Source organism: Equus asinus, chromosome 1 (genome assembly GCF_041296235.1).
Source record: "Equus asinus isolate D_3611 breed Donkey chromosome 1, EquAss-T2T_v2, whole genome shotgun sequence".
In the NCBI taxonomy this organism is placed as follows: domain Eukaryota; kingdom Metazoa; phylum Chordata; class Mammalia; order Perissodactyla; family Equidae; genus Equus; species Equus asinus.
Genome location: NC_091790.1, coordinates 68454850 through 68526671, shown reverse-complemented (window position 1 = coordinate 68526671; position 71822 = coordinate 68454850).

The window sequence follows — 71822 nt, the reverse complement described above, 5'->3', positions numbered from 1 at the left end:
CCTGCAAAGAAACTTCGTTTCACAGGTCTTTGTAAGAGATGTTCCCGGTAGGCTGTTAGAGCACTGTGCAGAGCGAGTTGTGTCCTAGCTTCCCAAAAATCTGGAAGCAAGATGCTTTGGGGCCCTTCTCACCCTTTGGAAAGAAGGCAGCACTTTGTGCCTTGCAGCTCTAGGGCAATGTAGCACACCCAGAGCAGAAGTTCTACTTCAGCCAGATCAGGCCTGCAAAGAAACTGCGTTTCACAGGCCTTTGTAAGAGATGTTCCCGGTAGGCTGTTAGAGCACTGTGCAGAGCGAGTTGTTTCTTAGCTTCCCAATGAGCTGGAAGCAAGATGCTTTAGGGGCCATCTGCCCTTAAGGAAAGAAGGCAGCACTTTGTGCCTTGCAGCTCTAGGGCAATGTAGCACACCCAGAGCAGATGTTCTACTTCTCCCAGGTCAGGCCTGCAAAGAAACTTCGTTTCACAGGCCTTTGTAAGAGATGTTCCCGGTAGGCTGTAAGAGCACTGTGCAGAGCGAATTGTTTCTTAGCTTCCCAGAGAGCTGGAAGCAAGATGCTTTGGGGCCCTTCTCACCCTTTGGAAAGAAGGCAGCACTTTGAGCCTTGCAGCTCTAGGGCAATGTAGCACACCCAGAGCAGAAGTTCTACTTCAGCCAGATCAGGCCCGCAAAGAAACTGTGTTTCACAGGCCTTTGTAAGAGATGTTCCCTGTAGGCTGTTAGAGCACTGTGCAGAGCGAGTTGTTTCTTAGATTCCCAAAGAGCTGGAAGCAAGATGCTTTAGGGGCCATCTGCCCTTAAGGAAAGAAGGCAGCACTTTGTGCCTTGCATTTCTAAGGCAATGTAGCACACCCAGAGCAGATGTTCTACTTCTGCCAGGTCAGGCCTGCAAAGAAACTTCGTTTCACAGGCCCTTGTAAGAGATGTTCCCGGTAGGCTGTAAGAGCACTGTGCAGAGCGACTTGTTTCTTAGCTTCCCAAAGAGCTGGAAGCAAGATGCTTTGGGGCCCTTCTCACCCTTTGGAAAGAAGGCAGCACTTTGTGCCTTGCAGCTCTAGGGCAATGTAGCACACCCCGAGCAGAAGTTCTACTTCAGCCAGATCTGGCATGCAAAGAAACTGCGTTGCACAGGCCTTTGTAAGAGATGTTCCCGGTAGGCTGTTAGAGCACTGTGCAGAGCGAGTTGTTTCTTAGCTTCCCAAAGAGCTGGAAGCAAGATGCTTTGGGGCCCTTCTCACCTTTTGGAAAGAAGGCAGCACTTTGTGCCTTGCAGCTCTAGGGCAATGTAGCACACCCAGAGCAGAAGTTGTACTTCAGCAAGATCTGGCCCGCAAAGAAACTGCTTTTCACAGGCCTTTGTAAGAGATGTTCCCGGTAGGCTGTTAGAGCACTGTGCAGAGCGAGTTGTTTCTTAGCTTCCCAAAGAGCTGAAAGCAAGATGCTTTAGGGGCCATCTGCCCTTAAGGAAAGAAGGCAGCACTTTGTGCCTTGCAGCTCTAGGGCAACGTAGCACACCCAGAGCAGATGTTCTACTTCTCCCAGGTCAGGCCTGCAAAGAAACTTCGTTTCACAGGTCTTTGTAAGAGATGTTCCCGGTAGGCTGTTAGAGCACTGTACAGAGCGAGTTGTGTCCTAGCTTCCCAAAGATCTGGAAGCAAGATGCTTTGGGGCCCTTCTCACCCTTTGGAAAGAAGGCAGCACTTTGTGCCTTGCAGCTCTAGGGCAATGTAGCACACCCAGAGCAGATGTTCTACTTCTCCCAGGTCAGGCCTGCAAAGAAACTTCGTTTCACAGGCCTTTGTAAGAGATGTTCCCGGTAGGCTGTAAGAGCACTGTGCAGAGCGACTTGTTTCTTAGCTTCCCAGAGAGCTGGAAGCAAGATGCTTTGGGGCCCTTCTCACCCTTTGGAAAGAAGGCAGCACTTTGTGCCTTGCAGCTCTAGGGCAATGTAGCACACCCAGAGCAGAAGTTCTACTTCAGCCAGATCAGGCCCGCAAAGAAACTGTGTTTCACAGGCCTTTGTAAGAGATGTTCCCGGTAGGCTGTTAGAGCACTGTGCAGAGCGAGTTGTTTCTTAGCTTCCCATCGAGCTGGAAGCAAGATGCTTTAGGGGCCATCTGCCCTTAAGGAAAGAAGGCAGCACTTTGTGCCTTGCATTTCTAAGGCAATGTAGCACACCCAGAGCAGATGTTCTACTTCTGCCAGGTCAGGCCTGCAAAGAAACTTCGTTTCACAGGCCCTTGTAAGAGATGTTCCCGGTAGGCTGTAAGAGCACTGTGCAGAGCGACTTGTTTCTTAGCTTCCCAAAGAGCTGGAAGCAAGATGCTTTGGGGCCCTTCTCACCCTTTGGAAAGAAGGCAGCACTTTGTGCCTTGCAGCTCTAGGGCAATGTAGCACACCCCGAGCAGAAGTTCTACTTCAGCCAGATCTGGCATGCAAAGAAACTGCGTTGCACAGGCCTTTGTAAGAGATGTTCCCGGTAGGCTGTTAGAGCACTGTGCAGAGCGAGTTGTTTCTTAGCTTCCCAAAGAGCTGGAAGCAAGATGCTTTGGGGCCCTTCTCACCTTTTGGAAAGAAGGCAGCACTTTGTGCCTTGCAGCTCTAGGGCAATGTAGCACACCCAGAGCAGAAGTTGTACTTCAGCCAGATCTGGCCCGCAAAGAAACTGCGTTTCACAGGCCTTTGTAAGAGATGTTCCCGGTAGGCTGTTAGAGCACTGTGCAGAGCGAGTTGTTTCTTAGCTTCCCAAAGAGCTGAAAGCAAGATGCTTTAGGGGCCATCTGCCCTTAAGGAAAGAAGGCAGCACTTTGTGCCTTGCAGCTCTAGGGCAACGTAGCACACCCAGAGCAGATGTTCTACTTCTCCCAGGTCAGGCCTGCAAAGAAACTTCGTTTCACAGGCCTTTGTAAGAGATGTTCCCGGTAGGCTGTAAGAGCACTGTGCAGAGCGACTTGTTTGTTAGCTTCCCAGAGAGCTGGAAGCAAGATGCTTTGGGGCCCTTCTCACCCTTTGGAAAGAAGGCAGCACTTTGTGCCTTGCAGCTCTAGGGCAATGTAGCACACCCAGAGCAGAAGTTCTACTTCAGGGAGATCAGGCCTGCAAAGAAACTGCGTTTCACAGGCCTTTGTAAGAGATGTTCCCTGTAGGCTGTTAGAGCACTGTGCAGAGCGAGTTGTTTCTCAGCTTCCCAACGAGCTGGAAGCAAGATGCTTTAGGGGCCATCTGCCCTTAAGGAAAGAAGGCAGCACTTTGTTCCTTGCAGTTCTAGGGCAACGTAGCACACCCAGAGCAGATGTTCTACTTCTCCCAGGTCAGGCCTGCAAAGAAACTTCGTTTCACAGGTCTTTGTAACAGATGTTCCCGGTAGGCTGTTAGAGCACTGTGCAGAGCGAGTTGTGTCCTAGCTTCCCAAAGATCTGGAAGCAAGATGCTTTGGGGCCCTTCTCACCCTTTGGAAAGAAGGCAGCACTTTGTGCCTTGCAGCTCTAGGGCAATGTAGCACACCCAGAGCAGAAGTTCTACTTCAGCCAGATCAGGCCCGCAAAGAAACTGTGTTTCACAGGCCTTTGTAAGAGATGTTCCCTGTAGGCTGTTAGAGCACTGTGCAGAGCGCGTTGTTTCTTAGATTCCCAAAGAGCTGGAAGCAAGATGCTTTAGGGGCCATCTGCCCTTAAGGAAAGAAGGCAGCACTTTGTGCCTTGCATTTCTAAGGCAATGTAGCACACCCAGAGCAGATGTTCTACTTCTGCCAGGTCAGGCCTGCAAAGAAACTTCGTTTCACAGGCCCTTGTAAGAGATGTTCCCGGTAGGCTGTAAGAGCACTGTGCAGAGCGAGTTGTTTCTTAGCTTCCCAAAGAGCTGGAAGCAAGATGCTTTGGGGCCCTTCTCACCCTTTGGAAAGAAGGCAGCACTTTGTGCCTTGCAGCTCTAGGGCAATGTAGCACACCCCGAGCAGAAGTTCTACTTCAGCCAGATCTGGCATGCAAAGAAACTGCGTTGCACAGGCCTTTGTAAGAGATGTTCCCGGTAGGCTGTTAGAGCACTGTGCAGAGCGAGTTGTTTCTTAGCTTCCCAGAGAGCTGGAAGCAAGATGCTTTGGGGCCCGTTAATTTTATACCCTGCTACTTTGCTGTAGTTGTTGATTATTTCTAATAGTTTTTCTGTGGATTCTTTGGGGTTTTCTATGTATAAGATCATGTCGTCTGCAAACAACGCGCGTTTTACTTCTTCGTTACCTATTTGGATTCCTTTCATTTTTTTTTCCTGCCGAATTGCTCTGGCCAGCACCTCCAGTACTATGTTGAATAGGAGTGGTGAAAGTGGGCACCCTTGTCTTGTTCCTGTCCTCAGAGGGATGGCTTTCAGCTTTTGTCCATTGAGTATGCTGTTGGCTGTGGGTCTATCATATATGGCCTTTATTATGTTGAGGTACTTTCCTTCTATACCCGTTTTACTGAGGGTTTTTATCATAAATGGGTGTTGGATCTTGTCGAATGCTTTCTCTGCGTCTATTGAGATGATCATGTGGTTTTTGTTTTTCATTTTGTTGATGTAGTGTATCACGTTGATTGACTTGCGGGTGTTGAACCATCCCTGTGTCCCTGGTATAAATCTCACTTGATCATGGTGTATAATCTTTTTGATGTATTGCTGTAATCGGTTTGCCAAAATTTTGTTGAGGATTTTTGCATCTATGTTCATCAGTGATATCGGCCTGTAGTTCTCCTTCTTTGTGTTGTCCTTGTCAGGTTTGGGGATCAGAGTGATGTTGGCTTCATAGAATGTGTTAGGGAGTTCTCCATCTTTCTCAATTTTCTGGAACAGTTTGAGGAGAATAGGTACAAAGAACTCACACTGCTTAACAACAAAAAAACAAACAACCCGATCAAAAAATGGGCAGAGGACATGAACAGACATTTCTCAAAAGAAGATATGAACATGGCCAATAGACACATGAAAAGATGTTCATCATCGCTAATCATCAGGGAAATGCAAATCAAAACTACACTAAGATATCACCTTACCCCCGTTAGATTGGCAAAAACATCCAAAACCAAGAACGACAAATGTTGCAGAGGTTGTGGAGAAAGAGGAACCCTCATACACTGTTGGTGGGAATGCAAACTGGTACAGCCACTATGGAAAACAGTATGGAGATTTCTCAAAAAGTTAAAAATAGAAATACCCTATGACCCAGCCATCCCATTACTGGGTATCTATCCTAAGAACCTGATATCAGATATCTCAAGAGTCCGTTGCACCCCTATGTTCATCGCAGCATTATTTACAATAGCCAAGACGTGGAACCAGCCTACATGCCCAGAAACTGATGATTGGATAAAGAAGATGTGGTATATATACACAATGGAATACTACTCAGCCATAAAAAAAGACGACATTGGCCCATTCACAACAATGTGGATGGACCTCGAGGGCATTATGTTAAGCGAAATAAGTCAGTCAGAGAAAGACGAACTCTATATGACTCCACTCATAGGTGGAAATTAGTATATTGAGAAGGAGATCTGATCGGTGGTTACCAGGGAAAAGGGGGGGTGGGGGGAGGGCACGGAGAGGGAAGTGGTGTTCCCACAACATGACTAACAAAAATGTACAACTGAAATTTCACAAGCTTGTAATCCATCATAACATTAATAAACAAACAAAAAAAAAAAGATGCTTTGGGGCCCATCTGCCCCTATGGAAAGAACGCAGCACTTTGTGCCTTGCAGCTCTAGGGCAATGTAGCACACCCAGAGCAGAAGTTCTACTTCAGCCAGATCAGGCCCGCAAAGAAACTGCGTTTCACAGGCCTTTGTAAGAGATGTTCCCGGTAGGCTGTTAGAGCACTGTGCAGAGCGAGTTGTTTCTTAGCTTCCCAACGAGCTGGAAGCAAGATGCTTTAGGGGCCATCTGCCCTTAAGGAAAGAAGGCAGCACTTTGTGCCTTGCAGCTCTAGGGCAACGTAGCACACCCAGAGCAGATGTTCTACTTCTCCCAGGTCAGGCCTGCAAAGAAACTTCGTTTCACAGGTCTTTGTAAGAGATGTTCCCGGTAGGCTGTTAGAGCACTGTGCAGAGCGAGTTGTGTCCTAGCTTCCCAAAGATCTGGAAGCAAGATGCTTTGGGGCCCTTCTCACCCTTTGGAAAGAAGGCAGCACTTTGTGCCTTGCAGCTCTAGGGCAATGTAGCACACCCAGAGCAGAAGTTCTACTTCAGCCAGATCAGGCCTGCAAAGAAACTGCGTTTCACAGGCCTTTGTAAGAGATGTTCCCGGTAGGCTGTTAGAGCACTGTGCAGAGCGAGTTGTTTCTTAGCTTCCCAATGAGCTGGAAGCAAGATGCTTTAGGGGCCATCTGCCCTTAAGGAAAGAAGGCAGCACTTTGTGCCTTGCAGCTCTAGGGCAATGTAGCACACCCAGAGCAGATGTTCTACTTCTCCCAGGTCAGGCCTGCAAAGAAACTTCGTTTCACAGGCCTTTGTAAGAGATGTTCCCGGTAGGCTGTAAGAGCACTGTGCAGAGCGACTTGTTTCTTAGCTTCCCAGAGAGCTGGAAGCAAGATGCTTTGGGGCCCTTCTCACCCTTTGGAAAGAAGGCAGCACTTTGTGCCTTGCAGCTCTAGGGCAATGTAGCACACCCAGAGCAGAAGTTCTACTTCAGCCAGATCAGGCCCGCAAAGAAACTGTGTTTCACAGGCCTTTGTAAGAGATGTTCCCTGTAGGCTGTTAGAGCACTGTGCAGAGCGCGTTGTTTCTTAGATTCCCAAAGAGCTGGAAGCAAGATGCTTTAGGGGCCATCTGCCCTTAAGGAAAGAAGGCAGCACTTTGTGCCTTGCATTTCTAAGGCAATGTAGCACACCCAGAGCAGATGTTCTACTTCTGCCAGGTCAGGCCTGCAAAGAAACTTCGTTTCACAGGCCCTTGTAAGAGATGTTCCCGGTAGGCTGTAAGAGCACTGTGCAGAGCGACTTGTTTCTTAGCTTCCCAAAGAGCTGGAAGCAAGATGCTTTGGGGCCCTTCTCACCCTTTGGAAAGAAGTCAGCACTTTGTGCCTTGCAGCTCTAGGGCAATGTAGCACACCCCGAGCAGAAGTTCTACTTCAGCCAGATCTGGCATGCAAAGAAACTGCGTTGCACAGGCCTTTGTAAGAGATGTTCCCGGTAGGCTGTTAGAGCACTGTGCAGAGCGAGTTGTTTCTTAGCTTCCCAGAGAGCTGGAAGCAAGATGCTTTGGGGCCCGTTAATTTTATACCCTGCTACTTTGCTGTAGTTGTTGATTATTTCTAATAGTTTTTCTGTGGATTCTTTGGGGTTTTCTATGTATAAGATCATGTCGTCTGCAAACAACGCGCGTTTTACTTCTTCGTTACCTATTTGGATTCCTTTCATTTTTTTTTCCTGCCGAATTGCTCTGGCCAGCACCTCCAGTACTATGTTGAATAGGAGTGGTGAAAGTGGGCACCCTTGTCTTGTTCCTGTCCTCAGAGGGATGGCTTTCAGCTTTTGTCCATTGAGTATGCTGTTGGCTGTGGGTCTATCATATATGGCCTTTATTATGTTGAGGTACTTTCCTTCTATACCCGTTTTACTGAGGGTTTTTATCATAAATGGGTGTTGGATCTTGTCGAATGCTTTCTCTGCGTCTATTGAGATGATCATGTGGTTTTTGTTTTTCATTTTGTTGATGTAGTGTATCACGTTGATTGACTTGCGGGTGTTGAACCATCCCTGTGTCCCTGGTATAAATCTCACTTGATCATGGTGTATAATCTTTTTGATGTATTGCTGTAATCGGTTTGCCAAAATTTTGTTGAGGATTTTTGCATCTATGTTCATCAGTGATATCGGCCTGTAGTTCTCCTTCTTTGTGTTGTCCTTGTCAGGTTTGGGGATCAGAGTGATGTTGGCTTCATAGAATGTGTTAGGGAGTTCTCCATCTTTCTCAATTTTCTGGAACAGTTTGAGGAGAATAGGTACAAAGAACTCACACTGCTTAACAACAAAAAAACAAACAACCCGATCAAAAAATGGGCAGAGGACATGAACAGACATTTCTCAAAAGAAGATATGAACATGGCCAATAGACACATGAAAAGATGTTCATCATCGCTAATCATCAGGGAAATGCAAATCAAAACTACACTAAGATATCACCTTACCCCCGTTAGATTGGCAAAAACATCCAAAACCAAGAACGACAAATGTTGCAGAGGTTGTGGAGAAAGAGGAACCCTCATACACTGTTGGTGGGAATGCAAACTGGTACAGCCACTATGGAAAACAGTATGGAGATTTCTCAAAAAGTTAAAAATAGAAATACCCTATGACCCAGCCATCCCATTACTGGGTATCTATCCTAAGAACCTGATATCAGATATCTCAAGAGTCCGTTGCACCCCTATGTTCATCGCAGCATTATTTACAATAGCCAAGACGTGGAACCAGCCTACATGCCCAGAAACTGATGATTGGATAAAGAAGATGTGGTATATATACACAATGGAATACTACTCAGAGATAAAAAAAGACGACATTGGCCCCTTCACAACAATGTGGATGGACCTCGAGGGCATTATGTTAAGCGAAATAAGTCAGTCAGAGAAAGACGAACTCTATATGACTCCACTCATAGGTGGAAATTAGTATATTGAGAAGGAGATCTGATCGGTGGTTACCAGGGAAAAGGGGGGGTGGGGGGAGGGCACGGAGAGGGAAGTGGTGTTCCCACAACATGACTAACAAAAATGTACAACTGAAATTTCACAAGCTTGTAATCCATCATAACATTAATAAACAACAAAAAAAAAAAAGATGCTTTGGGGCCCATCTGCCCCTATGGAAAGAACGCAGCACTTTGTGCCTTGCAGCTCTAGGGCAATGTAGCACACCCAGAGCAGAAGTTCTACTTCAGCCAGATCAGGCCCGCAAAGAAACTGCGTTTCACAGGCATTTGTAAGAGATGTTCCCGGTAGGCTGTTAGAGCACTGTGGAGAGCGAGTTGTTTCTCAGCTTCCCAAAGAGCCGGAAGCAAGATGCTTTGGGGCCCTTCTCACCCTTTGGAAAGAAGGCAGCCCTTTGTACCTTGCAGCTCTAGGGCAATGTAGCACACCCACAGCAGAAGTTCTACTTCAGCCAGATCAGGCCCGCAAAGAAACTGCGTTTCACAGGCCTTTGTAAGAGATGTTCCGGGTAGGCTGTTAGAGCACTGTGCAGAGTGAGTTGTTTCTTAGCTTCCCAACGAGCTGGAAGCAAGATGCTTTAGGGGCCATCTGCCCTTAAGGAAAGAAGGCAGCACTTTGTGCCTTGCAGCTCTAGGGCAACGTAGCACACCCAGAGCAGATGTTCTACTTCTGCCAGGTCAGGCCTGCAAAGAAACTTCGTTTCACAGGCCCTTGTAAGAGATGTTCCCGGTAGGCTGTTAGAGCACTGTGCAGAGCGAGTTGTTTCTCAGCTTCCCAAACAGCCGGAAGCAAGATGCTTTGGGGCCCTTCTCACCCTTTGGAAAGAAGGCAGCACTTTGTGGCTTGCAGCTCTAGGGCAATGTAGCACACCCAGAGCAGAAGTTCTACTTCAGCCAGATCAGGCCTGCAAAGAAACTGCGTTTCACAGTTCTTTGTAAGAGATGTTCCCGGTAGGCTGTTAGAGCACTGTGCAGAGCGAGTTGTGTCCTAGCTTCCCAAAGAGCTGGAAGCAAGATGCTTTGGGGCCCTTCTCACCCTTTGGAAAGAAGGCAGCACTTTGTGCCTTGCAGCTCTAGGGCAACGTAGCACACCCAGAGCAGATGTTCTACTTCTGCCAGTTCAGGCCTGCAAAGAAACTTCGTTTCACAGGCCCTTGTAAGAGATGTTCCCGGTAGGCTGTTAGAGCACTGTGCAGAGCGAGTTGTTTCTCAGCTTCCCAAACAGCCGGAAGCAAGATGCTTTGGGGCCCTTCTCACCCTTTGGAAAGAAGGCAGCACTTTGTGGCTTGCAGCTCTAGGGCAATGTAGCACACCCAGAGCAGAAGTTCTACTTCAGCCAGATCAGGCCTGCAAAGAAACTGCGTTTCACAGTTCTTTGTAAGAGATGTTCCCGGTAGGCTGTTAGAGCACTGTGCAGAGCGAGTTGTGTCCTAGCTTCCCAAAGAGCTGGAAGCAAAATGCTTTGGGGCCCTTCTCACCCTTTGGAAAGAAGGCAGCACTTTGTGCCTTGCAGCTCTAGGGCAATGTAGCACACCCAGAGCAGAAGTTCTACTGCAGCCAGATCAGACCTGCAAAGAAACTTCGTTTCACAGGCCTTTGTAAGAGATGTTCCCTGTAGGCTGTTAGAGCACTGTGCAGAGCGAGTTGTTTCTTAGCTTCCCAAGGAGCTGGAAGCAAGATGCTTTAGGGGCCATCTGCCCTTAAGGAAAGAAGGCAGCACTTTGTGCCTTGCAGCTCTAGGGCAATGTAGCACACCCAGAGCAGTTGTTCTACTTCTGCCAGGTCAGGCCTGCAAAGAAACTTCGTTTCACAGGCTTTTGTAAGAGATGTTCCCGGTAGGCTGTTAGAGCACTGTGCACAGCGACTTGTTTCTTAGCTTCCCAAAGTGCTGGAAGCAAGATGCTTTGTGGCCCTTCTCACCCTTTGGAAAGAAGGCAGCACTTTGTGGCTTGCAGCTCTGGGGCAATGTAGCACACCCAGAGCAGAAGTTCTACTTCAGCCAGATCAGGCCTGCAAAGAAACTGCGTTTCACAGGTCTTTGTAAGAGATGTTCCCGGTAGGCTGTTAGAGCACTGTGCACAGCGAGTTGTGTCCTAGCTTCCCAAAGAGCTGGAAGCAAGATGCTTTGGGGCCCTTCTCACCCTTTGGAAAGAAGGCAGCACTTTGTGCCTTGCAGCTCTAGGGCAATGTAGCACACCCAGAGCAGAAGTTCTACTGCAGCCAGATCAGACCTGCAAAGAAACTTCGTTTCACAGGCCTTTGTAAGAGATGTTCCCGGTAGGCTTTTAGAGCACTGTGCAGAGCGACTTGTTTCTTAGCTTCCCAAAGTGCTGGAAGCAAGATGCTTTGGAGCACTTCTCACGCTTTGGAAAGAAGGCAGCACTTTGTGGCTTGCAGCTCTAGGGCAATGTAGCACACCCAGAGCCGAAGTTCTACTTCAGCTAGATCAGACCTGCAAAGAAACTTCGTTTCACAGGCCTTTGTAAGAGATGTTCCCGGTAGGCTTTTAGAGCACTGTGCAGAGCGACTTGTTTCTTAGCTTCCCAAAGTGCTGGAAGCAAGATGCTTTGGGGCACTTCTCACCCTTTGGAAAGAAGGCAGCACTTTGTGGCTTGCAGCTCTAGGGCAATGTAGCACACCCAGAGCCGAAGTTCTACTTCAGCTAGATCAGACCTGCAAAGAAACTTCGTTTCACAGGCCTTTGTAAGAGATGTTCCCGGTAGGCTGTAAGAGCACTGTGCAGAGCGCCTAGTTTCTTAGCTTCCCAGCGAGCTGGAAGCAAGATGCTTTCGGGCCCATCTGCCCCTATGGAAAGAACGCAGCACTTTGTGCCTTGCAGCTCTAGGGCAATGCAGCACACCCCGAGCAGAAGTTCTACTTCAGCCAGATCAGGCCTGCAAAGAAACTGCGTTTCACAGGCCTTTGTAAGAGATGTTCCCGGTAGGCTGTTAGAGCACTGTGCAGAGCGAGTTGTTTCTTAGCTTCCCAGAGAGCTGGAAGCAAGATGCTTTGGGGCCCGTTAACTTTATACCCTGCTACTTTGCTGTAGTTGTTGATTCTTTCTAATAGTTTTTCTGTGGATTCTTTGGGGTTTTCTATGTATAAGATCATGTCGTCTGCAAACAACGCGAGTTTTACTTCTTCGTTACCTATTTGGATTCCTTTTATTTTTTTTTCCTGCCGAATTGCTCTGGCCAGCACCTCCAGTATTATGTTGAATAGGAGTGGTGAAAGTGGGCACCCTTGTCTTGTTCCTGTCCTCAGAGGGATGGCTTTCAGCTTTTGTCCATTGAGTATGATGTTGGCTGTGGGTCTATCATATATGGCCTTTATTATGTTGAGGTACTCTCCTTCTATACCCATTTTACTGAGGGTTTTTATCATAAATGGGTGTTGGATCTTGTCGAATGCTTTCTCTGCGTCTATTGAGATGATCATGTGGTTTTTGTTTTTCATTTTGTTGATGTAGTGTATCACGTTGATTGACTTGCGGGTGTTGAAACATCACTGTGTCCCTGGTATAAATCCCACTTGATCATGGTGTATAATCATTTTGATGTATTGCTGTAATCGGTTTGCCAAAATTTGGTTGAGGATTTTTGCATCTATGTTCATCAGTGATATCGGCCTGTAGTTCTCCTTCTTTGTGTTGTCCTTGTCAGGTTGGGGGATCAGAGTGATGTTGGCTTCATAGAATGTGTTAGGGAGTTCTCCATCTTTCTCAATTTTCTGGAACAGTTTGAGGAGAATAGGTACAAAGAACTCACACTGCTTAACAACAAAAAAACAAACAACCCGATCAAAAAATGGGCAGAGGACATGAACAGACATTTCTCAAAAGAAGATATGAACATGGCCAATAGACACATGAAAAGATGTTCATCATCGCTAATCATCAGGGAAATGCAAATCAAAACTACACTAAGATATCACCTTACCCCCGTTAGATTGGCAAAAACATCCAAAACCAAGAACGACAAATGTTGCAGAGGTTGTGGAGAAAGAGGAACCCTCATACACTGTTGGTGGGAATGCAAACTGGTACAGCCACTATGGAAAACAGTATGGAGATTTCTCAAAAAGTTAAAAATAGAAATACCCTATGACCCAGCCATCCCATTACTGGGTATCTATCCTAAGAACCTGATATCAGATATCTCAAGAGTCCGTTGCACCCCTATGTTCATCGCAGCATTATTTACAATAGCCAAGACGTGGAACCAGCCTACATGCCCAGAAACTGATGATTGGATAAAGAAGATGTGGTATATATACACAATGGAATACTACTCAGCCATAAAAAAAGACGACATTGGCCCATTCACAACAATGTGGATGGACCTCGAGGGCATTATGTTAAGCGAAATAAGTCAGTCAGAGAAAGACGAACTCTATATGACTCCACTCATAGGTGGAAATTAGTATATTGAGAAGGAGATCTGATCGGTGGTTACCAGGGAAAAGGGGGGGTGGGGGGAGGGCACGGAGGGGGAAGTGGTGTTCCCACAACATGACTAACAAAAATGTACAACTGAAATTTCACAAGCTTGTAATCCATCATAACATTAATAAACAAAAAAAAAAAAGATGCTTTGGGGCCCATCTGCCCCTATGGAAAGAACGCAGCACTTTGTGCCTTGCAGCTCTAGGGCAATGTAGCACACCCAGAGCAGATGTTCTACTTCTGCCAGGTCAGGCCTGCAAAGAAACTTCGTTTCACAGGCCCTTGTAAGAGATGTTCCCGGTAGGCTGTTAGAGCACTGTGCAGAGCGAGTTGTTTCTCAGCTTCCCAAACAGCCGGAAGCAAGATGCTTTGGGGCCCTTCTCACCCTTTGGAAAGAAGGCAGCACTTTGTGCCTTGCAGCTCTAGGGCAATGTAGCACACCCCCAGCAGAAGTTCTACTTCAGCCAGATCAGGCCCGCAAAGAAACTGCGTTTGACAGGCCTTTGTAAGAGATGTTCCCGGTAGGCTGTTAGAGCACTGTGCAGAGCGAGTTGTTTCTTAGCTTCCCAACGAGCTGGAAGCAAGATGCTTTAGGGGCCATCTGCCCTTAAGGAAAGAAGGCAGCACTTTGTGCCTTGCAGCTCTAGGGCAATGTAGCACACCCAGAGCAGATGTTCTACTTCTCCCAGGTCAGGCCTGCAAAGAAACTTCGTTTCACAGGCCTTTGTAAGAGATGTTCCCGGTAGGCTGTTAGAGCACTGTGCAGAGCGAGTTGTGTCCTAGCTTCCCAAAGATCTGGAAGCAAGATGCTTTGGGGCCCTTCTCACCCTTTGGAAAGAAGGCAGCACTTTGTGCCTTGCAGCTCTAGGGCAATGTAGCACACCCAGAGCAGAAGTTCTACTTCAGCCAGATCAGGCCTGCAAAGAAACTGCGTTTCACAGGCCTTTGTAAGAGATGTTCCCGGTAGGCTGTTAGAGCACTGTGCAGAGCGAGTTGTTTCTTAGCTTCCCAATGAGCTGGAAGCAAGATGCTTTAGGGGCCATCTGCCCTTAAGGAAAGAAGGCAGCACTTTGTGCCTTGCAGCTCTAGGGCAATGTAGCACACCCAGAGCAGATGTTCTACTTCTCCCAGGTCAGGCCTGCAAAGAAACTTCGTTTCACAGGCCTTTGTAAGAGATGTTCCCGGTAGGCTGTAAGAGCACTGTGCAGAGCGACTTGTTTCTTAGCTTCCCAGAGAGCTGGAAGCAAGATGCTTTGGTTCCCTTCTCACCCTTTGGAAAGAAGGCAGCACTTTGTGCCTTGCAGCTCTAGGGCAATGTAGCACACCCAGAGCAGAAGTTCTACTTCAGCCAGATCAGGCCTGCAAAGAAACTGTGTTTCACAGGCCTTTGTAAGAGTTGTTCCCTGTAGGCTGTTAGAGCACTGTGCAGAGCGAGTTGTTTCTTAGCTTCCCAGAGAGCTGGAAGCAAGATGCTTTGGGGCCCGTTAATTGTATACCCTGCTACTTTGCTGTAGTTGTTGATTATTTCTAATAGTTTTTCTGTGGATTCTTTGGGGTTTTCTATGTATAAGATCATGTCGTCTGCAAACAACGCGCGTTTTACTTCTTCGTTACCTATTTGGATTCCTTTCATTTTTTTTTCCTGCCGAATTGCTCTGGCCAGCACCTCCAGTACTATGTTGAATAGGAGTGGTGAAAGTGGGCACCCTTGTCTTGTTCCTGTCCTCAGAGGGATGGCTTTCAGCTTTTGTCCATTGAGTATGCTGTTGGCTGTGGGTCTATCATATATGGCCTTTATTATGTTGAGGTACTTTCCTTCTATACCCGTTTTACTGAGGGTTTTTATCATAAATGGGTGTTGGATCTTGTCGAATGCTTTCTCTGCGTCTATTGAGATGATCATGTGGTTTTTGTTTTTCATTTTGTTGATGTAGTGTATCACGTTGATTGACTTGCGGGTGTTGAACCATCCCTGTGTCCCTGGTATAAATCTCACTTGATCATGGTGTATAATCTTTTTGATGTATTGCTGTAATCGGTTTGCCAAAATTTTGTTGAGGATTTTTGCATCTATGTTCATCAGTGATATCGGCCTGTAGTTCTCCTTCTTTGTGTTGTCCTTGTCAGGTTTGGGGATCAGAGTGATGTTGGCTTCATAGAATGTGTTAGGGAGTTCTCCATCTTTCTCAATTTTCTGGAACAGTTTGAGGAGAATAGGTACAAAGAACTCACACTGCTTAACAACAAAAAAACAAACAACCCGATCAAAAAATGGGCAGAGGACATGAACAGACATTTCTCAAAAGAAGATATGAACATGGCCAATAGACACATGAAAAGATGTTCATCATCGCTAATCATCAGGGAAATGCAAATCAAAACTACACTAAGATATCACCTTACCCCCGTTAGATTGGCAAAAACATCCAAAACCAAGAACGACAAATGTTGCAGAGGTTGTGGAGAAAGAGGAACCCTCATACACTGTTGGTGGGAATGCAAACTGGTACAGCCACTATGGAAAACAGTATGGAGATTTCTCAAAAAGTTAAAAATAGAAATACCCTATGACCCAGCCATCCCATTACTGGGTATCTATCCTAAGAACCTGATATCAGATATCTCAAGAGTCCGTTGCACCCCTATGTTCATCGCAGCATTATTTACAATAGCCAAGACGTGGAACCAGCCTACATGCCCAGAAACTGATGATTGGATAAAGAAGATGTGGTATATATACACAATGGAATACTACTCAGCCATAAAAAAAGACGACATTGGCCCATTCACAACAATGTGGATGGACCTCGAGGGCATTATGTTAAGCGAAATAAGTCAGTCAGAGAAAGACGAACTCTATATGACTCCACTCATAGGTGGAAATTAGTATATTGAGAAGGAGATCTGATCGGTGGTTACCAGGGAAAAGGGGGGGTGGGGGGAGGGCACGGAGGGGGAAGTGGTGTTCCCACAACATGACTAACAAAAATGTACAACTGAAATTTCACAAGCTTGTAATCCATCATAACATTAATAAACAAACAAAAAAAAAAAGATGCTTTGGGGCCCATCTGCCCCTATGGAAAGAACGCAGCACTTTGTGCCTTGCAGCTCTAGGGCAATGTAGCACACCCAGAGCAGAAGTTCTACTTCAGCCAGATCAGGCCCGCAAAGAAACTGCGTTTCACAGGCCTTTGTAAGAGATGTTCCCGGTAGGCTGTTAGAGCACTGTGCAGAGCGAGTTGTTTCTTAGCTTCCCAACGAGCTGGAAGCAAGATGCTTTAGGGGCCATCTGCCCTTAAGGAAAGAAGGCAGCACTTTGTGCCTTGCAGCTCTAGGGCAACGTAGCACACCCAGAGCAGATGTTCTACTTCTCCCAGGTCAGGCCTGCAAAGAAACTTCGTTTCACAGGTCTTTGTAAGAGATGTTCCCGGTAGGCTGTTAGAGCACTGTGCAGAGCGAGTTGTGTCCTAGCTTCCCAAAGATCTGGAAGCAAGATGCTTTGGGGCCCTTCTCACCCTTTGGAAAGAAGGCAGCACTTTGTGCCTTGCAGCTCTAGGGCAATGTAGCACACCCAGAGCAGAAGTTCTACTTCAGCCAGATCAGGCCTGCAAAGAAACTGCGTTTCACAGGCCTTTGTAAGAGATGTTCCCGGTAGGCTGTTAGAGCACTGTGCAGAGCGAGTTGTTTCTTAGCTTCCCAATGAGCTGGAAGCAAGATGCTTTAGGGGCCATCTGCCCTTAAGGAAAGAAGGCAGCACTTTGTGCCTTGCAGCTCTAGGGCAATGTAGCACACCCAGAGCAGATGTTCTACTTCTCCCAGGTCAGGCCTGCAAAGAAACTTCGTTTCACAGGCCTTTGTAAGAGATGTTCCCGGTAGGCTGTAAGAGCACTGTGCAGAGCGACTTGTTTCTTAGCTTCCCAGAGAGCTGGAAGCAAGATGCTTTGGGGCCCTTCTCACCCTTTGGAAAGAAGGCAGCACTTTGTGCCTTGCAGCTCTAGGGCAATGTAGCACACCCAGAGCAGAAGTTCTACTTCAGCCAGATCAGGCCCGCAAAGAAACTGTGTTTCACAGGCCTTTGTAAGAGATGTTCCCTGTAGGCTGTTAGAGCACTGTGCAGAGCGAGTTGTTTCTTAGATTCCCAAAGAGCTGGAAGCAAGATGCTTTAGGGGCCATCTGCCCTTAAGGAAAGAAGGCAGCACTTTGTGCCTTGCATTTCTAAGGCAATGTAGCACACCCAGAGCAGATGTTCTACTTCTGCCAGGTCAGGCCTGCAAAGAAACTTCGTTTCACAGGCCCTTGTAAGAGATGTTCCCGGTAGGCTGTAAGAGCACTGTGCAGAGCGACTTGTTTCTTAGCTTCCCAAAGAGCTGGAAGCAAGATGCTTTGGGGCCCTTCTCACCCTTTGGAAAGAAGGCAGCACTTTGTGCCTTGCAGCTCTAGGGCAATGTAGCACACCCCGAGCAGAAGTTCTACTTCAGCCAGATCTGGCATGCAAAGAAACTGCGTTGCACAGGCCTTTGTAAGATATGTTCCCGGTAGGCTGTTAGAGCACTGTGCAGAGCGAGTTGTTTCTTAGCTTCCCAGAGAGCTGGAAGCAAGATGCTTTGGGGCCCGTTAATTTTATACCCTGCTACTTTGCTGTAGTTGTTGATTATTTCTAATAGTTTTTCTGTGGATTCTTTGGGGTTTTCTATGTATAAGATCATGTCGTCTGCAAACAACGCGCGTTTTACTTCTTCGTTACCTATTTGGATTCCTTTCATTTTTTTTTCCTGCCGAATTGCTCTGGCCAGCACCTCCAGTACTATGTTGAATAGGAGTGGTGAAAGTGGGCACCCTTGTCTTGTTCCTGTCCTCAGAGGGATGGCTTTCAGCTTTTGTCCATTGAGTATGCTGTTGGCTGTGGGTCTATCATATATGGCCTTTATTATGTTGAGGTACTTTCCTTCTATACCCGTTTTACTGAGGGTTTTTATCATAAATGGGTGTTGGATCTTGTCGAATGCTTTCTCTGCGTCTATTGAGATGATCATGTGGTTTTTGTTTTTCATTTTGTTGATGTAGTGTATCACGTTGATTGACTTGCGGGTGTTGAACCATCCCTGTGTCCCTGGTATAAATCTCACTTGATCATGGTGTATAATCTTTTTGATGTATTGCTGTAATCGGTTTGCCAAAATTTTGTTGAGGATTTTTGCATCTATGTTCATCAGTGATATCGGCCTGTAGTTCTCCTTCTTTGTGTTGTCCTTGTCAGGTTTGGGGATCAGAGTGATGTTGGCTTCATAGAATGTGTTAGGGAGTTCTCCATCTTTCTCAATTTTCTGGAACAGTTTGAGGAGAATAGGTACAAAGAACTCACACTGCTTAACAACAAAAAAACAAACAACCCGATCAAAAAATGGGCAGAGGACATGAACAGACATTTCTCAAAAGAAGATATGAACATGGCCAATAGACACATGAAAAGATGTTCATCATCGCTAATCATCAGGGAAATGCAAATCAAAACTACACTAAGATATCACCTTACCCCCGTTAGATTGGCAAAAACATCCAAAACCAAGAACGACAAATGTTGCAGAGGTTGTGGAGAAAGAGGAACCCTCATACACTGTTGGTGGGAATGCAAACTGGTACAGCCACTATGGAAAACAGTATGGAGATTTCTCAAAAAGTTAAAAATAGAAATACCCTATGACCCAGCCATCCCATTACTGGGTATCTATCCTAAGAACCTGATATCAGATATCTCAAGAGTCCGTTGCACCCCTATGTTCATCGCAGCATTATTTACAATAGCCAAGACGTGGAACCAGCCTACATGCCCAGAAACTGATGACTGGATAAAGAAGATGTGGTATATATACACAATGGAATACTACTCAGAGATAAAAAAAGACGACATTGGCCCCTTCACAACAATGTGGATGGACCTCGAGGGCATTATGTTAAGCGAAATAAGTCAGTCAGAGAAAGACGAACTCTATATGACTCCACTCATAGGTGGAAATTAGTATATTGAGAAGGAGATCTGATCGGTGGTTACCAGGGAAAAGGGGGGGTGGGGGGAGGGCACGGAGAGGGAAGTGGTGTTCCCACAACATGACTAACAAAAATGTACAACTGAAATTTCACAAGCTTGTAATCCATCATAACATTAATAAACAAAAAAAAAAAAAAGATGCTTTGGGGCCCATCTGCCCCTATGGAAAGAACGCAGCACTTTGTGCCTTGCAGCTCTAGGGCAATGTAGCACACCCAGAGCGGAAGTTCTACTTCAGCCAGATCAGGCCCGCAAAGAAACTGTGTTTCACAGGCATTTGTAAGAGATGTTCCCGGTAGGCTGTTAGAGCACTGTGCAGAGCGAGTTGTTTCTCAGCTTCCCAAACAGCAGGAAGCAAGATGCTTTGGGGCCCTTCTCACCCTTTGGAAAGAAGGCAGCCCTTTGTACCTTGCAGCTCTAGGGCAACGTAGCACACCCAGAGCAGATGTTCTACTTCTGCCAGGTCAGGCCTGCAAAGAAACTTCGTTTCACAGGCCCTTGTAAGAGATGTTCCCGGTAGGCTGTTAGAGCACTGTGCAGAGCGAGTTGTTTCTCAGCTTCCCAAACAGCCGGAAGCAAGATGCTTTGGGGCCCTTCTCACCCTTTGGAAAGAAGGCAGCACTTTGTGGCTTGCAGCTCTAGGGCAATGTAGCACACCCAGAGCAGAAGTTCTACTTCAGCCAGATCAGGCCTGCAAAGAAACTGCGTTTCACAGTTCTTTGTAAGAGATGTTCCCGGTAGGCTGTTAGAGCACTGTGCAGAGCGAGTTGTGTCCTAGCTTCCCAAAGAGCTGGAAGCAAGATTCTTTGGGGCCCTTCTCACCCTTTGGAAAGAAGGCAGCACTTTGTGCCTTGCAGCTCTAGGGCAATGTAGCACACCCAGAGCAGAAGTTCTACTGCAGCCAGATCAGACCTGCAAAGAAACTGCGTTTCACAGGCCTTTGTAAGAGATGTTCCCTGTAGGCTGTTAGAGCACTGTGCAGAGCGAGTTGTTTCTTAGCTTCCCAAGGAGCTGGAAGCAAGATGCTTTAGGGGCCATCTGCCCTTAAGGAAAGAAGGCAGCACTTTGTGCCTTGCAGCTCTAGGGCAATGTAGCACACCCAGAGCAGTTGTTCTACTTCTGCCAGGTCAGGCCTGCAAAGAAACTTCGTTTCACAGGCCTTTGTAAGAGATGTTCCCGGTAGGCTGTTAGAGCACTGTGCAGAGCGACTTGTTTCTTAGCTTCCCAAAGTGCTGGAAGCAAGATGCTTTGTGGCCCTTCTCACCCTTGGAAAGAAGGCAGCACTTTGTGGCTTGCAGCTCTAGGGCAATGTAGCACACCCAGAGCAGAAGTTCTACTTCAGCCAGATCAGGCCTGCAAAGAAACTGCGTTTCACAGGCCTTTGTAAGAGATGTTCCCGGTAGGCTGTAAGAGCACTGTGCAGAGCGACTAGTTTCTTAGCTTCCCAGAGAGCTGGAAGCAAGATGCTTTCGGGCCCATCTGCCCCTATGGAAAGAACGCAGCACTTTGTGCCTTGCAGCTCTAGGGCAATGCAGCACACCCCGAGCAGAAGTTCTACTTCAGCCAGATCAGGCCTGCAAAGAAACTGCGTTTCACAGGCCTTTGTAAGAGATGTTCCCGGTAGGCTGTTAGAGCACTGTGCAGAGCGAGTTGTTTCTTAGCTTCCCAGAGAGCTGGAAGCAAGATGCTTTGGGGCCCGTTAATTTTATACCCTGCTACTTTGCTGTAGTTGTTGATTATTTCTAATAGTTTTTCTGTGGATTCTTTGGGGTTTTCTATTTATAAGATCATGTCGTCTGCAAACAACGCGAGTTTTACTTCTTCGTTACCTATTTGGATTCCTTTTATTTTTTTTCCTGCCGAATTGCTCTGGCCAGCACCTCCAGTACTATGTTGAATAGGAGTGGTGAAAGTGGGCACCCTTGTCTTGTTCCTGTCCTCAGAGGGATGGCTTTCAGCTTTTGTCCATTGAGTATGATGTTGGCTGTGGGTCTATCATATATGGCCTTTATTATGTTGAGGTACTTTCATTCTATACCCATTTTACTGAATGTTTTTATCATAAATGAGTGTTGGATCTTGGCGAATGCTTTCTCTGCGTCTATTGAGATGATCATGTGGTTTTTGTTTTTCATTTTGTTGATGTAGTGTATCACGTTGATTGACTTGCGGGTGTTGAACCATCCCTGTGTCCCTGGTATAAATCCCACTTGATCATGGTGTATAATCTTTTTGATGTATTGCTGTAATCGGTTTGCCAAAATTTGGTTGAGGATTTTTGCATCTATGTTCATCAGTGATATCGGCCTGTAGTTCTCCTTCTTTGTGTTGTCCTTGTCAGGTTTGGGGATCAGAGTGATGTTGGCTTCATAGAATGTGTTAGGGAGTTCTCCATCTTTCTCAATTTTCTGGAACGGTTTGAGGAGAATAGGTACAAAGAACTCACACTGCTTAACAACAAAAAAACAAACAACCCGATCAAAAAATGGGCAGAGGACATGAACAGACATTTCTCCAAAGAAGATATGAATATGGCCAATAGACACATGAAAAGTTCATCATCGCTCATCATCAGGGAAATGCAAATCAAAACTACACTAAGATATCACCTTACCCCCGTTAGATTGGCAAAAACATCCAAAACCAAGAACGACAAATGTTGGATAGGTTGTGGAGAAAGAGGAACCCTCATACACTGTTGGTGGGAATGCAAACTGGTACAGCCAGTATGGAAAACAGTATGGAGATTTCTCAAAAAGTTAACAATAGAAATACCCTATGACCCAGCCATCCCATTACTGGGTATCTATCCTAAGAACCTGATATCAGATATCTCAAGAGTCCGTTGCACCCCTATGTTCATCGCAGCATTATTTACAATAGCCAAGACGTGGAACCAGCCTACATGCCCAGAAACTGATGATTGGATAAAGAAGATGTGGTATATATACACAATGGAATACTACTCAGCCATAAAAAAAGACGAAATTGGCCCCTTCACAACAATGTGGATGGACCTCGAGGGCATTATGTTAAGCGAAATAAGTCAGTCAGAGAAAGACGAACTCTATATGACTCCACTCATAGGTGGAAATTAGTATATTGAGAAGGAGATCTGATCGGTGGTTACCAGGGAAAAGGGGGGGTGGGGGGAGGGCACGGAGGGGGAAGTGGTGTTCCCACAACATGACTAACAAAAATGTACAACTGAAATTTCACAAGCTTGTAATCCATCATAACATTAATAAACAAACAAACAAAAAAAAGATGCTTTGGGGCCCATCTGCCCCTATGGAAATAACGCAGCACTTTGGCCTTGCAGCTCTAGGGCAATGTAGCACACCCAGAGCAGAAGTTCTACTTCAGCCAGATGAGGCCCGCAAAGAAACTGCGTTTCACAGGTATTTGTAAGAGATGTTCCCGGTAGGCTGTTAGAGCAGTGTGCAGAGCGAGTTCTTTCTTAGTTTCCCAAAGACCTGGAAGCAAGATGCTTTGGGGGCCATCTGCCGTTAAGTAAAGAAGGCAGCACTTTGTGTCTTTCAGCTCTAGGGCTATGTAGCACACCCAGAGCAGATGTTCTACTTCTGCCAGGTCAGGCCTGCAAAGAAACTGCGTTTCACAGGCCTTTGTAAGAGATGTTCCCGGTAGGCTGTTAGAGCACTGTGCAGAGCGAGTTGTTTCTTAGCTTCCCAAACAGCCGGAAGCAAGATGCTTTCCTGGCCCTTCTCACCCTTTGGAAAGAAGTCAGCACTTTCTGCCTTGCAGCTCTGGGGCAATGTAGCACACCCAGAGCAGAAGTTCTACTTCAGCCAGATCAGGCCTGCAAAGAAACTTCGTTTCACAGGCCTTTGTAAGAGATGTTCCCGGTAGGCTGTTAGAGCACTGTGCAGAGCGACTTGTTTCTTAGCTTCCCAAAGTGCTGAAAGCAAGAAGCTTTGGGGCCCTTCTCACCCTTTGGAAAGAAGGCTGCACTTTGTGGCTTGCAGCTCTAGGGCAAGGTAGCACAATCAGAGCAGAAGTTCTACTTCAGCCAGATCAGGCCTGCAAAGAAACTGCGTTTCACAGGTCTTTGTAAGAGATGTTCCCGGTAGGCTGTTAGAGCACTGTGCAGAGCGAGTTGTTTCTTAGCTTCCCAAGGAGATGGAAGCAAGATGCTTTAGGGGCCATCTGCCCTTAAGGAAAGAAGGCAGCACTTTGTGCCTTGCAGCTCTAGGGCAATGTAGCACACCCAGAGCAGTTGTTCTACTTCTGCCAGGTCAGGACTGCAAAGAAACTTCGTTTCACAGGCCTTTGTAAGAGATGTTCCCGGTAGGCTGTTAGAGCACTGTGCAGAGCGACTTGTTTCTTAGCTTCCCAAAGTGCTGGAAGCAAGATGCTTTGGGGCCCTTCTCACCATTTTGAAAGAAGGCAGCACTTTGTGGCTTGCAGCTCTAGGGCAATGTAGCACACCCAGAGCAGAAGTTCTACTTCAGCCAGATCAGGCCTGCAAAGAAACTGCGTTTCACAGGTCTTTGTAAGAGATGTTCCCGGTAGGCTGTTAGAGCACTGTGCAGAGCGAGTTGTGTCCTAGCTTCCCAAAGAGCTGGAAGCAAGATGCTTTGGGGCCCTTCTCACCCTTTGGAAAGAAGGCAGCACTTTGTGCCTTGCAGCTCTAGGGCAATGTAGCACACCCAGAGCAGAAGTTCTACTGCAGCCAGATCAGACCTGCAAAGAAACTGCGTTTCACAGGCCTTTGTAAGAGATGTTCCCGGTAGGCTGTTAGAGCACTGTGCAGAGCGAGTTGTTTCTTAGCTTCCCAAGGATCTGGAAGCAAGATGCTTTAGGGGCCATCTGCCCTTAAGGAAAGAAGGCAGCACTTTGTGCCTTGCAGCTCTAGGGCAATGTAGCACACCCAGAGCAGTTGTTCTACTTCTGCCAGGTCAGGCCTGCAAAGAAACTTCGTTTCACAGGCCTTTGTAAGAGATGTTCCCGGTAGGCTGTTAGAGCACTGTGCAGAGCGACTTGTTTCTTAGCTTCCCAAAGTGCTGGAAGCAAGATGCTTTGTGGCCCTTCTCACCCTTTGGAAAGAAGGCAGCACTTTGTGGCTTGCAGCTCTGGGGCAATGTAGCACACCCAGAGCAGAAGTTCTACTTCAGCCAGATCAGGCCTGCAAAGAAACTGCGTTTCACAGGTCTTTGTAAGAGATGTTCCCGGTAGGCTGTTAGAGCACTGTGCACAGCGAGTTGTGTCCTAGCTTCCCAAAGAGCTGGAAGCAAGATGCTTTGGGGCCCTTCTCACCCTTTGGAAAGAAGGCAGCACTTTGTGCCTTGCAGCTCTAGGGCAATGTAGCACACCCAGAGCAGAAGTTCTACTTCAGCCAGATCAGGCCTGCAAAGAAACTGCGTTTCACAGGCCTTTGTAAGAGATGTTCCCGGTAGGCTTTTAGAGCACTGTGCAGAGCGACTTGTTTCTTAGCTTCCCAAAGTGCTGGAAGCAAGATGCTTTGTGGCCCTTCTCACCCTTTGGAAAGAAGGCAGCACTTTGTGGCTTGCAGCTCTGGGGCAATGTAGCACACCCAGAGCAGAAGTTCTACTTCAGCCAGATCAGGCCTGCAAAGAAACTGCGTTTCACAGGTCTTTGTAAGAGATGTTCCCGGTAGGCTGTTAGAGCACTGTGCAGAGCGAGTTGTTTCTTAGCTTCCCAGAGAGCTGGAAGCAAGATGCTTTGGGGCCCGTTAATTTTATACCCTGCTACTTTGCTGTAGTTGTTGATTATTTCTAATAGTTTTTCTGTGGATTCTTTGGGGTTTTCTATGTATAAGATCATGTCGTCTGCAAACAACGCGAGTTTTACTTCTTCGTTACCTATTTGGATTCCTTTTATTTTTTTTTCCTGCCGAATTGCTCTGGCCAGCACCTCCAGTATTATGTTGAATAGGAGTGGTGAAAGTGGGCACCCTTGTCTTGTTCCTGTCCTCAGAGGGATGGCTTTCAGCTTTTGTCCATTGAGTATGATGTTGGCTGTGGGTCTATCATATATGGCCTTTATTATGTTGAGGTACTTTCCTTCTATACCCATTTTACTGAACGTTTTTATCATAAATGAGTGTTGGATCTTGGCGAATGCTTTCTCTGTGTCTATTGAGATGATCATGTGGTATTTGTTTTTCATTTTGTTGATGTAGTGTATCACGTTGATTGACTTGCGGGTGTTGAACCATCCCTGTGTCCCTGGTATAAATCCCACTTGATCATGGTGTATAATCTTTTTGATGTATTGCTGTAATCGGTTTGCCAAAATTTGGTTGAGGATTTTTGCATCTATGTTCATCAGTGATATCGGCCTGTAGTTCTCCTTCTTTGTGTTGTCCTTGTCAGGTTTGGGGATCAGAGTGATGTTGGCTTCATAGAATGTGTTAGGGAGTTCTCCATCTTTCTCAATTTTCTGGAACAGATTGAGGAGAATAGGTACAAAGAACTCACACTGCTTAACAACAAAAAAACAAACAACCCGATCAAAAAATGGGCAGAGGACATGAACAGACATTTCTCAAAGGAAGATATGAACATGGCCAATAGACACATGAAAAGATGTTCATCATCGCTAATCATCAGGGAAATGCAAAACACAACTACACTAATATATCCCCTTACCCCCGTTAGATTGGCAAAAACATCCAAAACCAAGAACGACAAATGTTGGAGAGGTTGTGGAGAAAGAGGAACCCTCATACACTGTTGGTGGGAATGCAAACTGGTACAGCCACTATGGAAAACAGTATGGAGATTTCTCAAAAAGTTAAAAATAGAAATACCCTATGACCCAGCCATCCCATTACTGGGTATCTATCCTAAGAACCTGATATCAGATATCACAAGAGTCCGTTGCACCCCTATGTTCATTGCAGCATTATTTACAATAGCCAAGACGTGGAACCAGCCTACATGCCCAGAAACTGATGATTGGATAAAGAAGATGTGGTATATATACACAATGGAATACTACTCAGCCATAAAAAAAGACGAAAGTGGCCCATTCACAACAATGTGGATGGACCTCGAGGGCATTATGTTAAGCGAAATAAGTCAGTCAGAGAAAGACGAACTCTATATGACTCCACTCATAGGTGGAAATTAGTATATTGAGAAGGAGATCTGATCGGTGGTTACCAGGGAAAAGGGGGGGTGGGGGGAGGGCACGGAGGGGGAAGTGGTGTTCCCACAACATGACTAACAAAAATGTACAACTGAAATTTCACAAGCTTGTAATCCATTATAACATTAATAAACAAACAAACAAACAAAAAAAAGATGCTTTGGGGCCCATCTGCCCCTATGGAAAGAACGCAGCACTTTGTGCCTTGCAGCTCTAGGGCAATGTAGCACACCCAGAGCAGAAGTTCTACTTCAGCCAGATCAGGCCCGCAAAGAAACTGCATTTCACAGGCCTTTGTAAGAGATGTTCCCGGTAGGCTGTTAGAGCACTGTGCAGAGCGAGTTCTTTCTTAGCTTCCCAAAGACCTGAAAGCAAGATGCTTTGGGGGCCATCTGCCCTTAAGGAAAGAAGGCAGCACTTTGTGCCTTGCAGCTCTAGGGCAATGTAGCACACCCGGAGCAGATGTTCTACTTCTGCCAGGTCAGGCCTGCAAAGAAACTGCGTTTCACAGGCCTTTGTAAGAGATGTTCCCAGTAGGCTGTTAGAGCACTGTGCAGAGCGAGTTGTTTCTTAGCTTCCAAAACAGCCGGAAGCAAGATGCTTTGGGGCCCTTCTCACCCTTTGGAAAGAAGTCAGCACCTTGTGGCTTGCAGCTCTAGGGCAATGTAGCACACCCAGAGCCGAAGTTCTACTTCAGCTAGATCAGACCTGCAAAGAAACTGCGTTTCACAGGCCTTTGTAAGAGATGTTCCCGGTAGGCTGTTAGAGCACTGTGCAGAGCGATTTGTTTCTTAGCTTCCCAAAGTGCTGGAAGCAAGATGCTTTGGGGCCCTTCTCACCCTTTGGAAAGAAGGCAGCACCTTGTGGCTTGCAGCTCTAGGGCAATGTAGCACACCCCGAGCAGAAGTTCTACTTCAGCCAGATCAGGCCTGCAAAGAAACTGCGTTTCACAGGCCTTTGTAAGAGATGTTCCCGGTAGGCTGTTAGAGCACTGTGCAGAGCGAGTTGTTTCTTAGCTTCCCAGAGAGCTGGAAGCAAGATGCTTTGGGGCCCGTTAATTTTATACCCTGCTACTTTGCTGTAGTTGTTGATTATTTCTAATAGTTTTTCTGTGGATTCTTTGGGGTTTTCTATTTATAAGATCATGTCGTCTGCAAACAACGCGAGTTTTACTTCTTCGTTACCTATTTGGATTCCTTTTATTTTTTTTTCCTGCCGAATTGCTCTGGCCAGCACCTCCAGTACTATGTTGAATAGGAGTGGTGAAAGTGGGCACCCTTGTCTTGTTCCTGTCCTCAGAGGGATGGCTTTCAGCTTTTGTCCATTGAGTATGCTGTTGGCTGTGGGTCTATCATATATGGCCTTTATTATGTTGAGGTACTTTCATTCTATACCCATTTTACTGAATGTTTTTATCATAAATGAGTGTTGGATCTTGGCGAATGCTTTCTCTGCGTCTATTGAGATGATCATGTGGTTTTTGTTTTTCATTTTGTTGATGTAGTGTATCACGTTGATTGACTTGCGGGTGTTGAACCATCCCTGTGTCCCTGGTATAAATCCCACTTGATCATGGTGTATAATCTTTTTGATGTATTGCTGTAATCGGTTTGCCAAAATTTGGTTGAGGATTTTTGCATCTATGTTCATCAGTGATATCGGCCTGTAGTTCTCCTTCTTTGTGTTGTCCTTGTCAGGTTTGGGGATCAGAGTGATGTTGGCTTCATAGAATGTGTTAGGGAGTTCTCCATCTTTCTCAATTTTCTGGAACGGTTTGAGGAGAATAGGTACAAAGAACTCACACTGCTTAACAACAAAGAAACAAACAACCCGATCAAAAAATGGGCAGAGGACATGAACAGACATTTCTCCAAAGAAGATATGAATATGGCCAATAGACACATGAAAAGATGTTCATCATCGCTAATCATCAGGGAAATGCAAATCAAAACTACACTAAGATATCACCTTACCCCCGTTAGATTGGCAAAAACATCCAAAACCAAGAACGACAAATGTTGGAGAGGTTGTGGAGAAAGAGGAACCCTCATACACTGTTGGTGGGAATGCAAACTGGTACAGCCACTATGGAAAACAGTATGGAGATTTCTCAAAAAGTTAAAAATAGAAATACCCTATGACCCAGCCATCCCATTACTGGGTATCTATCCTAAGAACCTGATATCAGATATCTCAAGAGTCCGTTGCACCCCTATGTTCATCGCAGCATTATTTACAATGGACAAGACGTGGAACCAGCCTACATGCCCAGAAACTGATGATTGGATAAAGAAGATGTGGTATATATACACAATGGAATACTACTCAGCCATAAAAAAAGACGACATTGACCCCTTCACAACAATGTGGATGGACCTCGAGGGCATTATGTTAAGCGAAATAAGTCAGTCAGAGAAAGACGAACTCTATATGACTCCACTCATAGGTGGAAATTAGTATATTGAGAAGGAGATCTGATCGGTGGTTACCAGGGAAAAGGGGGGGTGGGGGGAGGGCACGGAGGGGGAAGTGGTGTTCCCACAACATGACTAACAAAAATGTACAACTGAAATTTCACAAGCTTGTAATCCATCATAACATTAATAAACAAACAAACAAAAAAAAAGATGCTTTGGGGCCCATCTGCCCCTATGGAAAGAACGCAGCACTTTGTGCCTTGCAGCTCTAGGGCAATGTAGCACACCCAGAGCAGAAGTTCTACTTCAGCCAGATGAGGCCCGCAAAGAAACTGCGTTTCACAGGTATTTGTAAGAGATGTTCCCGGTAGGCTGTTAGAGCAGTGTGCAGAGCGAGTTCTTTCTTAGTTTCCCAAAGACCTGGAAGCAACATGCTTTGGGGGCCATCTGCCGTTAAGTAAAGAAGGCAGCACTTTGTGTCTTTCAGCTCTAGGGCAATGTAGCACACCCAGAGCAGATGTTCTACTTCTGCCAGGTCAGGCCTGCAAAGAAACTGCGTTTCACAGGCCGTTGTAAGAGATGTTCCCGGTAGGCTGTTAGAGCACTGTGCAGAGCGACTTGTTTCTTAGCTTCCCAAAGTGCTGGAAGCAAGATGCTCTGGGGCCCTTCTCACCCTTTGGAAAGAAGACAGCACTTTGTGCCTTACAGCTCTAGGGCAATGTAGCACACCCAGAGCAGAAGTTCTACTTCAGCCAGATCAGGCCTGCAAAGAAACTGCGTTTCACAGGCATTTGTAAGAGATGTTCCCTGTAGGCTGTTAGAGCACTGTGCAGAGCGAGTTGTTTCTTAGCTTCCCAGAGAGCTGGAAGCAAGATGCTTTGGGGCCCGTTAATTTTATACCCTGCTACTTTGCTGTAGTTGTTGATTATTTCTAATAGTTTTTCTGTGGATTCTTTGGGGTTTTCTATGTATAAGATCATGTCGTCTGCAAACAACGCGAGTTTTACTTCTTCGTTACCTATTTGGATTCCTTTCATTTTTTTTTTTCCTGCCGAATTGCTCTGGCCAGCACCTCCAGTACTATGTTGAATAGGAGTGGTGAAAGTGGGCACCCTTGTCTTGTTCCTGTCCTCAGAGGGATGGCTTTCAGCTTTTGTCCATTGAGTATGATGTTGGCTGTGGGTCTATCATATATGGCCTTTATTATGTTGAGGTACTTTCCTTCTATACCCATTTTACTGAGGGTTTTTATCATAAATGGGTGTTGGATCTTGTCGAATGCTTTCTCTGCGTCTATTGAGATGATCATGTGGTTTTTGTTTTTCATTTTGTTGATGTAGTGTATCACGTTGATTGACTTGCGGGTGTTGAACCATCCCTGTGTCCCTGGTATAAATCCCACTTGATCATGGTGTATAATCTTTTTGATGTATTGCTGTAATCGGTTTGCCAAAATTTGGTTGAGGATTTTTGCATCTATGTTCATCAGTGATATCGGCCTGTAGTTCTCCTTCTTTGTGTTGTCCTTGTCAGGTTTGGTGATCAGAGTGATGTTGGCTTCATAGAATGTGTTAGGGAGTTCTCCATCTTTCTCAATTTTCTGGAACAGATTGAGGAGAATAGGTACAAAGAACTCACACTGCTTAACAACAAAAAAACAAACAACCCGATCAAAAAATGGGCAGAGGACATGAACAGACATTTCTCAAAGGAAGATATGAACATGGCCAATAGACACATGAAAAGATGTTCATCATCGCTAATCATCAGGGAAATGCAAAACACAACTACACTAAGATATCCCCTTACCCCCGTTAGATTGGCAAAAACATCCAAAACCAAGAACGACAAATGTTGGAGAGGTTGTGGAGAAAGAGGAACCCTCATACACTGTTGGTGGGAATGCAAACTGGTACAGCCACTATGGAAAACAGTATGGAGATTTCTCAAAAAGTTAAAAATAGAAATACCCTATGACCCAGCCATCCCATTACTGGGTATCTATCCTAAGAACCTGATATCAGATATCACAAGAGTCCGTTGCACCCCTATGTTCATTGCAGCATTATTTACAATAGCCAAGACGTGGAACCAGCCTACATGCCCAGAAACTGATGATTGGATAAAGAAGATGTGGTATATATACACAATGGAATACTACTCAGCCATAAAAAAAGACGAAAGTGGCCCATTCACAACAATGTGGATGGACCTCGAGGGCATTATGTTAAGCGAAATAAGTCAGTCAGAGAAAGACGAACTCTATATGACTCCACTCATAGGTGGAAATTAGTATATTGAGAAGGAGATCTGATCGGTGGTTACCAGGGAAAAGGGGGGGTGGGGGGAGGGCACGGAGGGGGAAGTGGTGTTCCCACAACATGACTAACAAAAATGTACAACTGAAATTTCACAAGCTTGTAATCCATCATAACATTAATAAACAAACAAACAAACAAAAAAAAGATGCTTTGGGGCCCATCTGCCCCTATGGAAAGAACGCAGCACTTGGTGCCTTGCAGCTCTAGGGCAATGTAGCACACCCAGAGCAGAAGTTCTACTTCAGCCAGATCAGGCCCGCAAAGAAACTGCATTTCACAGGCCTTTGTAAGAGATGTTCCCGGTAGGCTGTTAGAGCACTGTGCAGAGCGAGTTCTTTCTTAGCTTCCCAAAGACCTGAAAGCAAGATGCTTTGGGGGCCATCTGCCCTTAAGGAAAGAAGGCAGCACTTTGTGCCTTGCAGCTCTAGGGCAATGTAGCACACCCGGAGCAGATGTTCTACTTCTGCCAGGTCAGGCCTGCAAAGTAACTGCGTTTCACAGGCCTTTGTAAGAGATGTTCCCGGTAGGCTGTTAGAGCACTGTGCAGAGCGACTTGTTTCTTAGCTTCCCAAAGTGCTGGAAGCAAGATGCTTTGGGGCCCTTCTCACCCTTTGGAAAGAAGGCAGCACTTTGTGGCTTGCAGCTCTAGGGCAATGTAGCACACCCAGAGCAGAAGTTCTACTTCAGCCAGATCAGGCCTGCAAAGAAACTGCGTTTCACAGGTCTTTGTAAGAGATGTTCCCGGTAGGCTGTTAGAGCTCTGTGCAGAGCGAGTTGTGTCCTAGCTTCCGAAAGAGCTGGAAGCAAGATGCTTTGGGGCCCTTCTCACCCTTTGGAAAGAAGGCAGCACTTTGTGCCTTGCAGCTCTAGGACAATGTAGCACACCCAGAGCAGAAGTTCTACTGCAGCCAGATCAGACCTGCAAAGAAACTGCGTTTCACAGGCCTTTGTAAGAGATGTTCCCTGTAGGCTGTTAGAGCACTGTGCAGAGCGAGTTGTTTCTTAGCTTCCCAAGGAGCTGGAAGCAAGATGCTTTAGGGGTCATCTGCCCTTAAGGAAAGAAGGCAGCACTTTGTGCCTTGCAGCTCTAGGGCAATGAAGCACACCCAGAGCAGTTGTTCTACTTCTGCCAGGTCAGGCCTGCAAAGAAACTTCGTTTCACAGGCCTTTGTAAGAGATGTTCCCGGTAGGCTGTTAGAGCACTGTGCAGAGCGACTTGTTTCTTAGCTTCCCAAAGTGCTGGAAGCAAGATGCTTTGTGGCCCTTCTCACCCTTTGGAAAGAAGGCAGCACTTTGTGGCTTGCAGCTCTGGGGCAATGTAGCACACCCAGAGCAGAAGTTCTACTTCAGCCAGATCAGGCCTGCAAAGAAACTTCGTTTCACAGGTCTTTGTAAGAGATGTTCCCGGTAGGCTTTTAGAGCACTGTGCAGAGCGAGTTGTGTCCTAGCTTCCCAAAGAGCTGGAAGCAAGATGCTTTGGGGCCCTTCTCACCCTTTGGAAAGAAGGCAGCACTTTGTGCCTTGCAGCTCTAGGGCAATGTAGCACACCCAGAGCAGAAGTTCTACTGCAGCCAGATCAGACCTGCAAAGAAACTTCGTTTCACAGGCCTTTGTAAGAGATGTTCCCGGTAGGCTTTTAGAGCACTGTGCAGAGCGACTTGTTTCTTAGCTTCCCAAAGTGCTGGAAGCAAGATGCTTTGGGGCACTTCTCACCCTTTGGAAAGAAGGCAGCACTTTGTGGCTTGCAGCTCAAGGGCAATGTAGCACACCCAGAGCCGAAGTTCTACTTCAGCTAGATCAGACCTGCAAAGAAACTTCGTTTCACAGGCCTTTGTAAGAGATGTTCCTGGTAGGCTGTAAGAGCACTGTGCAGAGCGCCTAGTTTCTTAGCTTCCCAGCGAGCTGGAAGCAAGATGCTTTCGGGCCCATCTGCCCCTATGGAAAGAACGCAGCACTTTGTGCCTTGCAGCTCTAGGGCAATGCAGCACACCCCGAGCAGAAGTTCTACTTCAGCCAGATCAGGCCTGCAAAGAAACTGCGTTTCACAGGCCTTTGTAAGAGATGTTCCCGGTAGGCTGTTAGAGCACTGTGCAGAGCGAGTTGTTTCTTAGCTTCCCAGAGAGCTGGAAGCAAGATGCTTTGGGGCCCGTTAATTTTATACCCTGCTACTTTGCTGTAGTTGTTGATTATTTCTAATAGTTTTTCTGTGGATTCTTTGGGGTTTTCTATGTATAAGATCATGTCGTCTGCAAACAACGCGAGTTTTACTTCTTCGTTACCTATTTGGATTCCTTTTATTTTTTTTTCCTGCCGAATTGCTCTGGCCAGCACCTCAGGTATTATGTTGAATAGGAGTGGTGAAAGTGGGCACCCTTGTCTTGTTCCTGTCCTCAGATGGATGGCTTTCAGCTTTTGTCCATTGAGTATGATGTTGGCTGTGGGTCTATCATATATGGCCTTTATTATGTTGAGGTACTTTCCTTCTATACCCATTTTACTGAACGTTTTTATCATAAATGAGTGTTGGATCTTGTCGAATGCTTTCTCTGTGTCTATTGAGATGATCATGTGGTTTTTGTTTTTCATTTTGTTGATGTAGTGTATCACGTTGATTTACTTGCGGGTGTTGAACCATCCCTGTGTCCCTGGTATAAATCCCACTTGATCATGGTGTATAATCTTTTTGATGTATTGCTGTAATCGGTTTGCCAAAATTTGGTTGAGGATTTTTGCATCTATGTTCATCAGTGATATCGGCCTGTAGTTCTCCTTCTTTGTGTTGTCCTTGTCAGGTTTGGGGATCAGAGTGATGTTGGCTTCATAGAATGTGTTAGGGAGTTCTCCATCTTTCTCAATTTTCTGGAACACATTGAGGAGAATAGGTACAAAGAACTCACACTGCTTAACAACAAAAAAACAAACAACCCGATCAAAAAATGGGCAGAGGACATGAACAGACATTTCTCAAAGGAAGATATGAACATGGCCAATAGACACATGAAAAGATGTTCATCATCGCTAATCATCAGGGAAATGCAAAACACAACTACACTAAGATATCCCCTTACCCCCGTTAGATTGGCAAAAACATCCAAAACCAAGAACGACAAATGTTGGAGAGGTTGTGGAGAAAGAGGAACCCTCATACACTGTTGGTGGGAATGCAAACTGGTACAGCCACTATGGAAAACAGTATGGAGATTTCTCAAAAAGTTAAAAATAGAAATACCCTATGACCCAGCCATCCCATTACTGGGTATCTATCCTAAGAACCTGATATCAGATATCACAAGAGTCCGTTGCACCCCTATGTTCATTGCAGCATTATTTACAATAGCCAAGACGTGGAACCAGCCTACATGCCCAGAAACTGATGATTGGATAAAGAAGATGTGGTATATATACACAATGGAATACTACTCAGCCATAAAAAAAGACGACATTGGCCCATTCACAACAATGTGGATGGACCTCGAGGGCATTATGTTAAGCGAAATAAGTCAGTCAGAGAAAGACGAACTCTATATGACTCCACTCATAGGTGGAAATTAGTATATTGAGAAGGAGATCTGATCGGTGGTTACCAGGGAAAAGGGGGGGTGGGGGGAGGGCACGGAGGGGGATGTGGTGTTCCCACAACATGACTAACAAAAATGTACAACTGAAATTTCACAAGCTTGTAATCCATCATAACATTAATAAACAAACAAACAAACAAAAAAAAGATGCTTTGGGGCCCATCTGCCCCTATGGAAAGAACGCAGCACTTTGTGCCTTGCAGCTCTAGGGCAATGTAGCACACCCAGAGCAGAAGTTCTACTTCAGCCAGATCAGGCCCGCAAAGAAACTGCATTTCACAGGCCTTTGTAAGAGATGTTCCCGGTAGGCTGTTAGAGCACTGTGCAGAGCGAGTTCTTTCTTAGCTTCCCAAAGACCTGAAAGCAAGATGCTTTGGGGGCCATCTGCCCTTAAGGAAAGAAGGCAGCACTTTGTGCCTTGCAGCTCTAGGGCAATGTAGCACACCCAGAGCAGATGTTCTACTTCTGCCAGGTAAGGCCTGCAAAGAAACTGCGTTTCACAGGCCTTTGTAAGAGATGTTCCCGGTAGGCTGTTAGAGCACTGTGCAGAGCGACTTGTTTCTTAGCTTCCCAAAGTGCTGGAAGCAAGATGCTTTGGGGCCCTTCTCACCCTTTGGAAAGAAGGCAGCACCTTGTGGCTTGCAGCTCTAGGGCAATGTAGCACACCCAGAGCCGAAGTTCTACTTCAGCTAGATCAGACCTGCAAAGAAACTTCGTTTCACAGGCCTTTGTAAGAGATGTTCCCGGTAGGCTGTAAGAGCACTGTGCAGAGCGACTAGTTTCTTAGCTTCCCAGAGAGCTGGAAGCAAGATGCTTTCGGGCCCATCTGCCCCTATGGAAAGAACGCAGCACTTTGTGCCTTGCAGCTCTAGGGCAATGCAGCACACCCCGAGCAGAAGTTCTACTTCAGCCAGATCAGGCCTGCAAAGAAACTGCGTTTCACAGGCCTTTGTAAGAGATGTTCCCGGTAGGCTGTTAGAGCACTGTGCAGAGCGAGTTGTTTCTTAGCTTCCCAGAGAGCTGGAAGCAAGATGCTTTGGGGCCCGTTAATTTTATACCCTGCTACTTTGCTGTAGTTGTTGATTATTTCTAATAGTTTTTCTGTGGATTCTTTGGGGTTTTCTATTTATAAGATCATGTCGTCTGCAAACAACGCGAGTTTTACTTCTTCGTTACCTATTTGGATTCCTTTTATTTTTTTTTCCTGCCGAATTGCACTGGCCAGCACCTCCAGTACTATGTTGAATAGGAGTGGTGAAAGTGGGCACCCTTGTCTTGTTCCTGTCCTCAGAGGGATGGCTTTCAGCTTTTGTCCATTGAGTATGATGTTGGCTGTGGGTCTATCATATATGGCCTTTATTATGTTGAGGTACTTTCATTCTATACCCATTTTACTGAATGTTTTTATCGTAAATGAGTGTTGGATCTTGGCGAATGCTTTCTCTGCGTCTATTGAGATGATCATGTGGTTTTTGTTTTTCATTTTGTTGATGTAGTGTATCACGTTGATTGACTTGCGGGTGTTGAACCATCCCTGTGTCCCTGGTATAAATCCCACTTGATCATGGTGTATAATCTTTTTGATGTATTGCTGTAATCGGTTTGCCAAAATTTGGTTGAGGATTTTTGCATCTATGTTCATCAGTGATATCGGCCTGTAGTTCTCCTTCTTTGTGTTGTCCTTGTCAGGTTTGGGGATCAGAGTGATGTTGGCTTCATAGAATGTGTTAGGGAGTTCTCCATCTTTCTCAATTTTCTGGAACAGATTGAGGAGAATAGGTACAAAGAACTCACACTGCTTAACAACAAAGAAACAAACAACCCGATCAAAAAATGGGCAGAGGACATGAACAGACATTTCTCCAAAGAAGATATGAATATGGCCAATAGACACATGAAAAGATGTTCATCATCGCTAATCATCAGGGAAATGCAAATCAAAACTACACTAAGATATCACCTTACCCCCGTTAGATTGGCAAAAACATCCAAAACCAAGAACGACAAATGTTGGAGAGGTTGTGGAGAAAGAGGAACCCTCATACACTGTTGGTGGGAATGCAAACTGGTACAGCCACTATGGAAAACAGTATGGAGATTTCTCAAAAAGTTAAAAATAGAAATACCCTATGACCCAGCCATCCCATTACTGGGTATCTATCCTAAGAACCTGATATCAGATATCTCAAGAGTCCGTTGCACCCCTATGTTCATCGCAGCATTATTTACAATGGACAAGACGTGGAACCAGCCTACATGCCCAGAAACTGATGATTGGATAAAGAAGATGTGGTATATATACACAATGGAATACTACTCAGCCATAAAAAAAGACGACATTGGCCCATTCACAACAATGTGGATGGACCTCGAGGGCATTATGTTAAGCGAAATAAGTCAGTCAGAGAAAGACGAACTCTATATGACTCCACTCATAGGTGGAAATTAGTATATTGAGAAGGAGATCTGATCGGTGGTTACCAGGGAAAAGGGGGGTGGGGGGAGGGCACGGAGGGGGAAGTGGTGTTCCCACATCATGACTACCAAAAATGTACAACTGAAATTTCACAAGCTTGTAATCCATCATAACATTAATAAACAAACAAACAAACAAAAAAAAGATGCTTTGGGGCCCATCGGCCCCTATGGAAAGAACGCAGCACTTTGTGCCTTGCAGCTCTAGGGCAATGTAGCACACCCAGAGCAGAAGTTCTACTTCAGCCAGATGAGGCCCGCAAAGAAACTGCGTTTCACAGGTATTTGTAAGAGATGTTCCCGGTAGGCTGTTAGAGCAGTGTGCAGAGCGAGTTCTTTCTTAGTTTCCCAAAGACCTGGAAGCAAGATACTTTGGGGGCCATCTGCCGTTAAGTAAAGAAGGCAGCACTTTGTGTCTTTCAGCTCTAGGGCTATGTAGCACACCCAGAGCAGATGTTCTACTTCTGCCAAGTCAGGCCTGCAAAGATACTGCGTTTCACAGGCCTTTGTAAGAGATGTTCCCGGTAGGCTGTTAGAGCACTGTGCAGAGCGAGTTGTTTCTTAGCTTCCCAAACAGCCGGAAGCAAGATGCTTTCCTGGCCCTTCTCACCCTTTGGAAAGAAGTCAGCACTTTGTGCCTTGCAGCTCTAGGGCAATGTAGCACACCCAGAGCAGAAGTTCTACTTCAGCCAGATCAGGCCTGCAAAGAAACTTCGTTTCACAGGCCTTTGTAAGAGATGTTCCCGGTAGGCTGTTAGAGCACTGTGCAGAGCGAGTTGTTTCTTAGCTTCCCAAGGAGCTGGAAGCAAGATGCTTTAGGGGCCATCTGCCCTTAAGGAAAGAAGGCAGCACTTTGTGCCTTGCAGCTCTAGGGCAATGTAGCACACCCAGAGCAGTTGTTCTACTTCTGCCAGGTCAGGCCTGCAAAGAAACTTCGTTTCACAGGCCTTTGTAAGAGATGTTCCCGGTAGGCTGTTAGAGCACTGTGCAGAGCGACTTGTTTCTTAGCTTCCCAAAGTGCTGAAAGCAAGATGCTTTGGGGCCCTTCTCACCCTTTGGAAAGAAGGCAGCACTTTGTGGCTTGCAGCTCTAGGGCAAGGTAGCACACCCAGAGCAGAAGTTCTACTTCAGCCAGATCAGGCCTGCAAAGAAACTGCGTTTCACAGGTCTTTGTAAGAGATGTTCCCGGTAGGCTGTTAGAGCACTGTGCAGAGCGAGATGTTTCTTAGCTTCCCAAGGAGCTGGAAGCAAGATGCTTTAGGGGTCATCTGCCCTTAAGGAAAGAAGGCAGCACTTTGTGCCTTGCAGCTCTAGGGCAATGAAGCACACCCAGAGCAGTTGTTCTACTTCTGCCAGGTCAGGCCTGCAAAGAAACTTCGTTTCACAGGCCTTTGTAAGAGATGTTCCCGGTAGGCTGTTAGAGCACTGTGCAGAGCGACTTGTTTCTTAGCTTCCCAAAGTGCTGGAAGCAAGATGCTTTGTGGCCCTTCTCACCCTTTGGAAAGAAGGCAGCACTTTGTGGCTTGCAGCTCTGGGGCAATGTAGCACACCCAGAGCAGAAGTTCTACTTCAGCCAGATCAGGCCTGCAAAGAAACTTCGTTTCACAGGTCTTTGTAAGAGATGTTCCCGGTAGGCTTTTAGAGCACTGTGCAGAGCGAGTTGTGTCCTAGCTTCCCAAAGAGCTGGAAGCAAGATGCTTTGGGGCCCTTCTCACCCTTTGGAAAGAAGGCAGCACTTTGTGCCTTGCAGCTCTAGGGCAATGTAGCACACCCAGAGCAGAAGTTCTACTGCAGCCAGATCAGACCTGCAAAGAAACTTCGTTTCACAGGCCTTTGTAAGAGATGTTCCCGGTAGGCTTTTAGAGCACTGTGCAGAGCGACTTGTTTCTTAGCTTCCCAAAGTGCTGGAAGCAAGATGCTTTGGGGCACTTCTCACCCTTTGGAAAGAAGGCAGCACTTTGTGGCTTGCAGCTCAAGGGCAATGTAGCACACCCAGAGCCGAAGTTCTACTTCAGCTAGATCAGACCTGCAAAGAAACTTCGTTTCACAGGCCTTTGTAAGAGATGTTCCTGGTAGGCTGTAAGAGCACTGTGCAGAGCGCCTAGTTTCTTAGCTTCCCAGCGAGCTGGAAGCAAGATGCTTTCGGGCCCATCTGCCCCTATGGAAAGAACGCAGCACTTTGTGCCTTGCAGCTCTAGGGCAATGCAGCACACCCCGAGCAGAAGTTCTACTTCAGCCAGATCAGGCCTGCAAAGAAACTGCGTTTCACAGGCCTTTGTAAGAGATGTTCCCGGTAGGCTGTTAGAGCACTGTGCAGAGCGAGTTGTTTCTTAGCTTCCCAGAGAGCTGGAAGCAAGATGCTTTGGGGCCCGTTAATTTTATACCCTGCTACTTTGCTGTAGTTGTTGATTATTTCTAATAGTTTTTCTGTGGATTCTTTGGGGTTTTCTATGTATAAGATCATGTCGTCTGCAAACAACGCGAGTTTTACTTCTTCGTTACCTATTTGGATTCCTTTTATTTTTTTTTCCTGCCGAATTGCTCTGGCCAGCACCTCCAGTATTATGTTGAATAGGAGTGGTGAAAGTGGGCACCCTTGTCTTGTTCCTGTCCTCAGATGGATGGCTTTCAGCTTTTGTCCATTGAGTATGATGTTGGCTGTGGGTCTATCATATATGGCCTTTATTATGTTGAGGTACTTTCCTTCTATACCCATTTTACTGAACGTTTTTATCATAAATGAGTGTTGGATCTTGTCGAATGCTTTCTCTGTGTCTATTGAGATGATCATGTGGTTTTTGTTTTTCATTTTGTTGATGTAGTGTATCACGTTGATTTACTTGCGGGTGTTGAACCATCCCTGTGTCCCTGGTATAAATCCCACTTGATCATGGTGTATAATCTTTTTGATGTATTGCTGTAATCGGTTTGCCAAAATTTGGTTGAGGATTTTTGCATCTATGTTCATCAGTGATATCGGCCTGTAGTTCTCCTTCTTTGTGTTGTCCTTGTCAGGTTTGGGGATCAGAGTGATGTTGGCTTCATAGAATGTGTTAGGGAGTTCTCCATCTTTCTCAATTTTCTGGAACACATTGAGGAGAATAGGTACAAAGAACTCACACTGCTTAACAACAAAAAAACAAACAACCCGATCAAAAAATGGGCAGAGGACATGAACAGACATTTCTCAAAGGAAGATATGAACATGGCCAATAGACACATGAAAAGATGTTCATCATCGCTAATCATCAGGGAAATGCAAAACACAACTACACTAAGATATCCCCTTACCCCCGTTAGATTGGCAAAAACATCCAAAACCAAGAACGACAAATGTTGGAGAGGTTGTGGAGAAAGAGGAACCCTCATACACTGTTGGTGGGAATGCAAACTGGTACAGCCACTATGGAAAACAGTATGGAGATTTCTCAAAAAGTTAAAAATAGAAATACCCTATGACCCAGCCATCCCATTACTGGGTATCTATCCTAAGAACCTGATATCAGATATCACAAGAGTCCGTTGCACCCCTATGTTCATTGCAGCATTATTTACAATAGCCAAGACGTGGAACCAGCCTACATGCCCAGAAACTGATGATTGGATAAAGAAGATGTGGTATATATACACAATGGAATACTACTCAGCCATAAAAAAAGACGACATTGGCCCATTCACAACAATGTGGATGGACCTCGAGGGCATTATGTTAAGCGAAATAAGTCAGTCAGAGAAAGACGAACTCTATATGACTCCACTCATAGGTGGAAATTAGTATATTGAGAAGGAGATCTGATCGGTGGTTACCAGGGAAAAGGGGGGGTGGGGGGAGGGCACGGAGGGGGATGTGGTGTTCCCACAACATGACTAACAAAAATGTACAACTGAAATTTCACAAGCTTGTAATCCATCATAACATTAATAAACAAACAAACAAACAAAAAAAAGATGCTTTGGGGCCCATCTGCCCCTATGGAAAGAACGCAGCACTTTGTGCCTTGCAGCTCTAGGGCAATGTAGCACACCCAGAGCAGAAGTTCTACTTCAGCCAGATCAGGCCCGCAAAGAAACTGCATTTCACAGGCCTTTGTAAGAGATGTTCCCGGTAGGCTGTTAGAGCACTGTGCAGAGCGAGTTCTTTCTTAGCTTCCCAAAGACCTGAAAGCAAGATGCTTTGGGGGCCATCTGCCCTTAAGGAAAGAAGGCAGCACTTTGTGCCTTGCAGCTCTAGGGCAATGTAGCACACCCAGAGCAGATGTTCTACTTCTGCCAGGTAAGGCCTGCAAAGAAACTGCGTTTCACAGGCCTTTGTAAGAGATGTTCCCGGTAGGCTGTTAGAGCACTGTGCAGAGCGAGTTGTTTCTTAGCTTCCAAAACAGCCGGAAGCAAGATGCTTTGGGGCCCTTCTCACCCTTTGGAAAGAAGTCAGCACTTTGTGCCTTGCAGCTCTAGGGCAATGTAGCACACCCAGAGCAGTTGTTCTACTTCTCCCAGGTCAGGCCTGCAAAGAAACTTCGTTTCACAGGCCTTTGTGAGAGATGTTCCCGGTAGGCTGTTAGAGCACTGTGCAGAGCGACTTGTTTCTTAGCTTCCCAAAGTGCTGGAAGCAAGATGCTTTGGGGCCCTTCTCACCCTTTGGAAAGAAGGCAGCACCTTGTGGCTTGCAGCTCTAGGGCAATGTAGCACACCCAGAGCCGAAGTTCTACTTCAGCTAGATCAGACCTGCAAAGAAACTTCGTTTCACAGGCCTTTGTAAGAGATGTTCCCGGTAGGCTGTAAGAGCACTGTGCAGAGCGACTAGTTTCTTAGCTTCCCAGAGAGCTGGAAGCAAGATGCTTTCGGGCCCATCTGCCCCTATGGAAAGAACGCAGCACTTTGTGCCTTGCAGCTCTAGGGCAATGCAGCACACCCCGAGCAGAAGTTCTACTTCAGCCAGATCAGGCCTGCAAAGAAACTGCGTTTCACAGGCCTTTGTAAGAGATGTTCCCGGTAGGCTGTTAGAGCACTGTGCAGAGCGAGTTGTTTCTTAGCTTCCCAGAGAGCTGGAAGCAAGATGCTTTGGGGCCCGTTAATTTTATACCCTGCTACTTTGCTGTAGTTGTTGATTATTTCTAATAGTTTTTCTGTGGATTCTTTGGGGTTTTCTATTTATAAGATCATGTCGTCTGCAAACAACGCGAGTTTTACTTCTTCGTTACCTATTTGGATTCCTTTTATTTTTTTTTCCTGCCGAATTGCACTGGCCAGCACCTCCAGTACTATGTTGAATAGGAGTGGTGAAAGTGGGCACCCTTGTCTTGTTCCTGTCCTCAGAGGGATGGCTTTCAGCTTTTGTCCATTGAGTATGATGTTGGCTGTGGGTCTATCATATATGGCCTTTATTATGTTGAGGTACTTTCATTCTATACCCATTTTACTGAATGTTTTTATCGTAAATGAGTGTTGGATCTTGGCGAATGCTTTCTCTGCGTCTATTGAGATGATCATGTGGTTTTTGTTTTTCATTTTGTTGATGTAGTGTATCACGTTGATTGACTTGCGGGTGTTGAACCATCCCTGTGTCCCTGGTATAAATCCCACTTGATCATGGTGTATAATCTTTTTGATGTATTGCTGTAATCGGTTTGCCAAAATTTGGTTGAGGATTTTTGCATCTATGTTCATCAGTGATATCGGCCTGTAGTTCTCCTTCTTTGTGTTGTCCTTGTCAGGTTTGGGGATCAGAGTGATGTTGGCTTCATAGAATGTGTTAGGGAGTTCTCCATCTTTCTCAATTTTCTGGAACAGTTTGAGGAGAATAGGTACAAAGAACTCACACTGCTTAACAACAAAAAAACAAACAACCCGATCAAAAAATGGGCAGAGGACATGAACAGACATTTCTCCAAAGAAGATATGAATATGGCCAATAGGCACATGAAAAGATGTTCATCATCGCTAATCATCAGGGAAATGCAAATCAAAACTACACTAAGATATCACCTTACCCCCGTTAGATTGGCAAAAACATCCAAAACCAAGAACGACGAACCTTGGAGAGGTTGTGGAGAAAGAGGAACCCTCATACACTGTTGGTGGGAATGCAAACTGGTACAGCCACTATGGAAAACAGTATGGAGATTTCTCAAAAAGTTAAAAATAGAAATACCCTATGACCCAGCCATCCCATTACTGGGTATCTATCCTAAGAACCTGATATCAGATATCTCAAGAGTCCGTTGCACCCCTATGTTCATCGCAGCATTATTTACAATGGACAAGACGTGGAACCAGCCTACATGCCCAGAAACTGATGATTGGATAAAGAAGATGTGGTATATATACACAATGGAATACTACTCAGCCATAAAAAAAGACGACATTGGCCCATTCACAACAATGTGGATGGACCTCGAGGGCATTATGTTAAGCGAAATAAGTCAGTCAGAGAAAGACGAACTCTATATGACTCCACTCATAGGTGGAAATTAGTATATTGAGAAGGAGATCTGATCGGTGGTTACCAGGGAAAAGGGGGGTGGGGGGAGGGCACGGAGGGGGAAGTGGTGTTCCCACATCATGACTACCAAAAATGTACAACTGAAATTTCACAAGCTTGTAATCCATCATAACATTAATAAACAAACAAACAAACAAAAAAAAGATGCTTTGGGGCCCATCGGCCCCTATGGAAAGAACGCAGCACTTTGTGCCTTGCAGCTCTAGGGCAATGTAGCACACCCAGAGCAGAAGTTCTACTTCAGCCAGATGAGGCCCGCAAAGAAACTGCGTTTCACAGGTATTTGTAAGAGATGTTCCCGGTAGGCTGTTAGAGCAGTGTGCAGAGCGAGTTCTTTCTTAGTTTCCCAAAGACCTGGAAGCAAGATACTTTGGGGGCCATCTGCCGTTAAGTAAAGAAGGCAGCACTTTGTGTCTTTCAGCTCTAGGGCTATGTAGCACACCCAGAGCAGATGTTCTACTTCTGCCAAGTCAGGCCTGCAAAGATACTGCGTTTCACAGGCCTTTGTAAGAGATGTTCCCGGTAGGCTGTTAGAGCACTGTGCAGAGCGAGTTGTTTCTTAGCTTCCCAAACAGCCGGAAGCAAGATGCTTTCCTGGCCCTTCTCACCCTTTGGAAAGAAGTCAGCACTTTGTGCCTTGCAGCTCTAGGGCAATGTAGCACACCCAGAGCAGAAGTTCTACTTCAGCCAGATCAGGCCTGCAAAGAAACTTCGTTTCACAGGCCTTTGTAAGAGATGTTCCCGGTAGGCTGTTAGAGCACTGTGCAGAGCGAGTTGTTTCTTAGCTTCCCAAGGAGCTGGAAGCAAGATGCTTTAGGGGCCATCTGCCCTTAAGGAAAGAAGGCAGCACTTTGTGCCTTGCAGCTCTAGGGCAATGTAGCACACCCAGAGCAGTTGTTCTACTTCTGCCAGGTCAGGCCTGCAAAGAAACTTCGTTTCACAGGCCTTTGTAAGAGATGTTCCCGGTAGGCTGTTAGAGCACTGTGCAGAGCGACTTGTTTCTTAGCTTCCCAAAGTGCTGAAAGCAAGATGCTTTGGGGCCCTTCTCACCCTTTGGAAAGAAGGCAGCACTTTGTGGCTTGCAGCTCTAGGGCAAGGTAGCACACCCAGAGCAGAAGTTCTACTTCAGCCAGATCAGGCCTGCAAAGAAACTGCGTTTCACAGGTCTTTGTAAGAGATGTTCCCGGTAGGCTGTTAGAGCACTGTGCAGAGCGAGATGTTTCTTAGCTTCCCAAGGAGCTGGAAGCAAGATGCTTTACGGGCCATCTGCCCTTAAGGAAAGAAGGCAGCACTTTGTGCCTTGCAGCTCTAGGGCAATGTAGCACACCCAGAGCAGTTGTTCTACTTTTGCCAGGTCAGGCCTGCAAAGAAACTTCGTTTCACAGGCCTTTGTAAGAGATGTTCCCGGTAGGCTGTTAGAGCACTGTGCAGAGCGACTTGTTTCTTAGCTTCCCAAAGTGCTGGAAGCAAGATGCTTTGGGGCCCTTCTCACCCTTTGGAAAGAAGGCAGCACTTTGTGGCTTGCAGCTCTAGGGCAATGTAGCACACCCAGAGCAGAAGTTCTACTTCAGCCAGATCAGGCCTGCAAAGAAACTGCGTTTCACAGGCCTTTGTAAGAGATGTTCCCGGTAGGCTGTTAGAGCACTGTGCAGAGCGAGTTGTGTCCTAGCTTCCCAAAGAGCTGGAAGCAAGATGCTTTGTGGCCCTTCTCACCCTTTGGAAAGAAGGCAGCACTTTGTGCCTTGCAGCTCTAGGGCAATGTAGCACACCCAGAGCAGAAGTTCTACTGCAGCCAGATCAGACCTGCAAAGAAACTGCGTTTCACAGGCCTTTGTAAGAGATGTTCACTGTGGGATGTTAGAGCACTGTGCAGAGCGAGTTGTTTCTTAGCTTCCCAAGGAGCTGGAAGCAAGATGCTTTAGGGGCCATCTGCCCTTAAGGAAAGAAGGCAGCACTTTGTGCCTTGCAGCTCTAGGGCAATGCAGCACACCCAGAGCAGTTGTTCTACTTCTGCCAGGTCAGGCCTGCAAAGAAACTTCGTTTCACAGGCCTTTGTAAGAGATGTTCCCGGTAGGCTGTTAGAGCACTGTGCAGAGCGACTTGTTTCTTAGCTTCCCAAAGTGCTGGAAGCAAGATGCTTTGGGGCCCTTCTCACCCTTTGGAAAGAAGGCAGCACTTTGTGGCTTGCAGATCTAGGGCAATGTAGCACACCCAGAGCAGATGTTCTACTTCAGCTAGATCAGACCTGCAAAGAAACTTCGTTTCACAGGCCTTTGTAAGAGATGTTCCCGGTAGGCTGTAAGAGCACTGTGCAGAGCGACTAGTTTCTTAGCTACCCAGAGAGCTGGAAGCAAGATGCTTTCGGGCCCATCTGCCCCTATGGAAAGAACGCAGCACTTTGTGCCTTGCAGCTCTAGGGCTATGCAGCACACCCCGAGCAGAAGTTCTACTTCAGCCAGATCAGGCCTGCAAAGAAACTGCGTTTCACATGCCTTTGTAAGAGATGTTCCCGGTAGGCTGTTAGAGCACTGTGCAGAGCGAGTTGTTTCTTAGCTTCCCAGAGAGCTGGAAGCAAGATGCTTTGGGGCCCGTTAACTTTATACCCTGCTACTTTGCTGTAGTTGTTGATTATTTCTAATAGTTTTTCTTTGGATTCTTTGGGGCTTTCTATGTATAAGATCATGTCGTCTGCAAACAACGAGTGTTTTACTTCTTCGTTACCTATTTGGATTCCTTTTATATTTTTTTCCTGCCGAATTGCTCTGGCCAGCACCTCCAGTACTATGTTGAATAGGAATGGTGAAATTGGGCACCCTTGTCTTGTTCCTGTCCTCAGAGGCATGGCTTTCAGCTTTTGTCCATTGAGTATGATGTTGGCTGTGGGTCTATCATATATGGTCTTTATTATGTTGAGGTCCTTTCCTTCTATACCCATTTTACTGAGGGTTTTTATCATAAATGGGTGTTGGATCTTGTCGAATGCTTTCTCTGCGTCTATTGAGATGATCATGTAGTTTTTGTTTTTCATTTTGTTGATGTAGTGTATCACGTTGATTGAGTTGCGGGTGCTGAACCATCCCTGTGTCCCTGGTATAAATCCCACTTGATCATGGTGTATAATCTTTTTGATGTATTGCTGTAATCGGTTTGCCAAAATTTTGTTGAGGATTTTTGCATCTATGTTCATCATTGATATCGGCCTGTAGTTCTCCTTCTTTGTGTTGTCCTTGTCAGGTTTGGGGATCAGAGTGATGTTGGCTTCATAGAATGTGTTAGGGAGTTCTCCATCTTTCTCAATTTTCTGGAACAGTTTGAGGAGAATAGGTACAAAGAACTCACACTGCTTAACAACAAAAAAACAAACAACCCGATCCAAAAATGGGCAGAGGACATGAACAGACATTTCTCCAAAGAAGATATGAATATGGCCAATAGACACATGAAAAGATGTTCATCATCGCTAATCATCAGGGAAATGCAAATCAAAACTACACTAAGATATCACCTTACCCCCGTTAGATTGGCAAAAACATCCAAAACCAAGAACGACAAATGTTGGAGAGGTTGTGGAGAAAGAGGAACCCTCGTACACTGTTGGTGGGAATGCAAACTGGTACAGCCACTATGGAAAACAGTATGGAGATTTCTCAAAAAGTTAAAAATAGAAATACCCTATGACCCAGCCATCCCATTACTGGGTATCTATCCTAAGAACCTGATATCAGATATCTCAAGAGTCCGTTGCACCCCTATGTTCATCGCAGCATTATTTACAATAGCCAAGACGTGGAACCAGCCTACATGCCCAGAAACTGATGATTGGATAAAGAAGATGTGGTATATATACACAATGGAATACTACTCAGCCATAAAAAAAGACGACATTGGCCCCTTCACAACAATGTGGATGGACCTCGAGGGCATTATGTTAAGCGAAATAAGTCAGTCAGAGAAAGACGAACTCTATATGACTCCACTCATAGGTGGAAATTAGTATATTGAGAAGGAGATCTGATCGGTGGTTACCAGGGAAAAGGGGGGGTGGGGGGAGGGCACGCAGGGGGAAGTGGTGTTCCCACAACATGACTAACAAAAATGTACAACTGAAATTTCACAAGCTTGTAATCCATCATAACATTAATAAACAACAAAAAAAAAAAAGATGCTTTGGGGCCCATCTGCCCCTATGGAAATAACGCAGCACTTTGTGCCTTGCAGCTCTAGGGCAATGTAGCACACCCAGGGCAGAAGTTCTACTTCAGCCAGATGAGGCCCGCAAAGAAACTGCGTTTCACAGGTCTTTGTAAGAGATGTTCCCGGTAGGCTGTTAGAGCAGTGTGCAGAGCGAGTTCTTTCTTAGCTTCCCAAAGACCTGGAAGCAAGATTCTTTGGGGGCCATCTGCCGTTAAGTAAAGAAGGCAGCACTTTGTGTCTTTCAGCTCTAGGGCAATGTAGCACACCCAGAGCAGATGTTCTACTTCTGCCAGGTCAGGCCTGCAAAGAAACTGCGTTTCACAGGCCGTTGTAAGAGATGTTCCCGGTAGGCTGTTAGAGCACTGTGCAGAGCGAGTTGTTTCTTAGCTTCCCAGAGAGCTGGAAGCAAGATGCTTTGGGGCCCGTTAATTTTATACCCTGCTACTTTGCTGTAGTTGTTGATTCTTTCTAATAGTTTTTCTGTGGATTCTTTGGGGTTTTCTATGTATAAGATCATGTCGTCTGCAAACAACGCGAGTTTTACTTCTTCGTTACCTATTTGGATTCCTTTCATTTTTTTTTTTCCTGCCGAATTGCTCTGGCCAGCACCTCCAGTACTATGTTGAATAGGAGTGGTGAAAGTGGGCACCCTTGTCTTGTTCCTGTCCTCAGAGGGATGGCTTTCAGCTTTTGTCCATTGAGTATGATGTTGGCTGTGGGTCTATCATATATGGCCTTTATTATGTTGAGGTACTTTCCTTCTATACCCATTTTACTGAGGGTTTTTATCATAAATGGGTGTTGGATCTTGTTGAATGCTTTCTCTGTGTCTATTGAGATGATCATGTGGTTTTTGTTTTTCATTTTGTTGATGTAGTGTATCACGTTGATTGACTTGCGGGTGTTGAACCATCCCTGTGTCCCTGGTATAAATCCCACTTGATCATGGTGTATAATCTTTTTGATGTATTGCTGTAATCGGTTTGCCAAAATTTGGTTGAGGATTTTTGCATCTATGTTCATCAGTCATATCGGCCTGTAGTTCTCCTTCTTTGTGTTGTCCTTGTCAGGTTTGGGGATCAGAGTGATGTTGGCTTCATAGAATGTGTTAGGGAGTTCTCCATCTTTCTCAATTTTCTGGAACAGTTTGAGGAGAATAGGTACAAAGAACTCACACTGCTTAACAACAAAAAAACAAACAACCCGATCAAAAAATGGGCAGAGGACATGAACAGACATTTCTCCAAAGAAGATAGGAATATGGCCAATAGACACATGAAAAGATGTTCATCATCGCTAATCATCAGGGAAATGCAAATCAAAACTACACTAAGATATCACCTTACCCCCGTTAGATTGGCAAAAACATCCAAAACCAAGAACGACAAATGTTGGAGAGGTTGTGGAGAAAGAGGAACCCTCATACACTGTTGGTGGGAATGCAAACTGGTACAGCCACTATGGAAAACAGTATGGAGATTTCTCAAAAAGTTAAAAATAGAAATACCCTATGACCCAGCCATCCCATTACTGGGTATCTATCCTAAGAACCTGATATCAGATATCTCAAGAGTCCGTTGCACCCCTATGTTCATCGCAGCATTATTTACAATAGCCAAGACGTGGAACCAGCCTACATGCCCAGAAACTGATGATTGGATAAAGAAGATGTGGTATATATACACAATGGAATACTACTCAGCCATAAAAAAAGACGAAATTGGCCCCTTCACAACATTGTGGATGGACCTCGAGGGCATTATGTTAAGCGAAATAAGTCAGTCAGAGAAAGACGAACTCTATATGACTCCACTCATAGGTGGAAATTAGTATATTGAGAAGGAGATCTGATCGGTGGTTACCAGGGAAAAGGGGGGGTGGGGGGAGGGCACGGAGGGGGAAGTGGTGTTCCCACATCATGACTACCAAAAATGTACAACTGAAATTTCACAAGCTTGTAATCCATCATAACATTAATAAACAAACAAACAAACAAAAAAAAGATGCTTTGGGGCCCATCGGCCCCTATGGAAAGAACGCAGCACTTTGTGCCTTGCAGCTCTAGGGCAATGTAGCACACCCAGAGCAGAAGTTCTACTTCAGCCAGATGAGGCCCGCAAAGAAACTGCGTTTCACAGGTATTTGTAAGAGATGTTCCCGGTAGGCTGTTAGAGCAGTGTGCAGAGCGAGTTCTTTCTTAGTTTCCCAAAGACCTGGAAGCAAGATGCTTTGGGGGCCATCTGCCGTTAAGTAAAGAAGGCAGCACTTTGTGTCTTTCAGCTCTAGGGCTATGTAGCACACCCAGAGCAGATGTTCTACTTCTGCCAAGTCAGGCCTGCAAAGAAACTGCGTTTCACAGGCCTTTGTAAGAGATGTTCCCGGTAGGCTGTTAGAGCACTGTGCAGAGCGAGTTGTTTCTTAGCTTCCCAAAGTGCTGAAAGCAAGATGCTTTGGGGCCCTTCTCACCCTTTGGAAAGAAGGCAGCACTTTGTGGCTTGCAGCTCTAGGGCAAGGTAGCACACCCAGAGCAGAAGTTCTACTTCAGCCAGATCAGGCCTGCAAAGAAACTGCGTTTCACAGGTCTTTGTAAGAGATGTTCCCGGTAGGCTGTTAGAGCACTGTGCAGAGCGAGATGTTTCTTAGCTTCCCAAGGAGCTGGAAGCAAGATGCTTTACGGGCCATCTGCCCTTAAGGAAAGAAGGCAGCACTTTGTGCCTTGCAGCTCTAGGGCAATGTAGCACACCCAGAGCAGTTGTTCTACTTCTGCCAGGTCAGGCCTGCAAAGAAACTTCGTTTCACAGGCCTTTGTAAGAGATGTTCCCGGTAGGCTGTTAGAACACTGTGCAGAGCGACTTGTTTCTTAACTTCCCAAAGTGCTGGAAGCAAGATGCTTTGGGGCCCTTCTCACCCTTTGGAAAGAAGGCAGCACTTTGTGGCTTGCAGCTCTAGGGCAATGTAGCACACCCAGAGCAGAAGTTCTACTTCAGCCAGATCAGGCCTGCAAAGAAACTGCGTTTCACAGGCCTTTGTAAGAGATGTTCCCGGTAGGCTGTTAGAGCACTGTGCAGAGCGAGTTGTGTCCTAGCTTCCCAAAGAGCTGGAAGCAAGATGCTTTGTGGCCCTTCTCACCTTTTGGAAAGAAGGCAGCACTTTGTGCCTTGCAGCTCTAGGGCAATGTAGCACACCCAGAGCAGAAGTTCTACTGCAGCCAGATCAGACCTGCAAAGAAACTGCGTTTCACAGGCCTTTGTAAGAGATGTTCACTGTGGGATGTTAGAGCACTGTGCAGAGCGAGTTGTTTCTTAGCTTCCCAAGGAGCTGGAAGCAAGATGCTTTAGGGGCCATCTGCCCTTAAGGAAAGAAGGCAGCACTTTTTGCCTTGCAGCTCTAGGGCAATGCAGCACACCCAGAGCAGTTGTTCTACTTCTGCCAGGTCAGGCCTGCAAAGAAACTTCGTTTCACAGGCCTTTGTAAGAGATGTTCCCGGTAGGCTGTTAGAGCACTGTGCAGAGCGACTTGTTTCTTAGCTTCCCAAAGTGCTGGAAGCAAGATGCTTTGGGGCCCTTCTCACCCTTTGGAAAGAAGGCAGCACTTTGTGGCTTGCAGATCTAGGGCAATGTAGCACACCCAGAGCAGATGTTCTACTTCAGCTAGATCAGACCTGCAAAGAAACTTCGTTTCACAGGCCTTTGTAAGAGATGTTCCCGGTAGGCTGTAAGAGCACTGTGCAGAGCGACTAGTTTCTTAGCTACCCAGAGAGCTGGAAGCAAGATGCTTTCGGGCCCATCTGCCCCTATGGAAAGAACGCAGCACTTTGTGCCTTGCAGCTCTAGGGCTATGCAGCAGACCCCGAGCAGAAGTTCTACTTCAGCCAGATCAGGCCTGCAAAGAAACTGCGTTTCACAGGCCTTTGTAAGAGATGTTCCCGGTAGGCTGTTAGAGCACTGTGCAGAGCGAGTTGTTTCTTAGGTTCCCAGAGAGCTGGAAGCAAGATGCTTTGGGGCCCGTTAATTTTATACCCTGCTACTTTGCTGTAGTTGTTGATTATTTCTAATAGTTTTTCTTTGGATTCTTTGGGGCTTTCTATGTATAAGATCATGTCGTCTGCAAACAACGAGTGTTTTACTTCTTCGTTACCTGTTTGGATTCCTTTTATATTTTTTTCCTGCCGAATTGCTCTGGCCAGCACCTCCAGTACTATGTTGAATAGGAATGGTGAAATTGGGCACCCTTGTCTTGTTCCTGTCCTCAGAGGCATGCCTTTCAGCTTTTGTCCATTGAGTATGATGTTGGCTGTGGGTCTATCATATATGGTCTTTATTATGTTGAGGTACTTTCCTTCTATACCCATTTTACTGAGGGTTTTTATCATAAATGGGTGTTGGATCTTGTCGAATGCTTTCTCTGCGTCTATTGAGATGATCATGTAGTTTTTGTTTTTCATTTTGTTGATGTAGTGTATCACGTTGATTGAGTTGCGGGTGCTGAACCATCCCTGTGTCCCTGGTATAAATCCCACTTGATCATGGTGTATAATCTTTTTGATGTATTGCTGTAATCGGTTTGCCAAAATTTTGTTGAGGATTTTTGCATCTATGTTCATCATTGATATCGGCCTGTAGTTCTCCTTCTTTGTGTTGTCCTTGTCAGGTTTGGGGATCAGAGTGATGTTGGCTTCATAGAATGTGTTAGGGAGTTCTCCATCTTTCTCAATTTTCTGGAACAGTTTGAGGAGAATAGGTACAAAGAACTCACACTGCTTAACAACAAAAAAACAAACAACCCGATCCAAAAATGGGCAGAGGACATGAACAGACATTTCTCCAAAGAAGATATGAATATGGCCAATAGACACATGAAAAGATGTTCATCATCGCTAATCATCAGGGAAATGCAAATCAAAACTACACTAAGATATCACCTTACCCCCGTTAGATTGGCAAAAACATCCAAAACCAAGAACGACAAATGTTGGAGAGGTTGTGGAGAAAGAGGAACCCTCATACACTGTTGGTGGGAATGCAAACTGGTACAGCCACTATGGAAAACAGTATGGAGATTTCTCAAAAAGTTAAAAATAGAAATACCCTATGACCCAGCCATCCCATTACTGGGTATCTATCCTAAGAACCTGATATCAGATATCTCAAGAGTCCGTTGCACCCCTATGTTCATCGCAGCATTATTTACAATAGCCAAGACGTGGAACCAGCCTACATGCCCAGAAACTGATGATTGGATAAAGAAGATGTGGTATATATACACAATGGAATACTACTCAGCCATAAAAAAAGACGACATTGGCCCATTCACAACAATGTGGATGGACCTCGAGGGCATTATTTTAAGCGAAATAAGTCAGTCAGAGAAAGACGAACTCTATATGACTCCACTCATAGGTGGAAATTAGTATATTGAGAAGGAGATCTGATCGGTGGTTACCAGGGAAAAGGGGGGGTGGGGGGAGGGCACGCAGGGGGAAGTGGTGTTCCCACAACATGACTAACAAAAATGTACAACTGAAATTTCACAAGCTTGTAATCCATCATAACATTAATAAACAAACAAACAAAAAAAGATGCTTTGGGGCCCATCTGCCCCTATGGAAATAACGCAGCACTTTGTGCCTTGCAGCTCTAGGGCAATGTAGCACACCCAGGGCAGAAGTTCTACTTCAGCCAGATGAGGCCCGCAAAGTAACTGCGTTTCACAGGTCTTTGTAAGAGATGTTCCCGGTAGGCTGTTAGAGCAGTGTGCAGAGCGAGTTCTTTCTTAGCTTCCCAAAGACCTGGAAGCAAGATTCTTTGGGGGCCATCTGCCGTTAAGTAAAGAAGGCAGCACTTTGTGTCTTTCAGCTCTAGGGCAATGTAGCACACCCAGAGCAGATGTTCTACTTCTGCCAGGTCAGGCCTGCAAAGAAACTGCGTTTCACAGGCCTTTGTAAGAGATGTTCCCGGTAGGCTGTTAGAGCACTGTGCAGAGCGAGTTGTGTCCTAGCTTCCCAAAGAGCTGGAAGCAAGATGCTTTGGGGCCATACTCACCCTTTGGAAAGAAGGCAGCACTTTGTGCCTTGCAGCTCTAGGGCAATGTAGCACACCCAGAGCAGAAGTTCTACTTCAGCCAGATCAGAACTGCAAAGAAACTTCGTTTCACAGGCCTTTTTAAGGGATGTTCCCTGTAGGCTGTTAGAGCACTGTGCAGAGCGAGTTGTTTCTTAGCTTCCCAAGGAGCTGGAAGCAAGATGCTTTAGGGGCCATCTGCCCTTAAGGAAAGAAGGCAGCACTTTGTGTCGTTCAGCTCTAGGGCAATGTAGCACACCCAGAGCAGATGTTCTACTTCTGCCAGGTCAGGCCTGCAAAGAAACTGCGTTTCACAGGCCTTTGTAAGCGATGTTCCCGGTAGGCTGTTAGAGCACTGTGCAGAGCGAGTTGTTTCTTAGCTTCCCAAAGTGCTGGAAGCAAGATGCTTTGGGGCCCTTCTCACCCTTTGGAAAGAAGGCAGCACTTTGTGCCTTACAGCTCTAGGGCAATGTAGCACACCCAGAGCAGAAGTTCTACTTCAGCCAGATCAGGCCTGCAAAGAAACTGCGTTTCACAGGCATTTGTAAGAGATGTTCCCGGTAGGCTGTTAGAGCACTGTGCAGAGCGAGTTGTTTCTCAGCTTCCCAAACAGCCGGAAGCAAGATGCTTTGGGGCCCTTCTCACCCTTTGGAAAGAAGGCAGCACTTTGTACCTTGCAGCTCTAGGGCAATGTAGCACACCCACAGCAGAAGGTCTACTTCAGCCAGATCAGGCCCGCAAAGAAACTGCGTTTCACAGGCCTTTGTAAGAGATGTTCCCGGTAGGCTGTTAGAGCACTGTGCAGAGCGAGTTGTTTCTTAGCTTCCCAACGAGCTGGAAGCAAGATGCTTTAGGGGCCATCTGCCCTTAAGGAAAGAAGGCAGCACTTTGTGCCTTGCAGCTCTAGGGCAATGTAGCACACCCAGAGCAGATGTTCTACTTCTGCCAGGGCAGGCCTGCAAAGAAACTTCGTTTCACAGGCCTTTGTAAGAGATGTTCCCGGTTGGCTGTAAGAGCACTGTGCAGAGCGACTTGTTTCTTAGCTTCCCAGAAAGCTGGAAGCAAGATGCTTTGGGGCCCTTCGCACCCTTTGGAAAGAAGTCAGCACTTTGTGCCTTGCATCTCTAGGGCAATGTAGCACACCCAGAGCAGAAGTTCTACTTCAGGGAGATCAGGCCTGCAAAGAAACTGCGTTTCACAGGCCTTTGTAAGAGATGTTCCCTGTATGCTGTTAGAGCACTGTGCAGAGCGAGTTGTTTCTTAGCTTCCCAGAGAGCTGGAAGCAAGATGCTTTGGGGCCCGTTAATTTTATACCCTGCTACTTTGCTGTAGTTGTTGATTATTTCTAATAGTTTTTCTGTGGATTCTTTGGGGTTTTCTATGTATAAGATCATGTCGTCTGCAAACAACGCGAGTTTTACTTCTTCGTTACCTATTTGGATTCCTTTCATTTTTTTTTGCTGCCGAATTGCTCTGGCCAGCACCTCCAGTACTATGTTGAATAGGAGTGGTGAAAGTGGGCACCCTTGTCTTGTTCCTGTCCTCAGAGGGATGGCTTTCAGCTTTTGTCCTTTGAGTATGATGTTGGCTGTGGGTCTATCATATATGGCCTTTATTATGTTGAGGTACTTTCCTTCTATACCCATTTTACTGAGGGTTTTTATCATAAATGGGTGTTGGATCTTGTCGAATGCTTTCTCTGCGTCTATTGAGATGATCATGTGGTTTTTGTTTATCATTTTGTTGATGTAGTGTATCACGTTGATTGACTTGCGGGTGTTGAACCATCCCTGTGTCCCTGGTATAAATCCCACTTGATCATGGTGTATAATCTTTTTGATGTATTGCTGTAATCGGTTTGCCAAAATTTTGTTGAGGATTTTTGCATCTATGTTCATCAGTGATATCGGCCTGTAGTTCTCCTTCTTTGTGTTGTCCTTGTCAGGTTTGGGGATCAGAGTGATGTTGGCTTCATAGAATGTGTTAGGGAGTTCTCCATCTTTCTCAATTTTCTGGAACAGTTTGAGGAGAATAGGTACAAAGAACTCACACTGCTTAACAACAAAAAAACAAACAACCCGATCAAAAAATGGGCAGAGGACATGAACAGACATTTCTCAAAAGAAGATATGAACATGGCCAATAGACACATGAAAAGATGTTCATCATCGCTAATCATCAGGGAAATGCAAATCAAAACTACACTAAGATATCACCTTACCCCCGTTAGATTCGCAAAAACATCCAAAACCAAGAACGACAAATGTTGGAGAGGATGTGGAGAAAGAGGAACCCTCATACACTGTTGGTGGGAATGCAAACTGGTACAGCCACTATGGAAAACAGTATGGAGATTTCTCAAAAAGTTAAAAATAGAAATACCCTATGACCCAGCCATCCCATTACTGGGTATCTATCCTAAGAACCTGATATCAGATATCTCAAGAGTCCGTTGCACCCCTATGTTCATCGCAGCATTATTTACAATAGCCAAGACGTGGAACCAGCCTACATGCCCAGAAACTGATGATTGGATAAAGAAGATGTGGTATATATACACAATGGAACACTACTCAGCCATAAAAAAAGACGACATTGGCCCATTCACAGCAATGTGGATGGACCTCGAGGGCATTATGTTAAGCGAAATAAGTCAGGCAGAGAAAGACGAACTCTATATGACTCCACTCATAGGTGGAAATTAGTATATTGAGAAGGAGATCTGATCGGTGGTTACCAGGGAAAAGGGGGGGTGGGAGGAGGGCACGGAGGGGGAAGTGGTGTTGCCACAACATGACTAACAAAAATGTACAACTGAAATTTCACAAGCTTGTAATCCATCATAACATTAATAAACAAACAAAAAAAAAAAGATGCTTTGGGGCCCATCTGCCCCTATGGAAAGAACGCAGCACTTTGTGCCTTGCAGCTCTAGGGCAATGTAGCACACCCAGAGCAGAAGTTCTACTTCAGCCAGATCAGGCCCGCAAAGAAACTGCGTTTCACAGGCCTTTGTAAGAGATGTTCCCGGTAGGCTGTTAGAGCACTGTGCAGAGCGAGTTGTTTCTTAGCTTCCCAAAGAGCTGGAAGCAAGATGCTTTGGGGCCCTTCTCACCCTTTGGCAAGAAGTCAGCACTTTGTGCCTTGCAGCTCTAGGGCAATGTAGCACACCCTGAGCAGAAGTTCTACTTCAGCCAGATCTGGCCTGCAAAGAAACTTCGTTTCACAGGCCTTTGTAAGAGATGTTCCCGGTAGGCTGTAAGAGCACTGTGCAGAGCGACTTGTTTCTTAGCTTCCCAGAGAGCTGGAAGCAAGATGCTTTAGGGGCCATCGGCCCTTAAGGAAAGAAGGCAGCACTTTGTGCCTTGCATCTCTAGGGCAATGTAGCACACCCAGAGCAGATGTTCTACTTCTGCCAGGTCAGGCCTGCAAAGAAACTTAGTTTCACAGGCCCTTGTAAGAGATGTTCCCGGTAGGCTGTTAGAGCACTGTGCAGAGCGACTTGTTTCTTAGCTTCCCAAAGAGCTGGAAGCAAGATGCTTTGGGGCCCTTCTCACCCTTTGGAAAGAAGGCAGCACTTTGTGCCTTGCAGCTCTAGGGCAATGTAGCACACCCCGAGCAGAAGTTCTACTTCAGCCAGATATGGCATGCAAAGAAACTGCGTTTCACAGGCCTTTGTAAGAGATGTTCCCGGTAGGCTGTTAGAGCACTGTGCAGAGCGAGTTGTTTCTTAGCTTCCCAGAGAGCTGGAAGCAAGATGCTTTGGGGCCCGTTAATTTTATACCCTGCTACTTTGCTGTAGTTGTTGATTCTTTCTAATAGTTTTTCTGTGGATTCTTTGGGGTTTTCTATGTATAAGATCATGTCGTCTGCAAACAACGCGAGTTTTACTTCTTCGTTACCGATTTGGATTCCTTTCATTTTTTTTTCCTGCCGAATTGCTCTGGCCAGCACCTCCAGTACTATGTTGAATAGGAGTATTGAAAGTGGGCACCCTTGTCTTGTTCCTGTCCTCAGAGGGATGGCTTTCAGCTTTTGTCCATTGAGTATGATGTTGGCTGTGGGTCTATCATATATGGCCTTTATTATGTTGAGGTACTTTCCTTCTATACCCATTTTACTGAGGGTTTTTATCATAAATGGGTGTTGGATCTTGTCGAATGCTTTCTCTGCGTCTATTGAGATGATCATGTGGTTTTTGTTTTTCATTTTGTTGATGTAGTGTATCACGTTGATTGACTTGCGGGTGTTGAACCATCCCTGTGTCCCTGGTATAAATCCCACTTGATCATGGTGTATAATCTTTTTGATGTATTGCTGTAATCGGTTTGCCAAAATTTTGTTGAGGATTTTTGCATCTATGTTCATCAGTGATATCGGCCTGTAGTTCTCCTTCTTTGTGTTGTCCTTGTCAGGTTTGGGGATCAGAGTGATGTTGGCTTCATAGAATGTGTTAGGGAGTTCTCCATCTTTCTCAATTTTCTGGAACAGTTTGAGGAGAATAGGTACAAAGAACTCACACTGCTTAACAACAAAAAAACAAACAACCCGATCAAAAAATGGGCAGAGGACATGAACAGACATTTCTCAAAAGAAGATATGAACATGGCCAATAGACACATGAAAAGATGTTCATCATCGCTAATCATCAGGGAAATGCAAATCAAAACTACACTAAGATATCACCTTACCCCCGTTAGATTCGTAAAAACATCCAAAACCAAGAACGACAAATGTTGGAGAGGTTGTGGAGAAAGAGGAACCCTCATACACTGTTGGTGGGAATGCAAACTGGTACAGCCACTATGGAAAACAGTATGGAGATTTCTCAAAAAGTTAAAAATAGAAATACCCTATGACCCAGCCATCCCATTACTGGGTATCTATCCTAAGAACCTGATATCAGATATCTCAAGAGTCCGTTGCACCCCTATGTTCATCGCAGCATTATTTACAATAGCCAAGACGTGGAACCAGCCTACATGCCCAGAAACTGATGATTGGATAAAGAAGATGTGGTATATATACACAATGGAACACTACTCAGCCATAAAAAAAGACGACATTGGCCCATTCACAGCAATGTGGATGGACCTCGAGGGCATTATGTTAAGCGAAATAAGTCAGGCAGAGAAAGACGAACTCTATATGACTCCACTCATAGGTGGAAATTAGTATATTGAGAAGGAGATCTGATCGGTGGTTACCAGGGAAAAGGGGGGGTGGGAGGAGGGCACGGAGGGGGAAGTGGTGTTGCCACAACATGACTAACAAAAATGTACAACTGAAATTTCACAAGCTTGTAATCCATCATAACATTAATAAACAACAACAACAAAAAAAAGATGCTTTGGGGCCCATCTGCCCCTATGGAAAGAACGCAGCACTTTCTGCCTTGCAGCTCTAGGGCAATGTAGCACACCCAGAGCAGAAGTTCTACTTCAGCCAGATCAGGCCCGCAAAGAAACTGCGTTTCACAGGCCTTTGTAAGAGATGTTCCCGGTAGGCTGTTAGAGCACTGTGCAGAGCGAGTTGTTTCTTAGCTTCCCAAAGAGCTGGAAGCAAGATGCTTTGGGGCCCTTCTCACCCTTTGGCAAGAAGTCAGCACTTTGTGCCTTGCAGCTCTAGGGCAATGTAGCACACCCTGAGCAGAAGTTCTACTTCAGCCAGATCTGGCCTGCAAAGAAACTTCGTTTCACAGGCCTTTGTAAGAGATGTTCCCGGTAGGCTGTAAGAGCACTGTGCAGAGCGACTTGTTTCTTAGCTTCCCAGAGAGCTGGAAGCAAGATGCTTTAGGGGCCATCGGCCCTTAAGGAAAGAAGGCAGCACTTTGTGCCTTGCATCTCTAGGGCAATGTAGCACACCCAGAGCAGATGTTCTACTTCTGCCAGGTCAGGCCTGCAAAGAAACTTAGTTTCACAGGCCCTTGTAAGAGATGTTCCCGGTAGGCTGTTAGAGCACTGTGCAGAGCGACTTGTTTCTTAGCTTCCCAAAGAGCTGGAAGCAAGATGCTTTGGGGCCCTTCTCACCCTTTGGAAAGAAGGCAGCACTTTGTGCCTTGCAGCTCTAGGGCAATGTAGCACACCCCGAGCAGAAGTTCTACTTCAGCCAGATATGGCATGCAAAGAAACTGCGTTTCACAGGCCTTTGTAAGAGATGTTCCCGGTAGGCTGTTAGAGCACTGTGCAGAGCGAGTTGTTTCTTAGCTTCCCAGAGAGCTGGAAGCAAGATGCTTTGGGGCCCGTTAATTTTATACCCTGCTACTTTGCTGTAGTTGTTGATTCTTTCTAATAGTTTTTCTGTGGATTCTTTGGGGTTTTCTATGTATAAGATCATGTCGTCTGCAAACAACGCGAGTTTTACTTCTTCGTTACCGATTTGGATTCCTTTCATTTTTTTTTCCTGCCGAATTGCTCTGGCCAGCACCTCCAGTACTATGTTGAATAGGAGTATTGAAAGTGGGCACCCTTGTCTTGTTCCTGTCCTCAGAGGGATGGCTTTCAGCTTTTGTCCATTGAGTATGATGTTGGCTGTGGGTCTATCATATATGGCCTTTATTATGTTGAGGTACTTTCCTTCTATACCCATTTTACTGAGGGTTTTTATCATAAATGGGTGTTGGATCTTGTCGAATGCTTTCTCTGCGTCTATTGAGATGATCATGTGGTTTTTGTTTTTCATTTTGTTGATGTAGTGTATCACGTTGATTGACTTGCGGGTGTTGAACCATCCCTGTGTCCCTGGTATAAATCCCACTTGATCATGGTGTATAATCTTTTTGATGTATTGCTGTAATCGGTTTGCCAAAATTTGGTTGAGGATTTTTGCATCTATGTTCATCAGTGATATCGGCCTGTAGTTCTCCTTCTTTGTGTTGTCCTTGTGAGGTTTGGGGATCAGAGTGATGTTGGCTTCATAGAATGTGTTAGGGAGTTCTCCATCTTTCTCAATTTTCTGGAACAGTTTGAGGAGAATAGGTACAAAGAACTCACACTGCTTAACAACAAAAAAACAAACAACCCGATCAAAAAATGGGCAGAGGACATGAACAGACATTTCTCCAAAGAAGATATGAACATGGCCAATAGACACATGAAAAGATGTTCATCATCGCTAATCATCAGGGAAATGCAAATCAAAACTACACTAAGATATCACCTTACCCCCGTTAGATTGGCAAAAACATCGAAAACCAAGAACGACAAATGTTGGAGAGGTTGTGGAGAAAGAGGAACCCTCATACACTGTTGGTGGGAATGCAAACTGGTACAGCCACTATGGAAAACAGTATGGAGATTTCTCAAAAAGTTAAAAATAGAAATACCCTATGACCCAGCCATCCCATTACTGGGTATCTATCCTAAGAACCTGATATCAGATATCTCAAGAGTCCGTTGCACCCCTATGTTCATCGCAGCATTATTTACAATAGCCAAGACGTGGAACCAGCCTACATGCCCAGAAACTGATGATTGGATAAAGAAGATGTGGTATATATACACAATGGAATACTACTCAGCCATAAAAAAAGACGACATTGGCCCATTCACAACAATGTGGATGGACCTCGAGGGCATTATGTTAAGCGAAATAAGTCAGTCAGAGAAAGACGAACTCTATATGACTCCACTCATAGGTGGAAATTAGTATATTGAGAAGGAGATCTGATCGGTGGTTACCAGGGAAAAGGGGGGGTGGGGGGAGGGCACGGAGGGGGAAGTGGTGTTCCCACAACATGACTAACAAAAATGTACAACTGAAATTTCACAAGCTTGTAATCCATCATAACATTAATAAACAACAACAACAAAAAAAGATGCTTTGGGGCCCATCTGCCCCTATGGAAACAACGCAGCACTTTCTGCCTTGCAGCTCTAGGGCAATGTGGCACACCCAGAGCAGAAGTTCTACTTCAGCCAGATCAGGCCCGCAAAGAAACTGCGTTTCACAGGCCTTTGTAAGAGATGTTCCCGGTAGGCTGTTAGAGCACTGTGCAGAGCGAGTTGTTTCTCAGCGTCCCAAACAGCTGGAAGCAAGATGCTTTGGGGCCCTTCTCACCCTTTGGCAAGAAGTCAGCACTTTGTGCCTTGCAGCTCTAGGGCAATGTAGCACACCCCGAGCAGAAGTTCTACTTCAGCCAGATCTGGCCTGCAAAGAAACTGCGTTTCACAGGCCTTTGTAAGAGATGTTCCCGGTAGGCTGTTAGAGCACTGTGCAGAGCGAGTTGTTTCTTAGCTTCCCAACGAGCTGGAAGCAAGATGCTTTAGGGGCCATCTGCCCTTAAGGAAAGAAGGCAGCACTTTGTGCCTTGCATCTCTAGGGCAATGTAGCACACCCAGAGCAGATGTTCTACTTCTGCCAGGTCAGGCCTGCAAAGAAACTTCGTTTCACAGGCCTTTGTAAGAGATGTTCCCGGTAGGCTGTAAGAGCACTGTGCAGAGCGACTTGTTTCTTAGCTTCCCAGAGAGCTGGAAGCAAGATGCTTTGGGGCCCTTCTCACCCTTTGGAAAGAAGGCAGCACTTTGTGCCTTGCAGCTCTAGGGCAATGTAGCACACCCAGAGCAGAAGTTCTACTTCAGGGAGATCAGGCCTGCAAAGAAACTGCGTTTCACAGGCCTTTGTAAGAGATGTTCCCTGTAGGCTGTTAGAGCACTGTGCAGAGCGAGTTGTTTCTTAGCTTCGCAAAGAGCTGGAAGCAAGATGCTTTAGGGGCCATCTGCCCTTAAGGAAAGAAGGCAGCACTTTGTGCCTTGCATCTCTAGGGCAATGTAGCACACCCAGAGCAGATGTTCTACTTCTGCCAGGTCAGGCCTGCAAAGAAACTTCGTTTCACAGGCCCTTGTAAGAGATGTTCCCGGTAGGCTGTTAGAGCACTGTGCAGAGCGACTTGTTTCTTAGCTTCCCAAAGAGCTGGAAGCAAGATGCTTTGGGGCCCTTCTCACCCTTTGGAAAGAAGGCAGCACTTTGTGCCTTGCACCTCTAGGGCAATGTAGCACACAACGAGCAGAAGTTCTACTTCAGCCAGGTCTGGCCTGCAAAGAAACTGCGTTTCACAGGCCTTTGTAAGAGATGTTCCCGGTAGGCTGTTAGAGCACTGTGCAGAGCGAGTTGTTTCTTAGCTTCCCAGAGAGCTGGAAGCAAGATGCTTTGGGGCCCGTTAATTTTATACCCTGCTACTTTGCTGTAGTTGTTGATTCTTTCTAATAGTTTTTCTGTGGATTCTTTGGGGTTTTCTATGTATAAGATCATGTCGTCTGCAAACAACGCGAGTTTTACTTCTTCGTTACCTATTTGGATTCCTTTTATTTTTTTTTCCTGCCGAATTGCTCTGGCCAGCACCTCCAGTACTATGTTGAATAGGAGTGGTGAAAGTGGGCACCCTTGTCTTGTTCCTGTCCTCAGAGGGATGGCTTTCAGCTTTTGTCCATTGAGTATGATGTTGGCTGTGGGTCTATCATATATGGCCTTTATTATGTTGAGGTACTTTCCTTCTACACCCATTTTACTGAGGGTTTTTATCATAAATGGCTGTTGGATCTTGTCGAATGCTTTCTCTGCATCTATTGAGATGATCATGTGGTTTTTGTTTTTCATTTTGTTGATGTAGTGTATCACGTTGATTGACTTGCGGGTGTTGAACCATCCCTGTGTCCCTGGTATAAATCCCACTTGATCATGGTGTATAATCTTTTTGATGTATTGCTGTAATCGGTTTGCCAAAATTTTGTTGAGGATTTTTGCATCTATGTTCATCAGTGATATCGGCCTGTAGTTCTCCTTCTTTGTGTTGTCCTTGTCAGGTTTGGGGATCAGAGTGATGTTGGCTTCATAGAATGTGTTAGGGAGTTCTCCATCTTTCTCAATTTTCTGGAACAGTTTGAGGAGAATAGGTACAAAGAACTCACACTGCTTAACAACAAAAAAACAAACAACCCGATCAAAAAATGGGCAGAGGACATGAACAGACATTTCTCCAAAGAAGATATGAACATGGCCAATAGACACATGAAAAGATGTTCATCATCGCTAATCATCAGGGAAATGCAAATCAAAACTACACTAAGATATCACCTTACCCCCGTTAGATTGGCAAAAACATCCAAAACCAAGAACGACAAATGTTGGAGAGGTTGTGGAGAAAGAGGAACCCTCATACACTGTTGGTGGGAATGCAAACTGGTACAGCCACTATGGAAAACAGTATGGAGATTTCTCAAAAAGTTAAAAATAGAAATACCCTATGACCCAGCCATCCCATTACTGGGTATCTATCCTAAGAACCTGATATCAGATATCTCAAGAGTCCGTTGCACCCCTATGTTCATCGCAGCATTATTTACAATAGCCAAGACGTGGAACCAGCCTACATGCCCAGAAACTGATGATTGGATAAAGAAGATGTGGTATATATACACAATGGAATACTACTCAGCCATAAAAAAAGACGACATTGGCCCATTCACAACAATGTGGATGGACCTCGAGGGCATTATGTTAAGCGAAATAAGTCAGGCAGAGAAAGACGAACTCTATATGACTCCACTCATAGGTGGAAATTAGTATATTGAGAAGGAGATCTGATCGGTGGTTACCAGGGAAAAGGGGGGGTGTGGGGGGCACGGAGTTGGAAGTGGTGTTCCCACAACATGACTAACAAAAATGTACAGCTGAAATTTCATAAGCTTGTAATCCGTCATAACATTAATAAACAAAAAAAAAAAAAAAAAGATGCTTTGGGGCCCATCTGCCCCTATGGAAAGAACACAGCAGTTTCTGCCTTGCAGCTCTAGGGCAATGTAGCACACCCAGAGCAGAAGTTCCACTTCAGCCAGATCAGGCCCGCAAAGAAACTGCGTTTCACAGGCCTTTGTAAGAGATGTTCCCGGTAGGCTGTAAGAGCACTGTGCAGAGGGACTTATTTCTTAGCTTCCCAGAGAGCTGGAAGCAAGACACTTTGGGGCCCTTCTCACCCTTTGGAAAGAAGACAGCACTTTGTGTCTTGCAGGTCTAGGGCAATGTAGCACACCCAGAGCAGATGTTCTACTTCTTCCAGGTCAGTCCTGCAAAGAAACTTCGTTTCACAGGCCTTTGTAAGAGATGTTCCCGGTAGGCTGTTAGAGCACTGTGCAGAGCGAGTTGTTTCTTAGCTTCCCAGAGAGCTGAAAGCAAGATGCTTTGGGGCCCGTTAATTTTATACCCTGCTACTTTGCTGTAGTTGTTGATTATTTCTAATAGTTTTTCTGTGGATTCTTTGGGGTTTTCTATGTATAAGATCATGTCGTCTGCAAACAACGCGAGTTTTACTTCTTCGTTACCTATTTGGATTCCTTTTATTTTTTTTTCCTGCCGAATTGCTCTGGCCAGCACCTCCAGTACTATGTTGAATAGGAGTGGTGAAAGTGGGCACCCTTGTCTTGTTCCTGTCCTCAGAGGGATGGCTTTCAGCTTTTGTCCATTGAGTATGATGTTGGCTGTGGGTCTATCATATATGGCCTTTATTATGTTGAGGTACTTTCCTTCTATACCCATTTTACTGAGGGTTTTTATCATAAATGGGTGTTGGATCTTGTCGAATGCTTTCTCTGCGTCTATTGAGATGATCATGTGGTTTTTGTTTTTCATTTTGTTGATGTAGTGTATCACGTTGATTGACTTGCGGGTGTTGAACCATCCCTGTGTCCCTGGTATAAATCCCACTTGATCATGGTGTATAATCTTTTTGATGTATTGCTGTAATCGGTTTGCCAAAATTTTGTTGAGGATTTTTGCATCTATGTTCATCAGTGATATCGGCCTGTAGTTCTCCTTCTTTGTGTTGTCCTTGTCAGGTTTGGGGATCAGAGTGATGTTGGCTTCATAGAATGTGTTAGGGAGTTCTCCATCTTTCTCAATTTTCTGGAACAGTTTGAGGAGAATAGGTACAAAGAACTCACACTGCTTAACAACAAAAAAACAAACAACCCGATCAAAAAATGGGCAGAGGACATGAACAGACATTTCTCCAAAGAAGATATGAACATGGCCAATAGACACATGAAAAGATGTTCATCATCGCTAATCATCAGGGAAATGCAAATCAAAACTACACTAAGATATCACCTTACCCCCGTTAGATTGGCAAAAACATCCAAAACCAAGAATGACAAATGTTGGAGAGGTTGTGGAGAAAGAGGAACCCTCATACACTGTTGGTGGGAATGCAAACTGGTACAGCCACTATGGAAAACAGTATGGAGATTTCTCAAAAAGTTAAAAATAGAAATACCCTATGACCCAGCCATCCCATTACTGGGTATCTATCCTAAGAACCTGATATCAGATATCTCAAGAGTCCGTTGCACCCCTATGTTCATCGCAGCATTATTTACAATAGCCAAGACGTGGAACCAGCCTACATGCCCAGAAACTGATGATTGGATAAAGAAGATGTGGTATATATACACAATGGAATACTACTCAGCCATAAAAAAAGACGACATTGGCCCATTCACAACAATGTGGATGGACCTCGAGGGCATTATGTTAAGCGAAATAAGTCAGGCAGAGAAAGACGAACTCTATATGACTCCACTCATAGGTGGAAATTAGTATATTGAGAAGGAGATCTGATCGGTGGTTACCAGGGAAAAGGGGGGGTGGGGGGGGCACGGAGGGGGAAGTGGTGTTCCCACAACATGACTAACAAAAATGTACAGCTGAAATTTCACAAGCTTGTAATCCGTCATAACATTAATAAACAAAAAAAAAAAAAAAAAAAAGATGCTTTGGAGCCCATCTGCCTCTATGGAAAGAACGCAGCACTTTGTGCCTTGCAGCTCTAGGGCAATGTAGCACACCCAGAGCAGAATTTCTACTTCAGCCAGATCAGGCCCGCAAAGAAACTGCGTTTCACAGGCCTTTGTAAGAGATGTTCCCGGTAGGCTGTTAGAGCACTGTGCAGAGCGAGTTCTTTGTTAGCTTCCCAAAGACCTGGAAGCAAGATGCTTTGGGGGCCATCTGCCCTTAAGGAAAGAAGGCAGCACTTTGTGCCTTGCAGCTCTAGGGCAATGTAGCACACCCAAAGCAGAAGTTCCACTTCAGCCAGATCAGGCCCGCAAAGAAACTGCGTTTCACAGGCCTTTGTAAGAGATGTTCCCGGTAGGCTGTTAGAGCACTGTGCAGAGCGAGTTGTTTCTTAGCTTCCCAAACAGCCGGAAGCAAGATGCTTTGGGGCCCTTCTCACCCTTTGGAAACAAGTCAGCACTTTGTGCCTTGCAGCTCTAGGGCAATGTAGCACACCCAGAGCGGAAGTTCTACTTCAGCCGTATCAGGCCTGCAAAGAAACTGCGTTTCACAGGCCTTTGTAAGAGATGTTCCCGGTAGGCTGTAAGAGCACTGTGCAGAGGGACTTATTTCTTAGCTTCCCAGAGAGCTGGAAGCAAGATGCTTTGGGGCCCTTCTCACCCTTTGGAAAGAAGGCAGCACTTTGTGTCTTGCAGGTCTAGGGCAATGTAGCACACCCAGAGCAGATGTTCTACTTCTTCCAGGTCAGTCCTGCAAAGAAACTTCGTTTCACAGTCCTTTGTAAGAGATGTTCCCGGTAGGCTGTTAGAGCACTGTGCAGAGCGAGTTGTTTCTTAGCTTCCCAGAGAGCTGGAAGCAAGATTCTTTGCGGCCCGTTGATTTTATACCCTGTTACTTTGCTGTAGTTGTTGATTATTTCTAATAGTTTTTCTGTGGATTCTTTGGGGTTTTCTATGTATAAGATCATGTCGTCTGCAAACAACGCGAGTTTTACTTCTTCGTTACCTATTTGGATTCCTTTTATTTTTTTTTCCTGCCGAATTGCTCTGGCCAGCACCTCCAGTACTATGTTGAATAGGAGTGGTGAAAGTGGGCACCCTTGTCTTGTTCCTGTCCTCAGAGGGATGGCTTTCAGCTTTTGTCCATTGAGTATGATGTTGGCTGTGGGTCTATCATATATGGCCTTTATTATGTTGAGGTACTTTCCTTCTATACCCATTTTACTGAGGGTTTTTATCATAAATGGGTGTTGGATCTTGTCGAATGCTTTCTCTGCGTCTATTGAGATGATCACGTGGTTTTTGTTTTTCATTTTGTTGATGTAGTGTATCACGTTGATTGACTTGCGGGTGTTGAACCATCCCTGTGTCCCTGGTGTAAATCCCACTTGATCATGGTGTATAATCTTTTTGATGTATTGCTGTAATCGGTTTGCCAAAATTTTGTTGAGGATTTTTGCATCTATGTTCATCAGTGATATCGGCCTGTAGTTCTCCTTCTTTGTGTTGTCCTTGTCAGGTTTGGGGATCAGAGTGATGTTGGCTTCATAGAATGTGTTAGGGAGTTCTCCATCTTTCTCAATTTTCTGGAACAGTTTGAGGAGAATAGGTACAAAGAACTCACACTGCTTAACAACAAAAAAACAAACAACCCGATCAAAAAATGGGCAGAGGACATGAACAGACATTTCTCCAAAGAAGATATGAACATGGCCAATAGACACATGAAAAGATGTTCATCATCGCTAATCATCAGGGAAATGCAAATCAAAACTACACTAAGATATCACCTTACCCCCGTTAGATTGGCAAAAACATCGAAAACCAAGAACGACAAATGTTGGAGAGGTTGTGGAGAAAGAGGAACCCTCATACACTGTTGGTGGGAATGCAAACTGGTACAGCCACTATGGAAAACAGTATGGAGATTTCTCAAAAAGTTAAAAATAGAAATACCCTATGACCCAGCCATCCCATTACTGGGTATCTATCCTAAGAACCTGATATCAGATATCTCAAGAGTCCGTTGCACCCCTATGTTCATCGCAGCATTATTTACAATAGCCAAGACGTGGAACCATCCTACATGCCCAGAAACTGATGATTGGATAAAGAAGATGTGGTATATATACACAATGGAATACTACTCAGCCATAAAAAAAGACGACATTGGCCCATTCACAACAATGTGGATGGACCTCGAGGGCATTATGTTAAGCGAAATAAGTCAGGCAGAGAAAGACGAACTCTATATGACTCCACTCATAGGTGGAAATTAGTATATTGAGAAGGAGATCTGATCGGTGGTTACCAGGGAAAAGGGGGGGTGGGGGGGGCACGGAGGGGGAAGTGGTGTTCCCACAACATGACTAACAAAAATGTACAGCTGAAATTTCACAAGCTTGTAATCCGTCATAACATTAATAAACAAAAAAAAAAAAAAGATGCTTTGTTGCCCATCTGCCCCTATGGAAAGAACACAGCACTTTCTGCCTTGCAGCTCTAGGGCAATGTAGCACACCCAGAGCAGAAGTTCTACTTCAGCCAGATCAGGCCCGCAAAGAAACTGCGTTTCACAGGCCTTTGTAAGAGATGTTCCCGGTAGGCTGTTGGAGCACTGTGCAGAGCGAGTTGTTTCTTAGCTTCCCAAACAGCCAGAAGCAAGATGCTTTGGGGCCCTTCTCACCCTTTGGAAACAAGTCAGCACTTTGTGCCTTGCAGCTCTAGGGCAATGTAGCACACCCAGAGCGGAAGTTCTACTTCAGCCGTATCAGGCCTGCAAAGAAACTGCGTTTCACAAGCCTTTGTAAGAGATGTTCCCGGTAGGCTGTAAGAGCACTGTGCAGAGGGACTTATTTCTTAGCTTCCCAGAGAGCTGGAAGCAAGATGCTTTGGGGCCCTTCTCACCCTTTGGCAAGAAGGCAGCACTTTGTGCCATGCAGCTCTATGGCAATGTAGCACACCCAGAGCAGAAGTTGTACTTCAGCCAGATCAGGCCGGCAAAGAAACTGCGTTTCACAGGCCTTTGTAAGAGATGTTCCCGGTAGGCTGTTAGAGCACTGTGCAGAGCGAGTTCTTTGTTAGCTTCCCAAAGACCTGGAAGCAAGATGCTTTGGGGGCCATCTGCCCTTAAGGAAAGAAGGCAGCACTTTGTGCCTTGCAGCTCTAGGGCAATGTAGCACACCCAGAGCAGAAGTTCCACTTCAGCCAGATCAGGCCCGCAAAGAAACTGCGTTTCACAGGCCTTTGTAAGAGATGTTCCCGGTAGGCTGTTAGAGCACTGTGCAGAGCGAGTTGTTTCTTAGCTTCCCAAACAGCCGGAGGCAAGATGCTTTGGGGCCCTTCTCACCCTTTGGAAACAAGTCAGCACTTTGTGCCTTGCAGCTCTAGGGCAATGTAGCACACCCAGAGCGGAAGTTCTACTTCAGCCGTATCAGGCCTGCAAAGAAACTGCGTTTCACAGGCCTTTGTAAGAGATGTTCCCGGTAGGCTGTAAGAGCACTGTGCAGAGGGACTTATTTCTTAGCTTCCCAGAGAGCTGGAAACAAGATGCTTTGGGGCCCTTCTCACCCTTTGGAAAGAAGGCAGCACTTTGTGTCTTGCAGGTCTAGAGCAATGTAGCACACCCAGAGCAGATGTTCTACTTCTTCCAGGTCAGTCCTGCAAAGAAAGTTCGTTTCACAGTCCTTTGTAAGAGATGTTCCCGGTAGGCTGTTAGAGCACTGTGCAGAGCGAGTTGTTTCTTAGCTTCCCAAAGAGCTGGAAGCAAGATGCTTTGGGGCCCGTTGATTTTATACCCTGCTACTTTGCTGTAGTTGTTGATTATTTCTAATAGTTTTTCTGTGGATTCTTTGGGGTTTTCTATGTATAAGATCATGTCGTCTGCAAACAACGCGAGTTTTACTTCTTCGTTACCTATTTGGATTCCTTTTATATTTTTTTCCTGCCGAATTGCTCTGGCCAGCACCTCCAGTACTATGTTGAATAGGAGTGGTGAAAGTGGGCACCCTTGTCTTGTTCCTGTCCTCAGAGGGATGGCTTTCAGCTTTTGTCCATTGAGTATGATGTTGGCTGTGGGTCTATCATATATGGCCTTTATTATGTTGAAGTACTTTCCTTCTATACCCATTTTACTGAGGGTTTTTATCATAAATGGGTGTTGGATCTTGTCGAATGCTTTCTCTGCGTCTATTGAGATGATCATGTGGTTTTTGTTTTTCATTTTGTTGATGTAGTGTATCACGTTGATTGACTTGCGGGTGTTGAACCATCCTTGTGTCCCTGGTGTAAATCCCACTTGATCATGGTGTATAATCTTTTTGATGTATTGCTGTAATCGGTTTGCCAAAATTTTGTTGAGGATTTTTGCATCTATGTTCATCAGTGATATCGGCCTGTAGTTCTCCTTCTTTGTGTTGTCCTTGTCAGGTTTGGGGATCAGAGTGATGTTGGCTTCATAGAATGTGTTAGGGAGTTCTCCATCTTTCTCAATTTTCTGGAACAGTTTGAGGAGAATAGGTACAAAGAACTCACACTGCTTAACAACAAAAAAACAAACAACCCGATCAAAGAATGGGCAGAGGACATGAACAGACATTTCTCAAAAGAAGATATGAACATGGCCAATAGACACATGAAAAGATGTTCATCATCGCTAATCATCAGGGAAATGCAAATCAAAACTACACTAAGATATCACCTTACCCCCGTTAGATTGGCAAAAACATCCAAAACCAAGAACGACAAATGTTGGAGAGGTTGTGGAGAAAGAGGAACCCTCATACACTGTTGGTGGGAATGCAAACTGGTACAGCCACTATGGAAAACAGTATGGAGATTTCTCAAAAAGTTAAAAATAGAAATACCCTATGACCAAGTCATCCCATTACTGGGTATCTATCCTAAGAACCTGATATCAGAAATCTCAAGAGTCCGTTGCACCCCTATGTTCATCGCAGCATTATTTACAATAGCCAAGACGTGGAACCAGCCTACATGCCCAGAAACTGATGATTGGATAAAGAAGATGTGGTATATATACACAATGGAATACTACTCAGCCATAAAAAAAGACGACATTGGCCCATTCACAACAATGTGGATGGACCTCGAGGGCATTATGTTAAGAGAAATAAGTCAGGCAGAGAAAGACGAACTCTATATGACTCCACTCATAGGTGGAAATTAGTATAT